At 42.3% G+C, this 61,739-nt stretch overlaps 1 protein-coding gene across 1 annotated transcript; it reads right to left on the bottom strand.

Moving 5' to 3' along the window:
- Positions 1 to 8,739: 8,739 nt before the first annotated feature.
- foxp3b (forkhead box P3b) lies at positions 8,740 to 37,626 on the bottom strand (the record flags this gene model as incomplete). The annotated part of the gene is made up of 12 exons (XM_080534338.1): positions 8,740 to 8,797; positions 28,902 to 29,023; positions 29,382 to 29,483; positions 30,071 to 30,147; positions 30,463 to 30,607; positions 30,759 to 30,833; positions 30,961 to 31,048; positions 31,596 to 31,700; positions 32,853 to 33,033; positions 33,316 to 33,430; positions 35,097 to 35,116; positions 37,551 to 37,626. The coding sequence occupies 12 exons, from the start codon at positions 37,624 to 37,626 to the stop codon at positions 8,740 to 8,742; spliced, it is 1,164 nt and encodes a 387-aa protein (XP_080390464.1).
- Positions 37,627 to 61,739: the final 24,113 nt, after the last annotated feature.

Raw genomic sequence — 61,739 nt, 5'->3', positions numbered from 1 at the left:
TGAAAGGGTATGCTTTCCCTAACTAAAATGGAGAGAAAGCAAACACATACTACCAACAGGAAATACCTTTAGATTTTTTCCCCCACTGTATTGGAAGTCTGTTTGTGTAATTGTAAATGCTGAAGAACATAAAACATCCAGGGGTTTGTGGTGGCAACTGCAAGTACCACCTGTTTTGATGGCTAGCGGCTAGCGTCTAGGGAGGAAGTAGAACGCTGCGCTGCAGGTAATAAGCACCTGTCTACGGGAAGCGTAGATTTCGAGATATGAGAGCGATGAACACTGTACAGTTTTCGCCTAACAAGAGGAAATGCTCTAGATGAAATGACAAGCCACTGTAATTGAACTGGTCCAGTCTAAGGGTGTGTGCCTCGAGCAAGGAGACTTATTGTATTAAATGACTTCTTTGACATTCCCTGTGTCGTCCTTAACCAGGCAGACATGATAAACAGCTTTTGTTCTTCAGAAGCAGTTGATATGGTTATCACTACAGGGAATGCAATGACCAGTTCATACAGTAGTTGCATCTGCAAGCCGAATTGTGTAAGTGAATTATGAAATATGATCCAGTTATCATTTAATGACTATACTGTATAATCTAGATAAAATTTTACCATGTCAGTGACTTGTGGTAACAATCAATTTGTTAACCCTAAAATGATAATTAGCCTGGAATTATTATGATTGCTTTGTAGCAAGTGTTATAATCAGGGGTGCACATAACTGGTGCGCCAGTGCGCATGCGTCGCCAAAATGCATGCTGCGCAGCAGATCAGCGGCATGAACGCGCTCTTGCGCACCAACAGCTGGAAGCGCTGGGAGAGGAATTTACTTCCTCAAAATCCAACTGCTGACTGCTGACTGCTGCATCACTGCAAGCCCCACTAAGTAACTATTTGCCGTCCCCTCAGCCGAAGGCCATCACAACAGTCGACCACGGCGACTCACTCCCCTCACGAAAACATTCGGAAAGTATCGTAACTCGTACTGTCATTCCGCGTATCGCGTATCGCGCGGTTATCACGCCGACACGTGAAAATTCAGTCCCGAACGACTCGTCGCTAAAAGGAAAAACAACACCAAGGGACACGTTTCTTTTCTCTGAAGCTTTCAAACGTTCAGACGTTTGTTTTACAGCTTCATTATCGCACCTCGACCCCTGACCCAGGGAATATGGTTGGGAATTCTATTAGAAGAAAAAAAAAAAGACTTTGTTGCACAATCAAAATAATGAGCTATTTAAAGTGATAGCCTACAACATCTTCTACCATGGTTGAAATTGAGGACAGTATTAACAGCAGTCAAGAGAGCAGTGATGATGATGATTAAGCTTGTAGCATAAATAAATGCTTAGGCTGTAACTTTTTGTTGAAAAGTTGATTTCAGTGTTTACAGAACAGAGCAGTGCTTAAAGAGATGTCAGTTGATTTCATTGTGTTTAAAGAACAGACATTCAGTTAGTGCTTAAAGAGATGTCAGTTGATTTCATTGTGTTTAAAGGAGTCTGACAGACTTTCATGCTTAAAGAGCAGTCATTTGATTTTGCATTTGTTTCTTTTGTTTTGCACACAATCATTTGTTCGTTCATCTTTATTTATGAATAAATGTCGTTTTGCTAATATAAGTTATCCATGTATCCCTTTTTTATCCATCCTGTGGGACGGGTCGTGACTCGCGAGCTCGGGGAGCACCAAGCAGCATCCCTAGGTGCTCCTCTGAGCACTGGCCCCAAAAAGTTATGTGCACCCCTGGTTATAATGTACAATACACAAGATACAATCATTACATAGGTGCTTCATACCATCAACATTGTAAGGCTTCAGGTTTGTACAACCTCCTGGTAGGACCTGTAGCATATCCTTATTGTATTGGGCTACCTTTAATAGACTGACAGATACTGTAGACTGAGACAGATGGACAGACAGATGGACGGACAAATAGAAGAATCGTTTGTTATAATATCTCTACAGCACAGTCCCCACTCTGTTGTCTGTTTGTAGGAAAAAGAGCACCTGAGGTTCAACAGCAATGAAAACATCACTAACATAACCAAAAGATGTCTTAAGGCTCAGATATATGTATATATTATATTCCTGCATTCCTGCATAATACGTTTTATATGAGGAATGCAGGAATATAATATTATAATATTAACATAATAATAATTATGCTGGAATGCAGGAATACAATATATTATTTATTATATATAACATATTATGTGGGATGTGTGCATTTTGTGTGCATTTTGCCTGCAGCATCAGACAAAACAAGGTAAATGCGAGAATGCGGTAAATGGGTTTTATTTATACTTCTTTATACTTTTTTATACTTCTTATTTATACACCGTCTGACTGACAGTCTCCAGGAGCTGAAGAGACTGCAGATTGCTTGTAGATGAAATGACAAGGCTACTATACACTATACATAAAAAATAAAAATAAATATGTTTTACATCACATTAGATATACTGTATTCTATATATCAAGTCACTCTCTGTTTTCTAATGTGAAATGCATTGTGTGGGTAGCTCGTATTTGAATCCTCACGGTTGAAATCAAGTTAGGATCTGATTTCCTTGGAGAGGTGTATTTTCTAAATGTTGTATGTCTATATAAGAAAGAAAAAGAAGAAAAAAACAATACTATGTAATCATGTAATTTGTTGTGAATCTTGTTCTAAATCATGTCTACACTGATACGTGCTCCAACACAACAGGTGGGGCTAATGATTGTCAATGTCACATTTGTCAAAAAAATACATTGTTTTCTGTTTCCTGCTATACTGAAGAAGACCTCACGGTCGAAACGTCTATTTTTACTTGCTGCTTGCTAAATAAAAATTGGAGCAACGAAAAGTGAGTGCGGGCTACCTTGTTTTGTACTAAATATTACTGCACTGTCAGTTATAGCTCAGCACCGAAGACAGGAGGATGTGCGTTATTTTTTCTCTAAATAACATTAGGTTTGGCATAATTGGATGGCTCTGCTCTGATATAAAAGGACTGCACTTACAGTATATAGCGCCTTATTACAAAGTGCTTTACAATGGCCTCTCATCCACACACATTCACTCACCAATGGCGGCAGGCTACCATGCAAGGCGTGGGCGCGCTCATTGGGAGCAATTTGAGATTCAGTGTCTTGCCCAAGGACACCTCGACATGTGGCCAACCAGGGATCAAACTGCTGACCTTGTGATCATTAGACGCCAGCTCTACCTCCTGAGCCACTGCCGCTACTGATATGTTTCTAGTCTGAAGTAAAACAACATTAAAAACAATATTATAAGGCAGGGAGCCTATAAATCTAGACAGAGATTTAGGCAATGAAATATGGATTGTTGATGTAAACAACTTGTATAATCAGATTTTCACACATTTATGAAACATGCAAGTATTCCAACAAAATTCACTTTTTGATAGCAAAAGGGGAAATCAATAGGCAAAGGGGAAATCTAATCACCGTGGTGCTGAAATAGACTACCCCTATTTGATGACCTGTGCAGCCACTATAATTGGTATAAAACAGGACAAAATGTGGCCTTTTAGAAATTAACTTCACGCTATTCATTTTACATTTTACATTTAGCCACCTGAAACCACAACTATGGTTGTCCTGACATGTTGTGGTTATTGGTTAATAGGGCAGAACCAAGAATGGCAAGAATTATAAAAGGAAGAGAATACTATTTCCTCCATGACATGACTGTCGGTCTGGTGATTAAACGTCACCCTAACTGTGTGAATTTGGGTGAGCACATCCCGGCAGCAAACATCAATTGGCCATTGAAATCATATCATTCTCTGAGGCTGTTGTTTCAATGGTCGTATTTCAAACCCATTTTGTTATATTGATTAAACTTCAATACAATTCTAACACCCCTCCCAGCCACCCTAACCTTTCTACTATCTTTATAATCGAATATACAACCACTACTCTTCTACCTGTGTACCCACCAAGAGTGAGACGATTTTTCATCACACTTCGTCTGGACATACATGGGAATGGACATGTCGGCAAGGCAAGGCAGGTTTATTTGTATAGCACATTTCATACAACAGGGGCAATTCAAAGTGCTTTACATACATTATTTAAAATTACAGCAAGAGGAGCATAAGAAAATAAAAATTACAATGAATAAAAGCAAATATAAGAAGTAAATAGATAAAACATTTAAAAAGACAATAGTTAATGGAAAAAATACATTGATAGAAGTGTTTGTGTTTAATCATAACTGGTGCAAAACATGAAGGTTTTTAGCTTAGATTTAAATATGTTAAGGGTTTGGGCCTGTTTGATTTCTTCAGGGAGTTTGTTCCAGGAGCATGCTGCACCGTGTTTTGTTTTTACTCTTGGAATTATTAGCTGATTAGTCTCAGCTGACCTTATGGACCTTGCGGGAATATAGGGTGGGAGGAGATCTGATATGTATTTTGGTCCAAGACCATTTTGTGATTTGTATGTAATTAGGAGGACTTTTAAATCAATTCTCTGAGAGACTGGTAGCCAGTGCAGGGATCTCAGGATTGGTGTAATGTGTTCAAATGTCTTTGTTTTTGTTAGGACCCTAGCAGCGGCGTTTTGAATGAGCTGCAATTTACGAACAGCTCCTTTAGATAGGCCTTTTAGTAGACCATTACAATAATCAAGTCTACTCGAAACAAATGCATGGATGAGTTTTTCAAGGTCTTGCTTGGACATGAAACCTCTCATTCTTGTTATGTTTTTCAGGTGATAGTAGGCTGATTTAGTTATCGAGTTTATGTGGCTGTTGAAGTTTAGATCGGAGTCTAGAATTACACCAAGATTTCTGACCTGTTTTTTAGTTTGAAGAGAGAGAGAATCAAGTTTTGCACTGACTTTCGATCTTTTGTCAGGTGCACCGAATACAATTATCTCGGTTTTGTCCTTGTTTAGTTGGAGGAAGTTTTGTGTCATCCAGGCATTTATTTGCTCAATGCAATTACAGAGATTGTCAATGGGACTATAGTCGTTCGGCACCGCTGGACTGGCCATACAATCTTTCTGCCCGCTGGCAGATGGGCCGCGCTAGTTTTGGGCCGGTCGGGCCGCCTTGCCCCCCCCCCCCCCCCACAAAAAAAAAAAAAAAAAAAAACTAGCGTGGCCCAAAATAGCGCGGCATCAACTAGCGCTGAATCAAGCGGCGGCCCCCGTTTATACTAACACATGGGCTGGCCCAATCACACACCTGCTGTCCATCGGCCCCCAGATAAGATAGTGAAAGGGGGTGCCCAGAAAATTAGGGAGAAAAAAAGTAAGAAGCTAGCAGAGGATGCCTCAAAATGTCAGAAACTGACAGATATGTTCTCTGCATCGACTGTGGGGGCTAGGCCTACTACAACTGCGGCTGCCACAGCAAAATCTTTACCGCTAACTAACGTTAGCACTGATGTGCCGTTAGCAATTGAGGAGGAGACAGAGGACACAGCTAGAGAGGTAAGCAATGTTGTTACTTGGTTTTACAAAAGCAAAGTTATGTTAGTCGCTTGCATTGGCCAGATTAAGGGAGCAGCAGCAGAGAATGTCTTATGACTTATGCTAACCCGTACAGGCAGCATGATTGCATTGCGCTTCACCAGGACTTGGCTGGAATTCATGCACACACAGTGATCTCTCTCGTGGTGTAACGTTAGTGCTGCTTGGCTGTGGACTCTATAGCTAACGTTAGATGGGGGTGTTCTGCATTTTGTGACTTTCTATTTTGTTGCTAGCTAGCAAATTGAGGTATCACTGTCACTGACATGAATGCAATACCAACAATGGGTGTTAATAATACTTTTTATTTGAAAATAAAAATATTTTTAAAAAAATCTACACTAGCCTAGTTCAGAACTAATGAATGCTTTTTATTGCATGGAGAAATAAAACTCATGCAGTCTGCAACCCAATAATGTTGTCTTGCAACCTTCCATTTGAAATGACTGGGCTTCTGGTGTAACATAATGCAATCATGCAGCCTGTGTGTACATGTAAATGAGAACTTTGCTGATTTTGACAACCAGTTAGTTTACTTCTCTGTCCATGTCTTGTTGAACCAGGTTGAGCTGCTGCTGCCCTCCCCAGAAAAGCAGAGTGTCAGGGAAAGAGAGGAAAAGGAGAGAGAAAAAGATGAAACAGAGGAAACAGAGTGCCACGTTCAGGACTTCAATTACTTTGCCTGTCCTGAGCCTTCCATGCTAGATCACTTTTTTAGATTACCACCCTCAGCAGAGAACCAAAAATACAGCGGCACAAAAGTATTTCACATGTGCAGATGGCACCAGTAGGAAGTGGCTCACATATTGCGAAGAACAGCATACATTGTTTTGTTTTGTCTGTATGGCATTTGGCAATAGCACTGACCCCAGAAAATGTATTACTGGAATGACAGGATGGAGACGTGCGCAACAGAATGTGGAGGAGCATGAAAAGAGCGCTACACACCGAAAGTGTGCTGAAGCCTATTTTCTAATAAGTAGAAAAGGAGATATCCAGAGCAAGTTTGCTGGCAGTCAGATGTCTGCTCATAGGCAGCAAGTTTTGGAGTGTGTTGTGGATGTGGTGAAGGTGATAGGCAAGAGGGGCTTGAGCTACATAGGGGGTTTTACAAATGGTATATTCAACAGACTGCCAGCATGTTGATCGGCGGTGTCGGACCGATTGTGTTGGGCCGGTCTGAGCCACATGGCAGGGCCTAATTTTTGTCCCAGTCCAGCCCTGTCGTTCGGTGAGAGGGCTATGTCGATTTGAGTGTCATCCGCATAGTTGTGGTAGGCAATTTTGTTCTTTTTTATGATGTGTCCCAATGGAAGCATGTAGAGATTGAATAGAAGGGGGCCAAGGATTGACCCTTGGGGAACCCCACATGTCATTTTAATTTGGTCAGATACAAAGTTGCCAATGGAGACATAGTAGCGTCTGTCCTGTAGGTAGGATCTAAACCAGTTTAGGGCAGTGCCCGAATGTCCTACCCAGGTTTTTAGTCTATCTATTAGAATGGCGTGGTCTACAGTGTCAAAGGCAGCACTAAGATCTAGTAGTACCAAAACTGACGTTTTTTCCAGAGTCTGTGTTTACGCGAATGTCATTAAGGACCTTAATAAGGATAGGTCAGTGCTATGTAGGGGGCGAAAGCCTGATTGAAAGTCATCAAAGAGATCATTTAGGGTCAAGTTGTTCGTGGGCAACCATTTCAATAATTTTTCCTGTACAGGGAAGGTTTGATATGGGTCTGTAGTTGTTTAGTACAAATGGGTTTAGGCCGTTCTTTTTTAGTAGAGGCTTAATAACTGCAGTTTTCAGGGCTTCAGGGAAGATTCCTGATGAAAGAGAGGTGTTAATTATTTGTGTTAGTTCGCCTGCCATGCAGCTAAATATGTTTTTTAAAAAGCTTGTTGGCAGGACATCAAGGGCACAGGTAGATGGTTTAAGACGTGACATGATTTTATCTAGGGTCTTGTAATCGATGGTGTTAAATTGTGACATGGTTGTTATGTCCGCCCTATTTGGGGTTGTTAATGGGTAAATGGACATGTAGGGTAAATGGACATGTAGGGTAAATAGACATGTAGGGTAAATAGACATGTAGGGTAAATAGACATGTAGGGTAAATAGACATGTAGGGTAAATGGACATGTAGGGTAAATAGACATGTAGGGTAAATGGACATGTAGGGTAAATAGACATGTAGGGTAAATAGACATGTAGGGTAAATGGACATGTAGGGTAAATAGACATGTAGGGTAAATAGACATGTAGGGTAAATAGACATGTAGGGTAAATGGACATGTAGGGTAAATGGACATGTAGGGTAAATAGACATGTAGGGTAAATAGACATGTAGGGTAAATAGACATGTAGGGTAAATAGACATGTAGGGTAAATAGACATGTAGGGTAAATGGACATGTAGGGTAAATTCCTATTTTGGGGAAATCGAGGACACTTCTGGTGCTGCTTATGCTGTCTAGTTGATTAATTGAGAATTATTTAATAGCAAACAGGAGAGACAGTTCAGTGATAGCCATTTTGTGACGTCACTTAATGCAAAGAGCCTACTCACCTGCATTTGGACCTGTGTCTATGTTGCGCCGGCTACAAAAAGAGCCCCAAGTTTAAAAAAATAAATAATTATGCTGCTTTGTCAAATGTGAGGGTGCATGCTACAATATACAGCCAGAACAAGAAAACTAAATGGTTGTGTATTTTATTTTCCTTTTATTCTTTCAAAAACTACAACATAGCCACAACCATTTCACCAATGCATAGTTATTTGTATCAGGTGAAATACAGTCTTGTGCTATGATACATCGCCCTCTGCTGGACATCATTTAAAATTGGACATAGTTTCAATCTTCAGCACACGCGCCAACCACAATGACCTCCACATTTCAAGCCACATTATGTTTTGGTGCATTCCTTTAAAGAATGTGTCATGCACCAAAACATAAACACATTTGAACAGCAGATGATTTCTGTGACACACAGTATTTGTAGTGCTCATGGAATGGCATTCCACAAGGCCAACATATTTCTTTAACATGATTTGAGGCTACACATTGTTTTTTTTACCACGTCTCCTATGACAATAAAACCATAAACAACAATAGTATAATAGATCCATGGCATTTCAGATAAACCAAACTATGGGGTACATTTCATTAGTTGAGATATCTGGGAATATTGCAAACACATATTGCACAAACAATTTTGTTTTTCCATCACCGAAGGGGTGAGTGTGTTCAAGGCTCCCCTGGACGAAAGAAGGAGTAGGGTGTCAGCCATCTCACAGGATGATCCCTGAAAAATACAAATATATTAGTTTCATCTCCCATGAGAGGTACATTTTTTACATGACCACCTTAAAAGTTCAATATTATGAAAAACTCACTTGTTCAGTGCTTGTGCATATACAATTGGGTCTCTGACGGGCCTACTAACACACAAGCTGCGAAATAAAACCCAGTCAGTTTTTTGTGGCCTGCCTATTTTAGAAAACATGTGATTCAACAAGTCATTCAGATTTGCCTCCCTTTCCTATGTAATAGAGTGGTTTTATTAGAGTTATTCCGCCCCCCCCCCCCCCATCTCCGCCCACCGCCATCGGTTATTTTGTTGGAGAGAGAAACAAGAACCGGGGCACTAGCTGAAAAATGGTTGTTTTGTTAATCAGTTTAGCTTCGTATTGCTACCATTTTGCACATCAGTTTGGTCATTTGTTTCCTTTGTTCTGCTCTTACAAATAGTACATACGAACAGTGGCGTAGCGGACGGGCCCGCAAGCGACGCACCGCGGGGGGGCCCCAGCCACTAGGGGGCCCCCTAACATTGGTTGCTAGCACCCCCTCTCATTGCTCTCACTTGTTTGTACCTTTTGCTAAGTCAAGCATTTAGAATGTAGAGTGCATATTGCGAAATTTCGCAACGTCAATAACGCATCGGACTCTAAAAAACGCCAGTGTTTCCTCTATATGCATTTATTCGTGGCGGGTCGCCACGAATGAATTTCCTCCGCCACTAATTGATTCAGACAGTCCACTTTGATTCAGGCTGCGCAGAAAGGCAGCGAGTTATTATGACCTGAGAACAGAAAAAAAGCAGATTGAAGCTAGATTTAGGCCGCTTCCAGACCTACATTTCGTTACGATTTAGGGTTAGTTAGTTACAATATGTTACAATGTTGCAATTAACCTCATCGTTTGTGTTCGCACTGCAATCGAGACTGAATCGCTCTCAACAGGCGCGCGGCGCGAGGCGACGCGCTTTCAAAACAGTTTTGTGATTGGTCCGAATTTAGCGGGACATTTGGATTTCTCTCTTCGCCCGTCGCCGGTGCCTTTAATCCCATAAACGTATCCTAATCGAAAATGCAACATCATCAGCGACGACTGTGGGTTATTGCATTTACTGCTGTTTTCTGGTTCATGTTCTTATACCAGTGCTCAGTATAGAGTATTTTAAATGAACATTCGTAATGTATGTCTCTGATGTTCATGGTCAATTAAATCAGCCTATTTTGTGAAACAAATAATGTTCCCGCTAATGGGTTAAACGAGCATTCTCGCACCTAACGTGCAAGCACCTAGCTTCGAACTATTCATAGCAATATGCGCGGGGCAAAAATTGTCGCTGTCTAGTTATTATTATTATTATTATTTATCTATTTAAACAGGTCAGCCCTGCAAGTTTGTTTCCTGAGGTTATCTGACAGATAGTGTACTGGGGGAGTGGTTGTCCTGGGGGAGTGGTTGTGGGTGGAGTTAACCAGCTATTGTTCCCACCCATTACCTGCCTGTGAAAAGTGTGAAACCATTGAAAGGCATTTTCTCTGTTAGTTGATTTGAGGTGTACCAACATGAGAATGAGGCTGGAAGGTCACTGCCAGAGACACCAGGAGCTGCCAGCCAGCAAACTGGTTCTGTGGGAGCCAACACACAGGCATCGACCACGAGGGCGTCCCACATTAACATATGTGGATTGTTACGTACCGTGTTGGTGTTCTGTGTTTGTGTTTGTGTTGTAGCAGGGGCCGATTCCACGAAGCTCGATTATCTTCTAATCCGCGATAAAGTTCTAATCTGCGATAATTTTATCTTGCGTTCGGGTCCATCAATGTGGCTCAAATAATTAGCTGTTTGGTTGCTATGCAACATAGCCTCCTTCCTCTATTCTGGTCGCGAGCAGGCTAAGAGGCTGGCTAAAGTAATGCGTGCGTCAAAATTGTCTCACAGGCGGAAACCATATCCCGAACGACAGTTCCATCAAGTGTCTTTTAGGAAATATTAGTTCCCACTTTTTACGAGATAGATAGATAGATAGTTTGACTGTGTGATAGATAGATAATTTGATAATTTGAAAGTGTGATCGATCGATAGATAGATAACCTGATATTTTGAAAGTGTGATAGATAGATAGTTCGATAGATAAATAAATAAAAAAGTGTAAAAAATAAAATAAAATAAAATAAATAGGTATGTCTATTAACTTGCATTGTTTTTGACACAGCGGTCTGGCTGGCGCAGTGGTTAAGGCAACCAGCTAGAGTTCCAAAGGTTGCGAGTTCGAGACTTGAATACGTATTATTTTTTATTTTTTTACATTTAACCGAAGATTTCATGCAAAGGCTTCAAACACCATTGTAATCGTGTCAGTTCTTGTAAATTAGCCTGCACCATAATTGTAATTATTATTGTATAGCCTACATACTTTTTTAGATGAGATTTTAGATTAGATTCAGACAACGAAATGCAGTAAAAAGTGTGTCTGAAGAAGGATTTGAACCACCGATTTAAAATGACGAATACATACTATAGCAGCGGTCGATACCACTAGGCCATTGTGACGATATGACGGCTTGTAGCCTGCTGCGGATATCACCACAGTAGTAAATATTCATTTATTAAAATATGAACATATAACAATAACTGGGGCTAGTATGACCTACGCATTTAATCGGTCAGCAATTTCTTGCCAAACCATTTCCCTCGCCTTGTTAATTGCGGCAGTATTGCACTATTTTACATCTTATTTTTCCGTCTTCATAAAGATAAATAATTCGGAATGCTGCGCAAATGTAGGACCCCTGCAGAGTGGAGTATCTTCATTTCGACAGATCGACTCTTCGGGGCTCTTTATGTCTGCGTGCACGCGCCCATATCGAGGATTTCTAAGCCGGTGTTCTGTGAACACTCATGACACAAGCCTGATCCTCGTTCGAGGAATCACCTGAGGCTTGAATTCCAATCCCGAGTTGCCTGATCGCCTGATTTATTTCAATCGCCGATATACTAATCCACTTTAGTGGAACGGCCCCCAGGCCTGCTGTTTGTATTGTGTTGTGTTTTGGGCTATGTCCACACCAATACGTTTTTTTGATAAACGTTTTTTGTATATAAAAATATGACCGTCCACACCAGCATGTTTATAAACAATGTCTGTGTCCACATGCATATGCATGAACGCAATATAAACGCTGTCATTGAGCATTCCACACCAGTAGTCGGCGATATAATATTATCCCCATAGCCCCGCTGGCCAATCAGACGCCTCTGTCTCTCAATGTTCTCGATCATTAACTGTGCATTTATCTGTAAACAGGTTAAAAGTCCAGTTAACAGTGAAAGAACTACAAGCACTTTGTTCACATCCATTTTCCTCGCTTGTGTAGCCTCGAACACCGTTGCCTGTTATAAACATAGTAGTTGGTGCCAGGATATGACGTTGGAGGGAACAGCAAACAGCTGCAGTGCGCATGATCATAGAAATCTACGCGCATGATGACATGACGAACACAAAAAGCTCCGTCTATCTCGTCCACACGTCAAAAATATACGGCGAATATACAGCGTTTTTAAACATCTTCACTCTGGCAGCCGTTTTTAAACATCTTCGTTTTCAGGGGGCAAAACCCCCCCCAAAACGAATATAAAAATCCACGTTTATCAAAAAAACGTATAGGTGTGGACAGGGCCTTGGTCTCCCCCTGCTGTTCATTTTTCCTAGGTTCACAGATAATTGCTTGGTTCTGTCATGCCAAAACCTGCCGCTGCCAAAAGCTGCCGGCCTAACGCGTCACGACGCGTCACGACCAGCTGGCGACTGTGACTCGTCAGTCTAGTGTTTTTGAAACCTCCGTTTTGACAGCCATTAGCGAAAAGCTCTACAAGTGTTAATATGTCGCTCTAAAAGTGTTAATATGTCATTTTATGAAGTTTTAATATGTTTTCAGGCGAGAAAGTAACCATATATATTCACAAAATGTATCCGGTTTATCAAAATAACCCGTTTATATAAAGAAAGAAACGGAGGTCTGATCAGCAGATCATTTCTCATAAAGTTGCAAAAGCAACTTGAGCCCTGGACTAAGCATCCTAAAACAATGCACAGCAATTCAACTTAATTTAAAAAAATTCGCGTTTCGTTCAAGATCCATTAGAGTAGGACATGTACAGTTATGATAAGTACAGTCATATGTAACTTAGTAGTTGATATTGTAATAAAACGTGCCAATGTCAGACGATGAACAAACACACCACGAGTCCACACTGATTCAGAAAACTGAATAAACTTTATATACACAACACTTTGAAAATTCATAGGGGGGAATTCATCAGGGGGATAACGTTTGCAAAAGAACTGTACAGGTTACAATCAGGTATATAATAATAGTTAGGGAGTAACATATCATTCACAAATTCAACAATAATAGAACCAGTATACGTATGTTACACAGTCAACTGTTAAGTGGGACAATGACAAGCTGGTCTGTGTCCAGAGGGGAGAGAAGAAGAACAAAGGATGGAAGCATTGGATTGAAGGAGGAGAATTATACTTGGTGAGCTAAACAGCTAAACAACTAGACAACTAGACAACTAGACAACTAGACAGCTAGACAACTAGACAACTAGACAACTAGACAGCTAGACAACTAGACAACTAGACAGCTAGACAACTAGACAGCTAGACACCAAGACACCAAGACAGCTAGACAGCTAGACAGCTAGACAACTAGACAGCTAGACAGCTAGACAGCTAGACAACTAGACAACTAGACAGCTAGACAACTAGACAACTAGACAACTAGACAACTAGACAACTAGACAGCTAGACAACTAGACAGCTAGACACCAAGACACCAAGACAGCTAGACAACTAGACAGCTAGACAACTAGACAGCTAGACAGCTAGACAACTAGACAACTAGACAGCTAGACACCAAGACACAAAGACAGCTAGACAGCTAGACAACTAGACAACTAGACAGCTAGACAGCTAGACAGCTAGACAGCTAAACAGCTAGACAACTAGACAGCTAGACAGCTAGACACCAAGACAGCTAGACAGCTAGACAGCTAGACAACTAGACAACTAGACAGCTAGACACCAAGACACAAAGACAGCTAGACAGCTAGACAGCTAGACAACTAGACAACTAGACAGCTAGACAGCTAGACAGCTAAACAGCTAGACAACTAGACAGCTAAACACCAAGACAGCTAGACAGCTAGACAGCTAAACAACTAGACAGCTAGACAGCTAGACAACTAGACAGCTAGACAGCTAGACACCAAGACAGCTAGACAGCTAGACAGCTAGACAACTAGACAGCTAGACAGCTAGACACCAAGACAGCTAGACAGCTAGACAGCTAAACAGCTAGACAGCTAAACACCAAGACAGCTAGACAGCTAAACAGCTAGACAGATAGACAGCTAGACAGCTAGACAGCTAGACAGATAGACAGCTAGACAGCTAGACAGCTAAACAGCTAAACACCAAGACAGCTAGACAGCTAAACAGCTAGACAGCTAAACAACTAGACAACTAGACAACTAGACAGCTAGACAACTAAACACCAAGACAGCTAAACAACTAGACTCAACCTAGAGACTCAACCTAGAGACTAGTGTTGTGTGTTTGGGTCCAGTGTGTTGTGTTGTGTGTTTGGGTCCAGTGTGTTGTGCTGTGTGTTTGGGTCCAGTGTGTTGTGTTGTGTTGTGTGTAACTATGTATAGTAGATATGTATAGTAGCTGTCTAGTTGTCTAGCTGTCTAGCTGTCTAGTTGTCTAGTTGTCTAGTTGTCTAGTTGTCTAGTTGTCTAGTTGTTTAGCTGTTTAGCTGTTTAGCTGTTTAGCTGTCTAGCTGTTTAGCTGTCTAGCTGTCTTGGTGTTTAGCTGTTTAGCTGTCTAGTTGTCTAGTTGTCTAGTTGTTTAGCTGTTTAGCTGTTTAGCTGTTTAGCTGTCTAGCTGTTTAGCTGTCTAGCTGTCTAGCTGTCTTGGTGTTTAGCTGTTTAGCTGTCTAGCTGTCTAGCTGTCTAGCTGTTTAGCTGTCTAGCTGTTTAGCTGTCTAGCTGTTTAGCTGTCTAGCTGTCTAGCTGTCTTGGTGTTTAGCTGTTTAGCTGTCTAGCTGTCTAGCTGTTTAGCTGTCTAGCTGTTTAGCTGTTTAGCTGTCTAGCTGTCTAGCTGTCTAGCTGTCTTGGTGTCTAGCTGTTTAGCTGTCTAGCTGTTTAGCTGTCTAGCTGTCTAGCTGTCTAGCTGTCTTGGTGTCTAGCTGTCTAGCTGTCTAGCTGTCTAGCTGTCTAGCTGTCTTGGTGTCTAGCTGTCTTGGTGTTTAGCTGTCTAGTTGTCTAGCTGTCTAGCTGTCTAGCTGTCTAGCTGTCTAGCTGTCAGGGTGTTTAGCTGTCTAGTTGTCTAGCTGTTTAGCTGTCTAGCTGTCTAGCTGTCTAGCTGTCTAGCTGTCTAGCTGTCTAGCTGTCTTGGTGTCTAGCTGTCTTGGTGTCTTGGTGTCTAGCTGTCTAGCTGTCTTGGTGTCTAGCTGTCTAGCTGTCTAGTTGTCTAGCTGTCTAGCTGTCTAGTTGTCTAGTTGTCTAGCTGTCTAGCTATCTAGCTGTCTTGGTGTCTTGGTGTCTAGCTGTCTTGGTGTCTTGGTGTCTAGCTGTCTAGCTGTCTAGCTGTCTTGGTGTCTAGTTGTCTAGCTGTCTAGCTGTCTAGCTGTCTAGTTGTCTAGTTGTCTAGCTGTCTAGCTGTCTAGCTGTCTAGCTGTCTTGGTGTCTTGGTGTCTAGCTGTCTAGCTGTCTAGTTGTCTAGTTGTCTAGCTGTCTAGCTGTCTAGTTGTCTAGTTGTCTAGTTGTTTAGTTGTTTAGCTGTTTAGCTCACCAAGTATAATTCTCCTCCTTCAATCCAATGCTTCCATCCTTTGTTCTTCTTCTCTCCCCTCTGGACACAGACCAGCTTGTCATTGTCCCATTTAACAGTTGACTGTGTAACATACGTATGTACTGGTTCTATTATTGTTGAATTTGTGAATGATATGTTACTCCCTAACTATTATTATATACCTGATTGTAACCTGTACAGTTCTTTTGCAAACGTTATTCCCCTGATGAATTCCCCCCTATGAATTTTCAAAGTGTTGTGTATATATATATATAAAGTTTATTCCGTTTTCTGAATCAGTGTGGACTCGTGGTGTGTTTGTTCATCGTCTGACATTGGCACGTTTTATTACAATATCAACTACTAAGTTACATATGACTGTACTTATCATAACTGTACATGTCCTACTCTAATGGATCTTGAACGAAACGCGCATTTTTAAAAATTAAGTTGAATTGCTGTGCATTGTTTTAGGATGCTTAGTCCAGGGCTCAAGTTGCGTTTGCAACTTTATGAGAAATGATCTGCTGATCAGACCTCCGTTTCTTTCTTTATATAAACGGGTTATTTTGATAAACCGGATACATTTTGTGAATATATATGGTTACTTTCTCGCCTGAAAACATATTAAAACTTCATAAAATGACATATTAGGATGCTTAGTCCAGGGCTCAAGTTGCGTTTGCAACTTTATGAGAAATGATCTGCTGATCAGACCTCCGTTTCTTTCTTTATATAAACGGGTTATTTTGATAAACCGGATACATTTTGTGAATATATATTAAAACTTCATAAAATGACATATTAACACTTGTAGAGGCAAATTACAGCTTTTCGCTAATCGCTGTCAAAACGGAGGTTTCAAAAACACTAGACTGATGTGTCACAGTCGCCAGCTGGTCGTGACGCGTGCGCGTGCCAGCTGGTCGTGACGCGATAGGCCGGCAGCTTTTGGCAGCGGCAGCTTTTGGCATGACAGTTCCAGTCCCATCATTCCACACACCTGTTTCTGATCAACAATCAACCTGGTCTTTGCCTATAAATGTTCAGTGTCCTCAGTGTTCTCTTGCTCTCCTGTTTTGAGCTGTGGCAGGGCTCTGGTGGGTTGAGCCTTGTTTGGTTTTGTTTGTGTTATTTGTTTTGTTCATTTAGATGATTTAGATGATTTATGTAAGTTTCCATTTATTATATTACCTTGTTTATGTATTTTGTTTGTTAATCATTTATGTTTATTTGTGCACACAGGGACAGATGACTAGTTGAGATACCCTGGGTTTACATCTGCACATACGTAGGACATACCTGCTGTCTAGCACCCCAGTTTAGAGTGAGCACCACCCACTGTACTTTTGAGGTGCCTAGCACCTGTAAAGGGGGGGGGGTGGGGGTTATTATTTTGATTACTTTTATTTGGTGCCACTGTTAGTCCTCTCTGTTCCCTGTGTTGCTGTATCAATAAATATCAAGTTAATTGCAACCCTTAGTTTCCTGTTTTTTGTGTGACTGCACCCTCACTTGTCCTTCTTGTTGCTCTATGTTGCGCCCTTCTACCCCGAGTCACCAGGGGGCGTAACATGGATGTACTCAAGAAAGATGCAGGACCAGAAAGTACCGAGCTAGTCAGATGTATGGTAGATCGGGATGACTGGAAGCGCCGATGGAGCGCTCGTCCGAGGACGTACCAACATTCAAATACGCATATCTTCAACTTTTTCAACAGATTTCAATGTATGACACATCATTTGAAGGCTTACAATCTGCCATTTCATGCACCAGCTGTATATTCGTTTTGATCTGGATACTTCAGGTATCTCGAAAAAATCCAGGAATTTAAATTAAAATTGGGGAAAAGTCTTAGTGTTTAAAAAAGTGACCAGAGTGTTAGGGTAAGTTTGTTTACAAGCCATGTATCACTTACCCAGTAACCTATGGCAGACGAGACAGTGAATCCAATTCACAAATTATAAGTATTTAGTGATCTTTAAAAAATAAGCTTTTTGCTCATTTGCGCGCCTTGAGAATTGCCGACATGCTGCCCTTTTCACCAGACCGTGTCACAAATGGGAAAGAGAGAAGTCTGTGTCCTGGGCCTTCACTCATATACCTGTTAGATGTGCTGTATGCAGCTAATTGCTAGATCTATGGAGCTGAACACGTGTACGTGCGGAGACTCGGGGGAAATCGGCTTTAAGGGAAATCTTTTTTATTGTACATTTATATATGTATATACATATTTATATGTATACACACATAGCATTATTGTCAGGCTTGACTGACACTGGTTAAGGTCACACCATGTTATAGGCCTGGGAGTGTGTTTTGATCTCACTGCCAGGTCGAAGTGACACAATAAAAATTAAAATAAATCTCACGTGACAGATCGGATATGTAACATGTACGTGTAAGCAGTAAAAAAGCACATTGAATCTGATATTCTCAGATCCGATTCAGGCCTCAATCATATGTGGAAATAAATCTGATACGAATCGGATATGTCATTTTGACTGTGATCTAACCGGACGCGTCCTAACGATTCCCACCCGAGTTGGGGTAGACCACGCCCCGAGTTGGGGTAGACCACGCCAACTTCTGGAATATGTAGGGGTGTTCTCTGTATCTTGTTCTTCCGCCCCGCAGGTCGTTCCGCAACCCCATTGGATTTTAGCTTGTGACGTAACACGGGGTGCACGATTAGATATAGGTTACCCATCTCTGTATGCAACTCGGCCGCGGGCCAACGGTCAATGTTCGCCGCGGGCACGGCCGCAAGCGGCCGGGCGCGGCTCTCATTGCCCTGTGGGCCCTGGAACGCGCGCCTATTCTTGTGTGTCAGTGATTGTGTTTGTGTTTGAGAAAAACACCCCTACATATTCCAGAAGTTGGCGTGGTCTACCCCAACTCGGGTGGGAATCGCTAGGACGCGTCCGGCAACGAAACCCTCATGTATGCATGCAGGTTCTTTCAAGTGTTACGCAAGTATAAGCACAGGTATCAGATATGGGTCTTTTTTTTTTTTTTAAGTAGATGTAAGCAGGCGTTAGCAGGCGGAACTAGGCATTACGACCTGCAGTGTAAATGCAGCCTTATAATAGCCTACACTACAGGTTGAAAATCCAGCTAATACAGAGAGGACATGTAACGGAGTAGAAAGTTCAAGTTCAATTATAGCTAAAATAGAGCTAAACTGCGCCCTCTAGGGGTTTAATGACGTGGTATATCCGGGGTATATCCGTGACCCGGATGCTGTGTAAATACAGCTGTACAGTGCATAGCGTGGGACGCAACGTGATCCTGCTCAGTTCATCTGAAAACACTGACTGGGTAGGTCACGTTTTCTACAGGGTCTGAGATCGAATATCGTTTGAGAGATTATCAATGTACCTATGTTTTATTTGAATGTTTGATAAGTAAGATAGCTGTTTTGAGTTTCCCATTCATAGTATTTTAGTTTGGAACATATCACAAGTTTGTTAATGTGAGTTTTCTGTTGTTAACAATGATGGCGCTAACGTGAATGTCTGTGTGTAACATCATTTTAGAATCTAGCCTGATGACCCTGCAACCGTGTCCATAAATTGATGCACTGTATGTTTTCTACAGGTAATATTATTATTGTTGTACTATTGTATGTCTGTTGTTCTGCCAAAGTTAGTAGACCGTATTGTATGAGGTTGGGTTTTCCACCTCGCTAGTTTGCACCAGCTAACCTAGCAGTCAGGTTGCAGCCATGTGTTGCACGTGGTGTGCATGCGTGTATTCCAGTTGCGCTGTTTTTCTATGCATTGTATTGTTATTGTTAATATATATAATTGATTGTTTGACTTGACTGTTCAAATACCACTATACGATCACACAAGTGAGGATTTATGTAGTCTACACATTTTGTATTTTTGTTTCATATTATTGTTATAATTTGTGTAGTATGAGTGACTACTGTATGGTCAGTTCATCTGAAAACACTGACTGGAATCTAGCCTGATGACCCTGCAACCGTGTCCACAAATTGATGCACTGTATGTTTTCTACAGAATAAATGAACGTGAGCCATCCAGCTGAGAGTGATTCATGAAAAGATACACCCCGTCACATTGGTGCCGTGACCTATGGACCTGAAGTCAACTCTTCACCTTGACCCGGGACCACTCTGCTGGACCACTCTGCTGGACCGCTCCTGCGTGCTGTCTGGTGGGCGGCGTATGGTTTCACTCAGTTCATTCGGTGATGTTATGCACAAGTGATTTGTTGAATTAATGAATGTGATCACACATGTGATCTGTGATTTATTTTAGTTTTATTGCTGTTTTGGTGACATTTTTCTTTACTGGTCTTTTATCTGATTAGTCTGTATAATACTGTTTTATTGAATTGTAATTCAACATGAGCTACAGACCAGGATGTTTCAGTACGCCACTAAGCAGTAGCATTGGGAGGGGTAGAGCGATGCTCCTCAGTGGAGGTAGGGGGATTCCAGTGTTGAGTTATAATAGTCCTGTTCAGGGGGGTGATGTTCATGTTGTGGGTAGTCAGGATGCTGCTGGGGCCCTTTCAGTTAGTGGGGACACAGTTCCTTCTCAGAGCCACGACATTGATCATGCACCGAGCACACAGGTCAGTGATACCCCATCCCCAATCTCTGCTTTCCAGTTACCTGATGTAGTGAGCCAGATGAGTGACATAATTAGAGATGTTGGTCTACAGCTGGCAGATAGCATACTTGCACGCCTTGACTCAACGCTACCCCCTCTTAGCACTGCACATGCACAGACCGAGCCCACTGATACATCCACCCAGAGTCTAGACCTGTCCCAAGCCCAGTTGGTACCTCACAGGAGGGTGAAGGAGCCTCCAACGTTCAGAGGGGATGATAAGGACGCAGTGAATGTGCGTGAGTGGGAAGACATAATGAGGAGTTATGTGAAGAAGGCGAACATCAGAGCAGATCAGCAGGCGGAAGGAATATTCACCCATCTCAGGGGCAGGGCTAAGGATGTAGTGAAGTATGGGACGAGGAGCAGTGGCATTAATGTCGCTGAAAACCCAGAGGCCATCTATGGTCTTCTACGTAAGCATTTTGCTGCTGTTCCCTGTTCACCTATCTCCCTAGCCGACTTCTACACCACGCTGCCGAAGAGTGGTGAGGATGCGTATGACTACTGGCTACGCCTCAATCAAGCTGCAGATGTTGCCACTGATCGCCTCAAAGAACAAGGTAAAACACTTGAGTGCCCTCTCCTGGAGGTGACACGTATGTTCATCAGGAACTGTCCATCCAAAGAGCTTGCCATGACTTTCAGATCAAAGACGATCGATAAGTGGACTGCTGTAGAGGTCCAAGATGTACTTGACGAGTTCCAGCGATGATAGACAGTGGTTCTATGGCATGCACGCTTAGCGAGGCTGCGGAGGCGCGTCTCTTGCAGCGTAACCCTGATCTGAGAGGATGTGGTGGTCACCGAGTTGTACCTAAGGCAATATACAATGTCTATGTGGTGGTGTATGACTGCAAGATGGTCATCCCAATGCTTGTGGTGCCTGGACAGACCGATGACATGATACTAGGCAGTAATGCCATCAAGAAAATCCTAGAGTTGATGAGGAAGACTGACAGCTATTGGCGGCTGATATCTGAACATGGTGGTGGCAGTGATGGGGACTGTCATCACTTCTTCTCTCTCCTTTCCAATACAGAGAGATGGAGGGGTGAGACAGTGCCTGAGAAGGTTGGCACACTGAAGCTACAACAGTGTGTGATGCTACAGCCAAATAGTGAGCATCTTGTATGGGGCAGACTCCCTGTGTCGGCACCTATATCAGAGGGCAGTACGGTGGTAGTGGAACCAACTCAGTCCAGATGCAGACCGAATAAAGTTCTGGTTGGCAGAGTTGTTACGCCGATGTGGGGCGACCGATGGCTGCCTATGAAGGTTGTGAATCCCACCGGTGAGCCGGTAGTGCTGAAGCGAAACACCAAATTGGCGGACGTGTTTCCCTGCATTGCCGCTGAAGATCTGTCCCCGCCCGACCACATTCAGTCTTCCCCACAATCCGTGACTGGTGAGTCTGTAGCAAGGCCCAAAGAAGACATCAGAAAGGCACTGGAGGAACTTGGTCTACGCGACCTAGACTTGGACGCGTGTGAAGTCTCTGACCTGTGGAGAGAGAAGCTTTGTCAGCTTGTTGTGAAATACGAGTCAATCTTTTCACGCCACAAGTTGGACTGTGGTGAGGCGTCTGACTTCGTGCACAAGATACATCTGGTGGACGAGAGGCCATTTCGCCTGCCCTACCGCAGAGTGCCACCGAACCACTACGAGAAGCTGAGGTCTGCCATCAACGACATGGAGGAGAAGGGCATAATTCGTAAGTCCAACAGCGAATATGCCTCGCCCTTGGTTCTTGTGTGGAAGAAGGATGGAGGGTTGCGCATCTGTACGGACTTCAGATGGCTTAATGCGAGGACAACGAAAGACGCACATCCGCTGCCTCATCAGGCTGACGCGCTGGCTGCACTAGGTAGTAATGCCTACTTCTCCACAATGGACCTTACCTCTGGTTTCTACAACGTGCCTTTACATGAGGACCACAAGAAATACACTGCGTTCTCCTCTCCCTTTGGCCTGCATGAATATAACCGGATGCCTCAAGGGTTGTCCAACAGCCCGGCTACATTCATGCGGATGATGCTCTCGATCTTTGGGGATCAGAATTTCACCAGTCTATTGTGCTACCTAGACGATGTTATGGTCTTCGCTCCTACAGAACAGCTGGCACTCGAGCGTCTAGAGATGGTTTTCTCTCGTTTCAAGTACAACAATCTCAAATTGGCTCCAAAGAAGTGCTATCTTCTGCGGAAATCAGTACGGTTTCTCGGCCATATCATCAATGAGTCAGGAGTGCAGACGGACCCTGGAAAGGTTGAAGCCATTAGCCAAGTACAGGTATCCGATCTAGGCACGTAGAGGGAGAAAACCAGTGAAGAAATGTCACAATCTTGTAAAGCTCAAACCAGCTAACTGGACGCCCGAGTGTAGGGATGCTTTCGAGACATTGAAGCGCGATCTCCTGCATTCTGTAACCCTGGCCCATCCTGATTTCCCAAAGCCATTTATCCTAGCAGTGGATGCTTCATTCGATGGGATTGGCGCCGTCATCTCTCAGCTCCAGCCTGGTGATAAAGTTGCAAGACCAGTTGCCTTCGCTAGTAGGACGCTGTCACATGCTCAGTTGAACTATCCAGCTCACCGACTTGAGTTCCTGGCATTGAAGTGGGCTGTATGCGAGAAGTTTTCCCACTGGCTGAAGGGAGTGCATTTCACAGCGTGGTCGGATAACAACCCCTTGACCTACATCCTAACGAAGCCCAAGTTAGATGCATGCGAACAGAGGTGGGTGGCCAAACTTGCTGCATATGATTTCGATCTGAATTATATCCCAGGGCCTAAGAACATAGTCGCTGATGCGCTGAGCCGTGAGCCATTTGTTAAGTCCTGTGTGAGCCATCGCCTGGTGAGGGAGCCTTACCTGTCCTTGCTGGATCAGGTGAATGGAGTAGTGGCTGGTACGGTGCAGGACGCTTTCCGGCTGACTACCAACTGTCAAGGTGTTCAGCACACTAATGTCGACACAGATGAGGTCCTGAGTCCTGAGTCTTCTGGAGGTGCCATTAGTGCTGAGGAGGTGTCTGCTGTCATGGACGTCCATCGCACTGGGGGTGTTTCTCAGCTGCCCTACATTAATCCGGAGTATTTGCAATTGCCCGAGGAAGACCCTTCCATCGCCATCCCACAGAGTCAATTACACAATCTCCAGCAACAAGATGCTGTAGTGAGCAGGGTTCTCTTTTATATGCAGCGACATAGGAAACCAAATGCACACGAGAGAGCAGCTGAGTCTAGCTGTGTGCTCAGGCTGTTGAAACACTGGAAGAAGCTGAGAGTGCGTAGTGGACTCCTCTACCGTGTGAAGAGAGACCGCATCAGGGACAAGAGGATCTTTCAGTTCGTCACTCCAGAAGCTCTGAAGCGACAAGTCCTGCATGGAGTCCACGATGCTGCTGGCCACCAGGGTCGCTCAAGATCATCCTCTCTGGCCAGTGAACGATTCTTCTGGACAGGCATGCAGAGGGATGTTGAGAATCACGTGAAGCACTGTCAGAGATGTATTTTGGGGAAGACTCCTGAACCACACGCCCGAGCACCCCTTGAGAGCATCCGCACTTCAGCTCCTATGGACTTAGTGTGCATCGATTTTTGGACCGCAGAGCAGAGCGACAAGAAGACCATTGATGTTCTTGTTGTTACGGACCATTTTTCTAAAGTAGCTCTTGCCTTCCCCTGTCGGAACCAGACTGCGAAACAAGTTGCCCGCTGTCTATGGGACAAGTTTTTTTGCATATATGGGTTCCCCAAAAGAATCCATTCGGATCAGGGAGCTAACTTTGAGAGTCGGCTTCTAAAAGATCTACTAGAGATGGCAGGTGTGCATAAGTCCCATACGACTCCATACCACCCCATGGGCAACGGCGTCACAGAGAGGTTCAACAGGACCCTCGGGGGCATGATAAGGGCTCTCCCTCCACTGAGCAAGTCCAGGTGGCCACAGATGCTCCAGACACTGACCTTCTGCTACAACTCCACTGTGCATGAGACCACGGGCTTCGCGCCATTCTACCTGATGTTCGGACGGGTCCCACGGCTGCCCGTGGATGTCATGTTTCATCATGTGCTGGAGGATGATGCCGTTGTCAGTCGTCATGAGTTTGTGCAACATCTGAGGAGAGATCTTTCTGAAGCAGCACAGATCGCTCAAAGGAATGCCATCAGGGAACAAGATCGCCACGCCAAACTGTACAACCGGAAGGTCAGAGGACTGCCGTTGGGTGTTGGTGACAAAGTGCTGCTTGCCAATCGAGGTGAGAGAGGGAAGAGGAAGATCGCAGACCGGTGGGAATCAACTCCTTTCGATGTGGTGTCTGTGAGATCGGACATCAACGTGTACAGGATCAGAGATGTTGTCACGAATAGAGAGAAGGTTGTACACAGGAACATGCTGCTTCCGGTTGACTTCTTGACAGTTCCGGAACAAGATGGGAACCCGGCATCCCTAGAGGAGTCGCAGTCTATAGCTTCCTGTGCCAGTGTTCAGGGCTCTGTCACCTCTGATGTTGAAGAGGCCTCTCGGTTGCGCACCAGGGACTGGGTATTGGAGTCACCTGAGCATGCGGGGGCAGAGAGCATCCATGAGGAAGAAGTCAACGGAGGGACTATGCCCGTGCCGAATGCCTCGAAGGAAGACCGACCAGATGAGTTGCTGGATAGTGTTCCTGATGACTCTGTACCTGACTGCCACACTGATTATCCCCCTGACACAGTATGTGACACAGTACACTCACCTGAAGCTAGATGTGATGCCCATGGTGACCTCCCAATTCTAGTTGAGGTTGAGCCGGAGTTGGTAGTTTGCACACGTTCACAGAGTGCTCAAGTTCCATCAGTTGTCACGAGATGTGGGAGGAGTGTTAGGAACCCAAATAGGCTTATTTGTGAGATGTCAGGGCAGATGCTTAAAGGGAGTACTGAGCCTTTCATAGGTTCTGCATTTAGTTTCATTGCGGCGTCTATGTAGGGGCGTAGTGCATCCAGTTTTTTTTCTTTATTTATTTTGCTTCCGGTCTGAGTCGTGACCTAGAGTCATGAGATCCTCTTGTAAGGGCAAAGTTATGTACAACTGTGGGATGTAGATGGCATCTCTTTCTCCTCTGTGATAAGTAGGGCTGTCCCAAACGACTATTTTTCTAACGATTAATCTATCGATTATTTGTTCGATTAGTCGGTTATTCTAACGACTAATTTAACGATTAGTCTAACGATTATTTTTTTGCTGTTCGGTTAATGTATCACTTAATTTCCCCCAAATAAATGTCAAAAACTTCTCTTATCAACATTTCAGTCTTTTATTCAATATTCTTGCACTGCAGGGCAATATTCCACACAACAAAAAAGATCCTCTCTTTCTTGCAGTCCAACATAAAATATAATATTATAAAAGTTAACTTCAAGTAAAAGGAAAAGTGCAAGTAATGCAGTAAATTCTGTAAAAAAGTGAAATTCTAACCGGAATACCGTATACCTCTCAGTAACAATCTTTAACAATAACAATCTCAATAACAAACATAACATTCTCCCCCTCCCCCCTTAGCTCTCTCCCCCCCTCTCTCCCTTCTCCCCCCTCCACCTTAGGCATTACTGTGGAGGAATGTGAGCATGTCACACTCACACACAGAGACAAAGATACACAAACATGCGTGACACATGCGTGACACAGACACACAGACACACAGACACACACACACACACACACACACACACACACACACACTGACAAACTGTTCCGTTGTGAGACAAGCATCACTTACGGCCCGCGACCAGTCAGAACAGGACTGTGGTAAACACAACAGCTTAGCTAGTACTGTTTTAGGAGATAAATATGGAGATAATAGGGCTATGCCCCGGGGTAGAAACACAAGACTATAGCTGGATAAGGTCTACAGGTCATCACGGTCATTTTAAGCCGTCAGCCAGCCCGCTACGACCACGGGAAGTAATGTTAAAAGTGAAGTTACTTCTGTTAAACTGGCTATAAGCTAACATCGCTAATCGCTAACTCTCTCCGTGTTTGCACTGGTCGCAGCCATTTTGTTTATTTACGACTAACCGACGCATATTACGCAAACCGACGTATTGACGTAGTCGATGACGTCGATGACGTCGAATAATCGTAACAGTCCTAGTGATAAGTACGGGCTTTGGTACCAATCTGTCCTTACACACTTCTTATGGAAGAATTTATAATGTTGAGTTTTGGTACATCAGTGCTCGAGATCCACGTTGTTTTTTTTTGTTTTGTCAATTGTTTGTTTTTTCGCTCCTGTTTTTTTTACTGTCCTCCGGTTTTCATGCTGTTGCCCCATTTTAGTATAATTTAAGGGGGGTGTATGTAACGGAGTAGAAAGTTCAAGTTCAATTATAGCTAAAATAGAGCTAAACTGCGCCCTCTAGGGGTTTAATGACGTGGTATATCCGGGGTATATCCGTGACCCGGATGCTGTGTAAATAAAGCTGTACAGTGCATAGCGTGGGACGCAACGTGATCCTGCTCAGTTAATCTGAAAACACTGACTGGGTAGGTCACGTTTTCTACAGGGTCTGAGATCGAATATCGTTTGAGAGATTATCAATGTACCTATGTTTTATTTGAATGTTTGATAAGTAAGATAGCTGTTTTGAGTTTCCCATTCATAGTATTTTAGTTTGGAACATATCACAAGTTTGTTAATGTGAGTTTTCTGTTGTTAACAATGATGGCGCTAACGTGAATGTCCGTGTGTAACATCATTTTAGAATCTAGCCTGATGACCCTGCAACCGTGTCCACAAATTGATGCACTGTATGTTTTCTACAGGTAATATTATTATTGTTGTGCTATTGTATGTCTGTTTTTCTGCCAAAGTTAGTAGACCGTATTGTATGAGGTTGGGTTTTCCACCTCGCTAGTTTGCACCAGCTAACCTAGCAGTCAGGTTGCAGCCATGTGTTGCACGTGGTGTGCATGCGTGTATTCCAGTTGCGCTGTTTTTCTATTGTATTGTTATTGTTAATATATATAATTGATTGTTTGACTTGACTGTTCAAATACCACTATACGATCACACAAGTGAGGATTTATGTAGTCTACACATTTTGTATTTTTGTTTCATATTATTGTTATAATTTGTGTAGTATGAGTGACTACTGTATGGTCAGTTCATCTGAAAACACTGACTGGAATCTAGCCTGATGACCCTGCAACCGTGTCCACAAATTGATGCACTGTATGTTTTCTACAGAATAAATGAACGTGAGCCATCCAGCTGAGAGTGATTCATGAAAAGATACACCCCGTCACAGACAGACATGCACTTCTGATCATACCTGTCAACCCTCCCGTTTTTCCCGGGATTCTCCCGTATTTTACATTTCTTTCCCGCTGTGCTCCCGTTTAAATATTTTCCCGTAAATCTCCTGTATTTTTAACCTATAATAAAATATAATTTAACACTTAATTGTTAGACGTTAGACGCATGCCACAATCGCTATATCCATGTCAGAGTTGACTTGTCTCCTCTCGTTTCTTGGGCTGCGTTCGTATTTTTGCTCTGAGAGTGCCGGAACGCACACTAGGTGCAACGGCATAAAGGGACCAAGTAATTTGATTGGATAAGAGGCATTCCATGAGTGGTGATCAGATTTCCAGAGCGTTTTTTACGAACACAGCCTCGATTATCGCTGTTTTGAAATGATCGCTGGTAGCTTTGCGCCGCTCTTTTCCCATTGACATCATGGTGTCAAGTAATGTATAAATAAATGTGCTGAATTTAGATGCCCTTTTGTGTTTTCATGCAGGGATGTTCAAAGTATTTTACTTTCAACCAGGTATCTTATTCTGACCACATGTAGTCACTTACTTAATGTAGGAACTACTTAATTCTTGTTGCACTGAAGCAGGTGGTTGATTGACAGTGTATAACTTTGTCTAAATGTAAGGGGTATCCTATGGTTGTCTAGTGGTGATGTTAGGATTGACTGTGTGTACAGTCTAAATGTAAGGGGTCTCCTATGATTGTCTAGTGGTGATATTAGGATTGACTGTGTGTACAGTCTAAATGTAAGGGGTATGGTTTGTGGATGGTGGGGGGGGGAGAGGATGACCCGGGGATGCGCAGGGGGGATATCCCTTATTTTTTGGAAAATATCCCTTATTTTCAAATCCCAATGTTGACAGGTATGCTTCTGATACCAAAAATAAAAGGAGTGGCTCTTTTCCCCCTCTATCCCCTCCTATACAGGCAGAAAAACATCTCAACAATGGAAGTTCTTTTTTCCTACTAGCATTCCCATAGGCATCAGCCTATGTTATTGCCGGTAGCAGTGTAGGCAACAGAAACTAACTGACAAGTATGGTGAGTAAACATAACATCTAGGTCTAAAAAGGCAAAATCTTTTAGTTTTTCCTCATCAGCGTAAGGAATGCTAGTGTTGATAATAATTTCCCATTGATTGTAAAGCTTGGGATTTTTCCCAAGAATTGACAACAACCCAAAAAGGCTTGGTGAATCCATTCACAGTGTACTTCCCACCAGATGAAGATGTAACACGGTACACAGGTGGTTTATAAGGAGTTAATGCCTAGATTTAAAGAGAATGTACTGTACCTATGGTACTTTTGTCCCTTTCTCCTTTGATATTCTGTTTCATCCACGGTCCAGACTGCCCCCTTGCCTCCCTCCACTCTCACAAAACACTTGTGGAGGCTGAGGTTATGGCGGACAGCATTCTGTGGGCAATTGGAATAAAACATGCATTAGGATTCTAGAAGTCATTTGTGACTAGACTCAGTTGTAACATGGGCTGCGTTCGTAAATTTGCTCTGTAAATCTGATCAGTACTCATGGAATGCCTCTTGTCCAATCAAATGACTTGGTGTTGAACCCAGTGTGCACTCCGGGTGCTCTCAGAGCTCATTTACGAACACAGCCATGGGCAGGGCTAGGAGTTTTTCCTAACCATGTATACTAACCAGGTTAAACTCTAAGCTCATAGGCTATAACTGGGGCCTGTAGTTTTTACTGGTTAACTTATGTGGTCCGAAAAAAATCTCTTGGTTCCTAACATGATCCACAGAGAAGCCAAACCTTCCACGTTGCCGTGTTGTGCCGGAAGTAGAAGAACATAGTGGTGAACCAGTTATAAATCTCATTCAGAGTACGCTGCTTGTCAGGAGCCTCCAGTATAGCCTGTAGACACAATGGAAATATGGCAATGGGCCATTAGCACATTAGCATGACTCCAATATTGTATGTAGTATGTTATCACAAGCAATATTTTATCATTAGGCTTTTTCACACTGCATTCAGGCTAACACCTTAGGCCTGGGGCAAAGCAACTGTTCACAGGTGCACTTTCTCAAGTGGGCGAACACCAACTTTAGCCCAGGGCCAGCTGATCCTGCTCTGGAGCAGGGTTAGCACTGACTTTTTCAGGGTTAACCCCAGTTTGGAAATCTCCCAAATACTGCATGTGTGAATCAATGGTAAGCTAGCCTTGGGCCAGTCTTAAACCTGGGATAAGGATAGCCCTATGCTAAGAAACTGCAGTGTGAAAAGCCCTATTGTCTCTATGAGTTATTCTTATCAATCTGTGACAATGTTCAATGTCGTTAAGACAGGAAATTAAACAGAACTTTCTACACATACAACCTCACATACACTAGTATCATGTCAGAGATTATCCAGCATGCTACCTATTTGTAACCCGGTATAAGTGGATCACATCGCACATGCGTTCTTGCACTGTGACTCTTCTCTGAAATCCAAAAGCTCACCCATCTGATCAGGCAGGCGTAGGTGTAGGGAGGCCTGATGTTGTTGACTCTGTAACACTCCATACTCGGCACCAGATCTGCGGGCCAGTCAAAGCAAAACAAGCCTGTTCTTGAGTTGAGGATCAGATTTGAAAGATATGAAACCAACATCACCAGACGTAAACAAGCAAACCCTTTAAGGAATGCAGAGCAGTGTTTTGTTCAAGTGTTTTAATGGAGAAACATGTCACAGGCTACTAAGCGAAATCAATGGGAACCAATGGGAATTAGCCTTCATGGCTGGCCGGTGTTGTGCTATGTTGAATGTTCTCCTGTGTTGTAGAGGAGTGCGGCGGTGGAGGAAAGAGCAGCATGGAGGAGGAAGGGGGGGGGCAGGTGGGCGAAGGTGTTACCTGGCAGGTGGGCGGGGCCAGTGGGCCAGTACTCGTGCTGCGCCATCTCCTCTGACTCTTTAGTGACAGCGCACGATGCACCATCTGCTGCTAGGGCTTGGGGCATGAGGAGTGCCAGGCTGTGGGGCCAGTCTGAACCTGCTCTCTGAGACGGAGATGACGGCCTTGTTGTGGCCACATTAACACTGTCGCGTCATTTGGAGGGCATTACTCGACAAAGGAACTCGATTCAAATGAAACATTTCGTCGCAAAGTGCATAGCAGTTAAAGGGTAGAGGAGGTTGGACAGAACCTACCAAGTCGGGAGATTTGAGTTCAGACAGGTGCAGATGGAGCTGCATCGCGAAGAGCTTCTGTTTTTCCAGAGTCAGCTAAAAGAGGATTCATTCAAGTTCATTGGTTCATCATTAAGTGGCCAACTTGTCAGTAATATGTCGGTTGGAGCTATAGAACCTCCCTGTTTGTTTTGTTTTTTAATACTACAGTACATGGACTGACCTGGTTCTCTATATACTGCACCATATCCTGTTGTACCCTCCACTGTGCTGTGCTTTTGTCTCCATGACCATGGTCAGCATGGAGGTGCCTGGAGATATGAGACAGGATATCAACGGTATTTACTCTGTGATGCATTACATTTGTCCAATGACCAATTAGATGACTTTCAATTCACCGGGGACTACAGCTGGGAATTAGCCATGTAGGCTAAAGCTGTTCCATTTACTGCTTTACTGCTGTTAATTAATGGGGACTGTCCCCGAAACTAAACAAATATTCACATGTGTATTTAACCTTAAGTGAATACACTGATTGTATCATAATCAAAGAATACCATGATGCTGTTTGGAGACAAGCAGGTTTGTATGCTCCATATGAGACTAGTAAATAATGCTTTCAATTTTTTTACTGTGACATTTTTATTTGACATTCAAAACATGTGTACTGGTACAGACAATGTGGCTAATGTGATGAGTCTCTAATGGGTAGCTGAAAATAGATGTTTTTAAATAACCTGTGCAGTTTCTCACACTGTCTCCATTTCTGGGATTATGGGGAAAGTGAAATAATGAAAACTAGTTAATTGTATTACGGTACGATCAACTTGGACGGATAACTTGGAAATTGTCACTTACTTCAAAAAATTGGGAAATTCCTCAAATACTGAGTCACAGCCTGGCCAACGGCAATGTCCGTTCAGAAATAGAGCACTGGAGCCACCAGGGGTGGGAAGAGCTAGGCTGCAGAGGGAGGGCAGGAGGTCAACCTCAGAGGGAGAATCAGTGACAATCAATACCTAGGCTTTTAGCTCAGTTTGTTAGAGACTGAAGAGAACTGATGTCAGTTTCCTGAAAGCTTAGTGGCTTTAGTAGTATTTAATGTATCCCCACAATCTTACCGCCACAGCCACAAGAGTAAAATTGTCAAATCAATGTTTGCAGGTCAATCTCCTGTTTGTGAAGGAACAAAATGTGACATGGTCTTTTTTTTTTTTTTACAGATTATGAAAGTGCAGAATGTAAGTTTTCAAATGATGTGTCATTGAAAAGAGTTGCTGCTTTTTTGAATGATAGAACTCGCTCTAAATCAAAATACACGTAAAACAGCTGTTAGTATCTAGCAAGCTAGCAAGGAACATCGTTAAGAACATCTAACTGCATGTTTAGCACATCACAACTGATAGAACATCAACACACTAAAAACACATAACTACACATAATTAGATGATCACACAGTTCTTGCTTTTGCAAACGTACGTTTGTTTACAAGCCATGTATCACTTACCCAGTAGCCTACGGCAGACGAGACAAAAAAAATAAAAATGTGATCCTAAAACTGTAGTTTATTATCGAGTGTGCTCTTCAACACTTGTTGTTCGTAATATGTTCGTAATATGCAAAAAAACGGACAACACATAATAAAAATTTAAAAGTGTTTTGCTCATTTGCGCGACTTGAGGATTGCAGACATGTGGACCTTTTCACCAGACTGTGCCACACATGTGTTAAATGAAGAACTTCAGCTATGAGAGGAGTGGGTAAAGTGATTAGTAGTGAGACAGCAGCAAGGGACTTCTGCTGTTGTCCGTATGTGTGTTTCATGTCTATTTCCATGCAGGGAATAATCAAGTAATATCTCCTTTAAATTGACGTGAGATCTGAGAACTCCGTCAGTCAGTCAGTCAGTCATACATATGCGTACATAAACAAAAACTAATTCTGGAACCTACTGTCATCTGGCAATGAGAGGAGATGGAACAACATTACCCCAAAACATTGGATCATTTGATTTCATCATGGATAAAAAAAAAGGGTATGTTACAGTGTAAAATACACCATCATGCAGGCAGCCCTCACCCTCGTTTTTATTTTTTATGTAATGGACTCACTCACCCATCATGATGCCTGGCAGTGATGTTGTTGCTGTGTGTGGGACTGCTCCTCCTAGAGGGAGAGGAGTGGTGAGAGTGTCTGGGAGAAGGGCCAGAGTGCGGGGGAGAGGAGGAGTGCCGATGACTCCCCGGGTCCACCTCCACCTTGCACAGATGGACGGGCTGAGCCGACGCTGCCTCCGCTAGAGTGGATGATGACGACATGAAGAAATATATGGGATATGGGACTCACTATATGGGAGCACATTAACCAGCCACTTATGTATTGAATTTATTGATAGATGGTGAAGTGTTTTAGTTTCTTTCTTTTTTCAGAGAGATGTGTACAACATGGCTACTCGAATTATGATTTGTATTATAAACAGAATACATCTACAGTATATATATCCCAGTCAATTCGGCATGCTTTACTAATACTTAAACATACTAATTGAAGTATGTTTAAAGTCATTGAGGAGGCATACCCTGGGGTGGTGGCTGTAGGGGGGCAGGGTGGGCGCGGGCCCCCTGGCGTAGGACAGAGGGTCGATGCTGTCTCAGCTGCAGGAGCTGCCTCACCTCCTCCTCACTCCCATGACACTGAGGGGCAAGGTTCACAACACAACACTGGCTCACACACTCAAACTCTGCATACACCACTACATTAAAGGGTATTCTAGATGAATCTCATTGTGGTTTTTTTATTATTTTATTTGACCACATTTCATATCAGGAAATCTTATATTTAATATATATATATATATATATATGGTATTTAAGGTGTATATATATACGTATATATGTTACGGTACATGTGGGAAAACTAGGGTTAGGGTTAGGTGCTAGGGTTACTTGGTACATGCTGGCATGTCTAACCCTAACCCTAACCTTAACCCTAACCCTACCCCTAACCTTAACCCTAGCACCTAACCCTAACCCTAGTTTTCCCACATGTACCGTAACATATATATATATATACCAGTGGGTTCGGAAAGTATTCAGACCCCCTTACATTTTCCCCTCTTTGTCATATTGCAGCCATTTGCTAAAATCAATTAATTTCATTTTTTTTCCTCGTTCATGCACACACAGCACCCAATATTGTCAGAAAAACTCAGACTTGTAGAAATGTTTGCAGATTTATTACAAAATAAACACTGAAATATCACATGGCCATAAGTATTCAGACCCTTTGCTGTGACACTTGTATATTTAACTCAGGTGCTGTCCAATTCTTCTGACCATCCTTGAGATGGGCCTACACCTTCATTGGAGTCCAGCTGTGCTTAATTATATTGATTGGACTTGATTAGGAAAAGCACACACCTGTGTGTATAAGACCTTACAGCTCACAGTGTAAAGTCAGAGCAAATGAGAATCATGATGTCGAAGGAACTGACTGAAGAGCTGAGAGACAGAATTGTGGCAAGGCACAGATCTGGCCAAGGCTACAACAAAAAATTATGTTACACTTAAGGTTCCTAAGAGCACAGTGGCCTCCATAATCCTTAAATGGAAGAAGTTTGGGACGACCAGGACTCTTCCTCGAACTGTCCGTCCGGCCAAACTGAGCATCCGGGGGAGAAGAGCCATGGTGAGAGAAGTAAAGAAGAACCCAAAGATCACTCTGGCTGAGCTCCAGAGATGCAGCGGGGAGATGGGACAAAGTTCTGGAAAGACAACCATCACTGCAGCCCTCCACCAGTCGGGGCTTTATGGCAGAGTGGCCCGACGGAAGCCTCTCCTCAGTGCAAAACACATGAAAGCCCGCATCGAGTTTGCCAAAAAACACCTGAAGGACTCCCAGACTTTGAGAAATAAAATGCTCTGGTCTGATGAGACCAAAATCGAACTTTTTGGTCTTAATTCTAAGCGGTATGTGTGGCGAACACCTGGCACTGCTCATCACCTGCCTAATACCATCCCTACAGTGAAGCATGGTGGTGGCAGCATCAGGCTGTGGGGGTGTTTTTCAGCTGCAGGGACAGGACGACTGGTTGCAATTGAAGGAAAGATGAATGCAGCCAAGTACATTGATATCCTGGACAAAAAACATTTCCAGAGTGTTCACGACCTCAGAATGGGCCGAAGGTTCACCTTCCAACAAGACAATGATCCCAAGCACACAGCTAAAATAACGAAGGAGTGGTTTCAGAACAACTCTGTGAATGTTCTTGAATGGCCGAGCCAGAGTCCTGACTTAAATCCAATTGAGCATCTCTGGAGAGACCTGAAGATGGCTGTCCACCAACGTTCACCATCCAACCTGACAGAACTGGAGAGGATCTGCAAGGAGGAATGGCAAAAGATCCCCAAATCCAGGTGTGAAAAACTTGTTGGATCATTCCCAAGAAGACTCATGGCTGTATTGGCTCAAAAAGGTGCTTCTACTAAATACTGAGCAAAGGGTCTGAATACTTATGGCCATGTGATATTTCAGTGTTTATTTTGTAATAAATCTGCAAAAATGTCTACAAGTCTGTGTTTTTCTGACAATATTGGGTGCTGTGTGTGTATGAACGAGGAAATACATTAAATTAATTGATTTTAGAAAATGGCTGCAATATGTCAAAGTGTGAAAAACGTAAGGGGGTCTGAATACTTTCCGAACCCACTGTATATGATTATTATACTGGATTATACATGCCTTCATGTCCAGATTCAATGTGCCAATGGGAACTTCTTGGTTTGAGTAAGGATAGATTTTTTATTTTTATTTTTAAAGGAAACCAAGTTGAATAAAGTAATAAAGTGGTTTACAGAAGGATGCACCACCCCCTGTTCAGCATTTAATCCTCAGATGACTCCTGCATATTCTGCTGTGTCCACTGTACTTGGGTTGGCCTAATAGTTGTCATCGTCAATGAAACACCACTGCGCTCAAACACTGGCTGGGGCTCTCATTTTTTATTTTGATGACTGATTCACTTCCTATTGCCAACGGTAAGTCCACATTATTCCTATTTCACCAGCAGAGGGTGCTCAGAGCAATGCTTTGGACTGTATTCTTGTCAGAAAGAAGTTGACTGGGGAGAAGGTATAACACGTCCATCTCAGAAGAGGAGCCTGCTGGTAATACCATATCTCATTAGATTCCATGCATTACAATGAGCCTGTCCTCCGATTTCTACCTCCCCCAGCCTCCCCTGCATGACTGGTCAGGATAGACCTCTGAAAGATGGTATATGACATGCATTATCATACCTGCTGTAGAAGTATGCTTTGGAGATGAGATGAGGTCATTCGTGGTCCAGAGACAATTGTTAGTGGAAAGGTCATCTGTGAATTATGAAATATTATTTATCTCCTTATTGGATTTTTTTTAAATTCTTTTTTTTAAATAAAGAATGAAAATAAAGAGATTAAGAAGTGTTTGCATTGCACCAGTGCAAAATGTAAACTAAAAGAAAACTATAGCTGTAAGCATGAAAATATATGTATTATCTATACATTGTTTTGTTTTGTTTTACAAACAACCATATATTTGGGGTTATGATAAGTTAAAACAGTTGTATTGAGCTCATTAGGGATATGTGGACTGGGTCTGGTGAAAAAGTCCTCAAGTAGGGCACGGTTAAAAAATCATAATAATATGAAACCAATGAAAGTGCATATTGTAAGCTTTCAAATGATGTGTCTTACATTGAAATTTGAAAATAGTTGAAGAAGATATGCTTATTTTAATAAATATCAGTGGTATCACTCAAACCAAATACCGGAGAAACCTGCTTTGAATCAAAACACACGCAAAACAGCTTCCAGTAGCTAGCAAGGAACATCGCTTTGAACATTTAACTGCATGTTTAGCACATCATAACATGCCGATAGAACATCAACATGCTAAAAACACATAACTACAAATAATTAGATGATCACATAGTCCTTGCTTTTGCATAAGTCCTGAAACGTAAGTTTGTTTACAAGCCATTTATCACTTTCCCAATATCCTACGGCAGACGAGACAGTGAATCCAATTTACAAATGATAAGTATTTAGTGATCCTAAAACTGTTGTTTGTTAGTGGATTCTTCAACACTTAAACTTTTGTAATATGTGATAGTAGAGGTGAAAGCGGGAAGAAGTCGGCAATCAATCAAAATGTTCAGACTTTTATTCTGAAAAATGTAAATAAATCTCATTGTTGAAAATCAATGACACACTCGCTAGTCAAGCCAAATTATTGCAATATATAGATACTAGGTCGTAGTGGGAATTACTCACCGACTCCATTGCATTGCGATATTATTTCTTGGCTAGCGAGTGTGTCATGGAGTTTTGTTGAAATGTATGTACATTTGATTCTCAAACAATTTTATTCAGAAAAATGTACATACATTTCAACAAAACTCCATGACACACTCGCTAGCCAAGAAAAAATATCGGAATGCAATGGAGTCGGTGAGTAATTCCCACTACGACCTAGTATCTATATATTGCAATAATTTGGCTTGACTAGCGAGTGTGTCATTGATTGAGCCTACTTTCTCTTCACATTATAGATCTCTTCAAAATCATCGTCACAAATTATGTTCCGTTTACTTTTAGAAAGCCAATGTGCCAAGGAAAATATCCGAGCCAGCACAGTACGATTCAGGCCAGCACACAAGTGTGAAAATAATGTATAGATGCATGTGCACCTGAGTTCCAGAGGCCCAGGGGGAGGGCTGAAGTGAGACTGGATCAGTAGGATGAGGTTGGTCGGGCCCCGCTCGACGTTCACCTGGCCCTGGCACGCTCTGCTGGCGCCCACTACCTGGCCGCCCACTCTTCAATTTCTCACTCTCGGTCTGTAGCATCTCTACAGAGGGGGGTGTACAGCGCTCTGATGTACACAACATAAACAATTGCAAATCCCAGCTCTATGAAACAATGTTCCACTCTGACAGGCTTCAAATCAAAACTGAAATCATGGCTGATAGATAACCAATCATGTGACCACTGACCACATAGACCCAAAACCTTTTTCTTTCTTTTATTTTTTTATGATGTAATGTTTTCTTGAGTGTTAAGTGTGATGTTTTTGTTGTGTGTATGTCCTGTAATTCTGTTTTAAATTGTGTATAACATCTGAGGCCGTATTTCCCATGTGGATTTACCTGCCCAGGGACTGCTGATGTAATTTAGCTACCCAGCTAATTCAGGGAGAGTCAATGACTGTCCATTGTCCCTTTTAAATAAACAAATAAATACAAATCTGCAGGATTCATTTGTTATGGAATAGAATCAAATACAATAGAATAGCACTTTATTGTATCCCAAAGATGGAATTGATTTCAGGTTTGACTTTCCAGAATTAGACTGAAAAGGTCAGATTTTGATATAATGTCCAATTAGCTCCTTTGTTAGTATAATCAGCCAAATCAACTGTCATAGATTCATGACAACACATATTGTTGGTCATTCATGCATCATGATGAACATATTACATAGAGCATCACTCATTCTGATACCAAGGCTCAGATCTACGAAAGCGTCAGAGCAAAGTTTGCACCTGTTATTCTCACAAGGGCATTCAACATAAAAGGGCATACAAAAGGTTCAACAGGTTCAAAGCCAAAGATTCAGAGAAGGATAAGAACGTAAAGCTAAATCTGAAATCTGCCACCTCTGGCCACCGAGGAGAAATTCAGTTACTTTTCGAAACATTTCCATGATCCCTAACTCCGCTCCTTGCCCCCCACACGCACATCGACTTAAAAATATGCTCTGATTGTCACAATCAGTAGCCTATAACAGTGATTCTGTGTACAAACAAACAAGCAACTTTGTAATGTAAAGACAACTAATAGACAACAGACTAGGCTAACCATCAAATAGAGAAAACGTGACAGGGTCTGGTGAAAAAGTCTTCATGTAGGGCAAGGTTTTTGTAAAAGGACAGATTGTAAGCTTTCAAATGATGTGTCATACATTGAAATAGGAATAATGTTGAAGAGGATATGCGTAATTGAATGTTGGTACCCCTCAAATCAACTAACAGAGAACATCCCCTTCAAAGTTTTCACACTTTTCACAGGCAGGGTGGGAACAATAGCTGGTTAATATGATTGATTCTCAGTTCTCCCCCCCCTCAGCTCTGCATTGCGACTCTGCCTTGTGCCCTCGTCAGCTGAGGCTGAAGTATAATGTAAAGCGGTTGTCAACTTGTCAGATATCAGATTGAATCAACAAAATTGACAGCTACATGATATATAACGTAGGCTATTGCTCCTCAACGCCATACATGAGGACAATTCACTGCAATGAAGTAGCCTAGGCCAACGTTATAGCCAACGGAGAACGGTGGGTTCATTTTCAATGTTGTTGATAGAACTGAACTGAAATATTGCTGTTATTAACTTTTATTAACTATTAACTACTAAGAAAATAAAGATTGAAAATGGACAAAGGGTTTTCTCCAATTATGATAAAAAGTCGAAAAGCAGGTTTAACGTTACGCCTGTGGGAGCCCCCGCTGGAGGCATGTCGGCTGCGAATGTTTGGTAGCAGCTGGATTACCTAATAAGGAGATGAGTCCCAGAGGTAATTGATACTCTTGTCACAGGAGGAATCTTGGTTGCAATTAGTATCATCTCTTTCACACCTGTATCTGATTTAACAAGAGCTTATGGTCATCACGTTTTTTTTCTTATGGTCATCCTGATTGTTGCTTGCAATTTGACCCGGGGGTCATTCCACTAAAGGTGGATCAGTTTAGCTGCGCTATAAATAAATGCGGCGCTCAGGCAACTCGAGATTGGAATTCAAGCCTCAGGTGATTCCTCGAAAGAGGATCAGCCTTGTGTCATGAGTGTTCACAGAAGACAGGCTTACAAATCTTCGATATGGGCGCGTGCACGCAGACATAAAAAGCCCTGAAGTGTCGATCTGTCGAAATGAAGATACTCCACTCTGCAGGGGTACTACATTTGCGCAGCATTCCGAATTATTGATTTTTATGAAGACGGAAAAATAAGATGTAAAATAGTGCAATACTGCCGCAATTAACAAGGCGAGGGAAATGGTTTGGCAAGAAATTGCTGACCGATTAAATGCGTAGGTCATACTAGCCCCAGTTATTGTTATATGTTCATATTTTAATAAATGAATATTACTACTGTGGTGATATCCGCAGCAGGCTACAAACCGTCATATCGCCACAATGGCCTAGTGGTATCGACCGCTGCCATAGGATTTATTCGTCATTTTATATCGGTGGTTCGAATCCCTCTTCAGACGTACTTTTTACTGCATTTCGTTGTCTGAATCTAATCTAAAATCTCATCTAAAAAAGTATTGTAGGCTATAAAATTATGGTGCAGGCTAATTTACAAGAACTGACACGATTACAATGGTGTTTGAAACCTTTGCATGAAATCTTCGGTTAAATGTAAAAAATAAATAAAAGAATGACTTAGTCAAGTCTCGAACTCGCAACCTTTGGAACTCGAGTCCGCAGCCTTAACCACTACGCCAGCCAGACCGCTGTGACAACAGTAATGCAAGTTGAGACAATTACTTCTTCTTTTTTTTACACTCTTTTCTTTATTGATCTATCGATTTATCTATCACACTTTCAAAATATCAAGTTATCTATCACACAATCAAACTATCTATCGATCATCACACTTTCAAAATATCAAATTATCTATCTATCACACAGTCAAACTATCTAATCTATCTATCTCATGTGAAGTGGGAACTAATATTTCCTAAAAGACACATGAGGAACTTTCGTTCAGGGTTTAGTTTCCGCCTGTGAGCCTTTTTTGACGCACGGATGACTATAGCCTGTGTTTTAGCCTGGTCGGGACCAGGCTAATTATATCTGACTCAGAAGGAGCTCAACCAAGCAGCGAATTATTTGAGCCACATTGATGGCACCGAACGCAAGGTAACATTTTCGAGGCTTAGAACTTTATCGAGGCTTAGAACTTTATCGAGCTTTGTGGAATAGGGCCCTGGACGGATTGGAGCCACAGAAGGACCCGACAACCCACACGCGGACGCGGAGTGGATTATTGAATTATTGAATGATTGATCCCACACCCACACACGGGACCCAGAGCTCACCGCTTGAGAGCGCATCAGCCGGACAACATTGCATTGTGACCAGCGGTATGTAACCTGTTTCGTTCTGCTGTTAAATTTATTTGTTTTGAACGGGTTACTGCTGAGTGGAAACTAGCGTTGTCGTGTCGGTGTGTTGATTGTGGCTGCGTGGGTTTGTGCGGTGTCTGGACCGCCGTTTGATGCCCTTTTGGCCCGGTTTGCGTGTGGATTTGACTCTGCGCTGAATATGCGCTGCCTTTTTATATGATTGCTGTGGCTGTTGATGTGGCTGGCTTTGCATTGGATTCTCATTGCGATCATTTTTTTGCGCATTCAAAATGAGTGAAATAAAGGCTGGTTCAACTGTTGGCAAACTTGAAAAGGAGAAAAGAAAAATAATTATCACTGAGAAGGCCCTGGCAAATAAAATCGAGTCAATCCAGAAGAAGCGTAAAAGGAAAGTGTACCAAATACAAGCTCTGATATTGTCTCTCAAAGAGCTTATGAAAGATGATGAAAATGTTTCAGGGGTTAAAGCACAATTTGATGATTTGATGCAATTATCTGAAAATACCATTGCATTGCATGACTCTCTGATGCCCTTAATCCCAACTGATGAACAAAACCCCCAAAATGACTGGTTCTCCAAAATCAATGAACACAATGAAGGATTTATTGAGGATGTTAGAGCCTGGTTCTCAGTAACCAGAAGACCTCCAAGCAAACCTCCGTCAGAGACTAATACGGAAAGGCCCCAGCAGGAGAAGGCTTCAGATGAGAAAAATGGAGCACAGGAGGATGTTGAAAATGGAGAAAAGCCTCAGTTTCATAAAATTCTTCAACATGACACCCAGGATGAAATTGCACCATGGGACAGCGTATCAAATCAAAGCAGCAGGAACCACCGTTCAAGATCTAATGTTTCCTCAACTGCATCTGCATGTCTCAGAGCCGAGGCTGAAGTAGCTGCTTTACTTGCTAGGCAAAAGTTGCTCAAGGAAAAGCACGTCCTTGAAGAACAGGAGGAGCAAATAAGAAAACGAAGGCACGTCCTTGAAGAACAGGAGGAGCAAATAAGAAAACGAAAGGAACAACTTCAGCTTGAAGCAGACATAGCCGCATCCGTGGCAAAGGTGAATGTTTTAAGAGCCTCTAAATCAGGCGTGCGGAGTGCTGTTTCTCAGAAATTGGATGGCATGGAATCTTACTTTGAAAAGGGCCTCAACATTAATGCAGATACTTTTACGGCACATAAAGATGGAAAGGATGGAAGAGGACAACCTGGAGATATAAATCAACACCGTGGAGGCTCAAGCCCAAAGCAAAGGCAATCTGATGGAGCCAAATATCTCCACCAGGGGCCTTCAGCGCTCACAAAGACACAGAGCACGGTCTCAAAGGCTGCAGCGCCTCCATTGTCTCCTCACAGAGATGTACAACCTTTTTCCAGGAACAGCAGCAGTGAACAGAACAACATTATGTCTATAATGGAAAAACAAAACGAAATAACTTCAATGTTGGTGCATCAACAATGTCTTGCTTCACTGCCTAAAAGAGACATCCAAATATTCGATGGCGACCCTCTGCAATACCATGTTTTTATGCAGTCATTTGAACAGACCATAGAGGGGAGGACCGACAATGCTGTTGATTGTCTGTATTACCTGGAGCAATACACCAGGGGGCAGCCAAAGCAGCTAGTCAGAAGCTGCCAACACATGACTGATGGCACTGGATACACTATAGCAAAGGCTTTACTCCATGAACACTTTGGAAATAATCATGTTATAGCATCCGCCTACATGGACAAAATATTTTCATGGCCATCAATTAAGTCGGAGGATGGGAAGGCTTTACAATCATACGGCCTGTTCTTGCGTGGATGTTGCAATGCCATGAAGGATGTGTATAATCTATGTGACTTGAACACACCTGCGAATATGCTCACTGTGATCAAGAAGTTGCCCTACAAATTGAGGGACAAGTGGCGAACAGTGGCATGTGACATCCAGGAAAAGCATCGCCGAAGAGCTATGTTCACTGATATTGTGACTTTTATCGACCGTCAAGCGAAGATTGCTACAGACCCTGTATTCGGAGACATACAAGATGCTCCAACCATGGTAGCAATCAAAGAAAGTGGCAGAACAAAACCTAGGCCTCGTTCAAAGGATAGAGGAAGTAGTTTTGCTACGACTGTTACGACAGTTGAAAGAGAGCCTCAACCAGAAAACCAGGTTAAGGATGGTCCTGACAAGGCTTGCCTTTACTGCAACAAGGGCAGACACACGCTGGAGTCGTGCACTCTATTGGAGAGTAAAGTTCACAGTGAGAAGATGGATTTCCTGAAAAGGAATGGAGTTTGCTTTGGCTGCTTGTGCACTGGGCACATCAGTAAAGAGTGCAGGAATCGTCTCTCTTGCAAAACATGTGGTTCAAGACACCCTAGCATACTTCACATCCACTATACGGAGAATGGAGCAGAGGCAGAGAAAAGCAGGAGCAACTCGGACAGAGCAGTGGACAGTGCTCTAGTTGAAGTCCAAACCAGTGGTCTCACTGGGGCCGGTGACCAAAACTGTAAGCTTGCCATCGTACCAGTGAAAGTCAAATCAAGTAAAGGTCAAAGGGCAGTGGAAACCTACGCCTTTCTAGACCCAGGGAGTTAGGCGTCCTTCTGCACAATGGGTCTGATGGATAAACTGGATCTCTCTGGGAGAAAAACAAGGATCCGTTTGCGCACCATGGGCCAAGAGAAGGTGGTTGACAGTTGCATTGTATCTGACTTGGAAGTCGCTGGATTGGACAGTGACTGGTACTGTGAAATGCCAAAAATCTTTGCACAACATAAGATGCCGGTTAATAGAAGCAACATCCCACGGCAGCAAGACCTAGAAAAATGGCCTCATCTGAAACATGTCTACCTGCCACAGATAGACGCAGACGTGGAGATTCTGATAGGCATGAATGTTCCTAGAGCCTTGGAACCCCTGGAAGTCATCCGGAGTGTGGATGGAGGGCCTTATGCAGTCAAGACGATGCTTGGGTGGACTGTAAACGGACCACTTGGGGGAGATGGCAGTGATGGTCCCGTGACGCAGTCTGTAGTTACCATCAATACAGAGAAGAATGAGGTCCTCCCGAAGTACCAGCAAGAGATTCAGCAGCAGGAGACTAAGAGGGAGGAGCTATCAAGGGAGTATGAGAAGACCTGCAAAGAGAGGAATTTTGAACGGGTTACTGCTGAGTGGAAACTGGCGTTGTCGTGTTGGTGTGTTGATTGTGGCTGCGTGGATTTATGCGGTGTCTGGACCGCCGTTTTGATGCCCTTTGGGCCCGGTTTGCGTGTGGATTTGAAGACAGAGCTTAGAGTGAAGATAGTAGGGGTAAAAATAAATAAATAAAAAAAAACTCCCGGGCATACGCAGGTATATGTGCCTCCAAAGTGGGCGGAGCTTGTGTCAAAGTGGGCGGAGCTTGTGTCTAAGTGGGCGGAGCTTGTGTCTAAGTGGGCGGAGCTTGTGTCAAAGTGGGAGTGGCTTAGACAGTTAGTGGACGGAGCTTTAGCATCCAGGAGGAGCTCAAGCAAAGCACAGAGAGGCTAACATCTGAGAAGGAAAACCTTGTGTTGGAGAGGGATTCAGCCAGAAAGGCAAAGAAATCCCTTGATGCAAAGAATGCTGAGTTACATGCTAGGTTTCAGTCTTTGAGCTTGGAAAAAGAAGACCTCTGTGTGAACATCACTCAGCTGCGGGCCCAATCAGAGATGGTAACCAAAGAAAAGGTTGAGATGTCTGCTTAAATCAGTGCTTTTATTTCTGAGAAGGAGTCCATTGAGGCAACTAATGCAGAGCTCCAAAATCAGCTGAATATGGTTAAGAAGGATCTTGAGAAGTCTATCCGTGACAATGACGAGCTTCAGGTTTCCAAAACGAGTCTGGCCAAGATACTTGAGGAGTTCAGGACCAGCTGAACAGTTCCAGAAGCATTGCTTTATGATTAAGACCTGGACCAGCTGTCTCTGCAGGCCTGTGACCAAGATTTGCCTTCTTCAGGAGTCGGCAGAGCTGTGAAGGCTGCACTTTTGTCGTAACTTCGGATTAATTTTATTTATTTGACTTGACTTGGTTCACTCTGAAAGGATAAGTGCTAGTAACCTCTGTCTTAGACTTGACTTGACTCGACTCAAGAAGATTGGATCAAGATCTATAATGGATTAACGGACTATGAACTCCTTGCGCAAAGAAAATTGTAATGTATTGTTAATTATGAATGTGTAATAACTGTAATAATTAGGGGCCGGAATGTAGGTGCCAGGTATGGGTTGTACTGTTGTCTGTTGTTGTTTGTTGTTCGCTGTTGGATTGTGGGTCACATGCAGGGATTCGAATCACGTGGTGTTGGTGGTACGTCATTAGTAGTAGTGAAATCAGCTGTTTACCTGTCGGAATTGTGTGAATGGAAGGAGAGTGGGTGAGTGGGGAAGTCCTACTTTTGCTGACCGCTTTAACAACGCTTTAACAAGTCACTGTTCGATAATCTTGAGACGCTGTTTTTAATGTTTTTGTGATACCGTTTCACCCTTTGTTTTTATCTACAATAAATATACCAAACGTACTTCGGAACAGTGATTCATTGACAGCCAGCGCGTCGGGCAGGTATTTTTCCCCTACTTAGCCTCTCGGCGACAAAGTTTGTTTTTTGATAGTCGCCCAACACTCTTTATAAAACAAAATAACAGTGTCAGTTTCATGCTTAACCTTTTGACCACCTGACCAGCCAGAAGTCTGAGCCTGCTCCCTCTTAAGGTTTCTTTCCCACCGGGAAAAAAACCCTGGCCTGCTTTTCGGGTTTCTACGGTCAGTTTCTTTTTCTACAACAGCATGTTTGGATACTGGATTCTGATTGGCTAGCAACTGTGGTAAATACCCCAACAACCTTCAGTTCAACCGCATTTCATTTTCATTGTGTGAAGCGCATTGAGATAGATAGATAGATAGACTTTATTTGTCATTGTTACAGCCCAGTGAGCAATTTTACGTTGATTAGACGTCTAAACAACGTCTAAATGGCCCGTAGACGTCTAGGCGAAATCGAGGCTAAATATCCGCCAAATTGGAAATTTAAAAAACGTCTATGTTTAGACGTTGAAATGTCGTTGAAACATAGACGTTGTTTCCCTGTCTATGTTTCAACAACATTTCAACGTCTAAACATAGACGTTGTTTCAATTTCCAATTTGGCCTATATTTAGACCTTGAAATGCCGTTGAAATATTATGTTCCTGGAGGTACTGCAATACCAGGTCGATGCGTGGTGTGGACGGAGCAAGCCCCTATTCCATCTCCCTGCTCCAAAAAACAATTTAATATAACGTCCCCGGGTAGGGGACGTATCAGATATTAAACTGATAAGAACAGATACACTTGATCTTAGCCAAAAGGCCGAGAAGCGATACCCGCGATGGTTTCGAGGGAGGGTAGTCATTCTCTGGCACGTCAATGTAGGTCACGGTTTAACCACAACAATAGTTTCTATAGGCATTCCACTATATAATAATAATGGTATTAGCGGAATAGTGTTTTAACAATAATAATGTAGTGCCAATGTACAAAACATCCCAAAAATACTACTTTTCACTGTTCCAACCGGGAAATTCAATACGTCCCATGGTCACGTGGTAACCCGTCTCCAATCGTAGCGAAAGAAAGCATTTGTTAACCAAAATTACATTAACCGCAAACTGGAAATAATAACCAACCGGTTACATGTAGCAAAACGTAATGCGATTATTATGTGACGTTTTTTTGTATTTAAGAAAGCACATTTTAACGATATTTCCTTTTAACGATCAGTTTCTATGGACCTCTTTGAATTAAAAGAAAAGGACAAAGAAGAATATGCCTGTAAGCAATGCGTTTGTATTTTTAAAATATAACTGGTCTTTCCTCTCATTCTGTGCTACTTGTTCCTGTTTAAAGTTGTTCATGTGCTTTGATCTTTGTTTGAAAATCCACTGAGGACTCTACAATGATAGACTCTCCTCTGCAGTCATCAACACCAGGTACTATGACTATTTTTCTATATAATCTCAATTCAGTTCATGTAGTGTGTTGCCGATTTGTCTTCCCAGCCTCATAGTCATAGAGTAGAGCGTAAGGACAATAGAATGGGTTTAATAACGGTTTTAATGCATTTGAGATAAGTAGAAAATATGTTTAGACACAGACCGCATTTATCTCCGGACAGCGACGTATAGACGCAATTTAAACCACCACTTCCGCATGAATAACTATGCTAGACTACATGGAATCTCAGACTAAATGACGGTCTGGTACATATTTTGACAATCTACAGGCGTTTAGGGTATTAATTTAAACTCAACGTGCTGCTAGACTAAAACAGGTTTAGACACAGACAGCATTTATCTGGGTTAAAGGACAGCGACGTATAGACGCAATTTAAACCACCACTTCCGCATGAATAACTATGCTAGACTACATGGAATCTCAGACTAAATGACGGTCTGGTACATATTTTGACAGTCTACAGGCGTTTAGGGTATTAATTTAAACTCAACGTGCTGCTAGACTAAAACAGGTTTAGACACAGACAGCATTTATCTGGGTTAAAGGACAGCGACGTATAGACGCAATTTAAACCACCACTTCCGCATGAATAACTATGCTAGACTACATGGAATCTCAGACTAAATGACGGTCTGGTACATATTTTGACAATCTACAGGCGTTTAGGGTATTAATTTAAACTCAACGTGCTGCTAGACTAAAACAGGTTTAGACACAGACCGCATTTATCTGGGTTAAAGGACAGCGACGTATAGACGCAATTTAAACCACCACTTCCGCATGAATAACTATGCTAGACTACATGGAATCTCATACTACATGACGTCTGGGACGTATTCTGACAGTTTAGAGGGGTTTAATAACGGTTTTCATGCATTTAAGATAAGTAGAAAATATAGCCGTAATATAGCTGGTCCATATTGGTTTATATTCTAGACGCGAGGTTGAAAAGACGTCTATTGCTCACTGGGAGTACAGGTACCAAACAACGAAATTTAGGAGGGGAGGCTCCCCTGGTGTTTAAGAAAGGAAAAAGAAACACATTGAGTTGCATCTTGTAAGAAATGCGCTACACAAATAAAATTTGATTTGATTTGATTTGATTCCAGTATCAATGAGCCTCCCAATCAATCTGATTAAGAACACCTGTGCTGACTCGGCTCAAAGGCAAGTGAATGTGGCCTAGCCTAGCCTGCAATGCAATCGTTGATCTTGTTTATGGGACTATATTCTGTGGCGGAAGAATGTATTCTGAAACGATTAATGATTGTAAGTAAATGAATTTAATGTTACAACTGTGTATTTTTTATATTATGTGGTAGTTGTTGTAGAAAAGCAATTTACCATTCGAGGGCGGGGGTTGTGGAGACATTTACCACTGGTACAGGTTTTTCCAGCACAAGGCGAACCAGTGGTAAATGTCTCCACAACCCCCTTCCTCTAATGGTAAATTGCTTACATATTGTACCTTGTGCTAGATTCTGAAAGTAGTAGTACGTCAATTTAGCACCCGCCCAAAGTCTAAATCTTGGATCTTCCCCGTAGTCCCAAAATCATAGAGATGTTAAATCAAAGAGGCAAAATAGAACATGAAGCTAATGAAGGTTGAAAGAACCCCCTGACAGATAAAACACACAAAGTACGATAAGGATTAAGCACTGTAAATACCAAATAACAACAACACCAACAACAATGACAACAACACATAGGCTTTTTGGTCAGTTTTAGACCCCAACCAGTCCAGAGTCACTACTGTACATTATGTCTGTCGCTACCTGCACAGACAACAGGGTTAGTAGAGTAGAGAGGAGTAGTCTGGCATTGAGATGTTGTGGTTGTGCACACCTGCAACCTTTGACAGCAAATGGCCCAGACTGTGCTGATAGTATCTGATAGTATCTGATAGTATCACAGGGATCTCAGAAACCTCAAACATGGAAGGGAACGGGGAATGGGTGCTCAAATTCTTACCACTTTGACACGACAACGTTTTGTGCGAACCCCATGCCATTGGGATACCGAAAGCTAGATGTTTCAGTCCAAAACATTTAAAGTAACTAGGTTAGGGATGGGGTTAGGGTTAGACAGGGTTAGGGTTAGTCAGGGTTAGACAGGGTTAGGGTTAGACAGGGTTAAGGTTAGACAGGGTTAGGGTTAGACAGGGTTAGGGTCAGACAGGGTTAGGGTTAGACAGGGTTAGGGTTAGACAGGGTTAGACAGGGTTAGACAGGCTTAGGGTCAGACAGGATTAGACAGGGTTAGGGTTAGACAGGGTTAGGGTTAGACAGGGTAAGGGTTAGACAGGGTTAGGGTTAGACAGGGTTAGGGTTAGACAGGGTTAAGGCTAGACAGGGTAAGGGTTAGACAGGGTTAGGGTTAGACAGGGTTAGGGTTAGACAGGGTTAAGGCTAGACAGGGTTAAGGCTAGACAGGGTAAGGGTTAGACAGGGTTAGGGTTAGACAGGGTTAGGGTTAGACAGGGTTAGGGTTAGACAGGGTTAGGGTTAGACAGGGTTAGACAGGGTTAGGGTTAGACAGGGTTAGGGTTAGACAGGGTTAGACAGGGTTAGACAGGCTTAGGGTCAGACAGGATTAGACAGGATTAGACAGGTTTAGGGTCAGACAGGATTAGACAGGGTTAGGGTTAGACAGGGTTAGGGTTAGACAGGGTTAGGGTTAGACAGGGTAAGGGTTAGACAGGGTTAGGGTCAGACAGGATTAGGGTCAGACAGGGTTAGGGTTAGACAGGGTTAGACAGGGTTAGACAGGGTTAGGGTTAGACAGGGTTAGGGTCAGACAGGGTAAGGGTTAGACAGGGTTAGGTTGACAGATATACCACCATCATGTTTTGTTTGTTGTTTTTTCTTTTCATGGTCTAGCCTCTGTTGCATTCATGATTCATTCATGACTTTTCATAGTCATCATGGCAGTATCGGAATGGATTCAGAAATATCCTCTCTGCTCACTTTGTTGACTGACAAAAATAAGTGTTCATTTGTACATCTATGGTCATTATTAGCCATGTTACTTTTTATTTTATTAACGACTACATGTTGTGTATTGCATAATAAAATATGCCAGAAATAAATGCCTCCAGATTCATTCAATCCATTCAATCACCATTGAACAAGACATGACTCAAGACACAAATGTCAAATGCATTCACCAGGTTCATATAGTCACATGCAAAGACTACTTTAATTTATCGTTATTTTGTCCAAATCCTTATAACTGCATTAAATGTGGGAAGTACTTAAATACATAAAATGCCTCTATTTCGAAATTGTGAATTATTATGTGTTTATATATATATATTTATATATGAGTTATATATAATATATAACCATATATTTATGGTTATAAAAAAATGACCCTCAAATGAAAGACGCTGCGTCTGGAAATCACTGATGACTTCCAGGAAGGGAGGAAAGGGAGATGCATTTTACTAACAAGTACGTATACAAACGTGTGTGTGTGTGTGTGTGTGCGCGCACGCGCGTGTGTGCGTGCGCGTGTGCGTGTGTGTAAACAGGGCCATGGCGACCACTGTGTGCATGTGTGCAAAATGCACGCCTTCACCTAGCCACCCAGGAACAGGAAACAGGAATTCAGTAGAAAGAGAAAGTACCGAGCCTCTCTGTGGTTCTCACTTCATCTCTATTTCATGAGCAAAAACCAAACCCCCGCTGTCTGTGTCTCTACAGAGATACCATCAAAACTAACATTTGTTGTAATGCAAAAAATAGGTTTCAGTCAAATAAGACAGGCCTAAGAAGAGATGTAGATGGTTGGGGGGCTGCTTTCATGCATAGCACACCACACATTATCATGATTAGATGATTAACACACCACAGTGAGATTACAGATCAAAACACTGTGAAGTTGTAACACCTCTCACAACAGAGGACAATTATTATTATTTAGCTTGTCCTCAAGTTTGATTATTAAATTATCAAAATGTTATGAACAGTTTTACACCATTACATAGTGTTCTTCATGCTCAAATTCTTAATTAACTACAGTATGGAAAGTTTAGGGCCTCCTACTGATATTTTCTCTCGTTGTGGGTTTGTATTACTCACAATCCTCCCATATCATAATATCTATGTCTGTGGGTGACATTCACTGCTGAGTTGAACTCATCGACCTATTACAGTACTGTAGTGGGTAGGAATACTCCACATTCACCTTTCATCTACAAATATTTAACATAAAAATGTAACATACAAAAAATGTTATATTCCATCATATCCACCAATTTCAATTATTGCTCTCATAAATTAAAAGGGTGTTTGTGGTACATTAGAAAGGACATTAGCAGTGTTATGTGATACAATAATCCTAATGTCATTCATCTTGATTATTAATTTCAGGTTGATTACAATGTATATATTGGGTTTTGGAATTACGGTCTTCAATTATAGTTTCACTGTTTTCTTCTTGTTCAATGATTTAATATAATCATCAACATGTTGAAATGAATTCATTTTTAGAGGGATAATTTGTGCTCAGACTAACAGCAACATATACTGTGTGTTTGGTAAAAGTTATTGCATTTGAAAATCAACATTCAGAAAAAACATTTTGGTTAACATATTAACTGTAATATCATAGTATGTATAGGCCCGTAGCTTACAGCAATAGACATTATTCCAACAGGACTAATAAACTAATCATGAAACCATTTTCATGACAAATGAAACCAATGACAAATGCCTGTCATCATAGAATCTAGAATCATATCACATTGACACATAATTTAGAGCTATGATTAATACCTCCCTATTTGCTTTCAATAGAATTTAACCTACATATATTATTCTATACCATGGAATTGTGTCATTTGACTTCTGTATTCTATTATGCAGTTTCAATAAGCTTTAAAGTTGTCCCTCTGGTTTAAGTAAAAACCATGTAACTTGAAGCCGTCTGTTTGTAATGTTTTGTCAGTTTGAAAATAGTGTGTTGTGTGGTATACACTGGTGTACAGTACACCTCACTCTTCTATTCATCTTGATTGCAAAAGAGTCATATAAAGATTCAGACACCCTTATCCCGAGCGATATCCAATAATTTTGAAGAAAGTGGGTTGTGAGACAATTATAAAAAGCTTTCTTTATTTCCACCCTGAAAGTCTGTATGTTAGAGATCAAAAGTTCAGTCATTGAAAGACCAAAGTAACAACACTATTTCCATGAGGTGATTCATAGTTGTTGACATTGTATCGAAAAGCACTACTTCCATAATGGGCTTTTATGTGGTAAAGTGCACTGGTAGTCATAGAACCAACAAACAGTATCAACATCTTGTGATACCAGTGCGTACCAGGCAAAAGACAAATTGATTTTTTTTTGGTACATTTTTTGCATGATAGACTATTTTACACACACACAAACACACACTCACACACACATACACACACACACACACAAGCCTAATGGCCTAACCTGTCTACTAATCTAGCTCCTGTTTTAGAGGACAGCTGTGTGACCTCCGTGGTCCTGACATGTGAGGTACCCTGCACCCCTTATCCCCGCCCTGATTGCTCATGCAGGGATACAGTAGTAAGCACCACATTCATACGTTGAGATCTAACTATGATGAACACAATGCCCACATCTGCTTTTAATGGCATGTACACCTGCCTGATCCGGATGCATATGATCTCCTCATTAGAGCCTGACCCTGATCCGGATGCATATGATCTCCTCATTAGTGCCTGACCCTGATCCGGATGCATATGATCTCCTCATTAGTGCCTGACCCTGATCCGGATGCATATGATCTCCTCATTAGAGCCTGACTCTGATCCGGATGCATATGATCTCCTCATTAAAGCCTGACTCTGATCCGGATGCATATGATCTCCTCATTAGAGCCTGACCCTGATCCGGATGCATATGATCTCCTCATTAGAGCCTGGCCTCCGCTTGCTCTTGCAGGGTTTGGGCTTAGGCCACTGTTAAGCACTTCATAGGAAACATTTGAGTAAAGAGCGCTATATACACATACACTCTGCTTGATTGGTTGAACGATTGATGGTTGGTTGGTTGGTTGGTTGGTTGGTTGGTTTATTGATTGAGTGAGTGAGTGAGCGAGTGAGTGATTGACTACTTAATAATATCATCAATTAACAGTGTATTGTGAACATCAGGGCATCTGAGATCTGGGGACAACTGACTTTCAACTCAAATCATTTTGGGAATTGCATGGAAACCATTTACACAATGGATAACTGCCACTTACATCTAATTATATACACATCCTTTCCATGTGTGAATGGAGTTTCAATTCATTTAATGTTTTCAAATGAACCGACCCCAAACATAATGAATATCATCTCAAGAATGATTTCAATTTGTGCCAGTGCTAGATTAGTGTCTCTGTGATTTAGTTCATTTACCACTCACTTCAAATCCTACAAATAAAGTGTGTATTGTATATAGGAGTTTTCAATATATTTTCCGTATTACAGGTTTTTATTCTTCTTTGTACAATTCGGTCAAGGATGGGATTTTTTCATGCCTATTGAAACTACACACCTATAGGTGTCAACATCTCTCATCGTAGTCCCTCAAGTGAAAGTAGAGAAAAGTGGGCTTTTTAATATTGTCATATATTACGTCGGCCATTACAGTTGTCTCTCAAACTACACCCCCACAGTCTCTCAAACTACGCCTGGCTGGAGCTGTCTTGTGTCCCCCTTGAGGTACCTGTACTATAGTTTGGGAAACACCATTTTACTCAAATTGTCTCTCTTATATTGCACAGTGTGCTTGCAAATTAATCTAGTTTCTGTAAGTCAAATATTACATGACTAAAGATGAAAAGGCATGTACTAAAGGGAAATATTTTTCTTACCTTGCACAGAGAGTGTCTCCGGCTCGTGCCCTATCTTCCTGTTGTTAGCAGGATGAGACGCTGAAAAAAAAGCTGTTTTTTTTTTGTTGTTTTTTTACAAGTGGGAGTTACAATCCAAAACTAATTTTAAAAGTATATTTTGTGCTCAGACTAAGACCAACATATACAGTACTGTATACTATCTTACTATAATGTAAGATACAAGTTCATGTCTAACCATCAGAAAAAATATCAGATGAAAAAGTATGTTTCTGCTGTGATATTACTGATAGATGGATTACTATTATTTCTAAACAGTACATAATAATTAAATAACTATCCCTAAACCTAACCCTAATAATTTACAAGCAGGTGTTGATTGAAAAACATTTTAGCATTGTTGCTAATGTCCACCAATAGTATAGTATAGTATAGTATAATATAATATAGCATAGTATAATAGCATTTCCAACATATCATGTGCACTCTGAATTTGAGGTCACCGTTGCTAGATTATAAAGTTATTGCTGCAATACTAAACTTGCCGAAGTGCCTTGTGTGTTAATCACGACAAGGAACACAGGTCAGACGTGTGTAGTAAATGCATGTGGTCCTTCCAGCCGGGTCTATCATCTTGGATGTTGCTAAATAGATCTAAATTGATCTAACTGAAAGATTAAATCAAAATCAATATATATTATATCATATTCTATTACAGGAGGGCATAGATAATACAGAATCCTAACCCTCTTGTCTTGTTCAACACTCACCTAAAGATGCACCAAGCTGTGTTGGAGGAAATGGGTGTGTGGAAGGTGTATTGACAGAACCTACTCTGTATTTATACCTGAATGTTTCCCGCTTTCATTACTTTGTCATGTTTGATACTTTGAATCCTGAATCGTACACGTAACTTTGATATTCACAAACGTCACACATTGAGGTCTGTGAGAGATTTGGTTCTCGAGTTGGGATTCGCCTAATATTGCTGTTATTTTCTATTGTATATCACAGTGACTTGCCTGACCGTCTGAGATGAAAAATTGGACCAGAAGTTTTAGACACGCCGGCACAAATGAATAGATAAATACACCCCTATTACTCTCTCTGCTTTAGCATACTAGGATTAAGACTTTCACAACAACAGAAATTCATTGTACAGTATTATCGCTGTCATTATATTGTAGCCTGTTAGTCACTGTAAAGATACATTATTACAAAAGTATGAGAAAATGCAAACACCCCTCAAGCTTACACAAACTAGACTATGAAGTATTTCTTAGGCCTATAACATACAGTGTAATTGCTTCCAAGAATTTCAAACACTTCAGAATGTCAAGTGAATAATTCATTAGGCTATATTCATGAGAGGTAGGCTAATCATGAACATAGATTTAGGCTATTTAGTTCTCTGAGCACCACCAAGCTCAAGGTATACAATCGAATGTAATGACAAATATTTTTGGTAATTGCTAGGATTAAAACATCGTCCTCATATTTTCATCAACAAAAGTAAAGAAAATGCAAACTAACAAAGCATGCGTACTGTATACGTTGTCGTTGATCATCCCTTTTTTTCTTCTTTGTTTATGTTGGACTGAGACAGGGACAGAAAAGGTAAGAGGAGAGAGATTGCATCAGAAGGGCATTAGGCTGGACCCTAACCCATGTCTTCCCAAGTACACATACACTCCAAGGCCATTTGCACCACACCACTGGACTACCACTAGCTACAGAACATCAGTTTATAATCTACCAGACCACTGGACTACCAGGACATCAGTTTGTAATCTACCAGACCACTGGACTACCAGTACATCAGTTTATAATCGATTTTTTTTTACAGATTGATATCTTCCTAAACACACATACACTCTGAAGGTAATTTGACAGGAAATCATTCCATTTACTGAATGTAAACTGAGACTAGTAATGATGCTAAAATACAGTTTGTTTCTTACCAGTTCAAACCACCACTTGTGGAGCCCAGGCAGAATGGGGATCCCACAGTGCTGGATGTTGAATGCTCTCAACAATTTAGCTTCCGAGCCGGTTGATCCAATTTGCAGTAATAAAACAATAGCATCTAAACAAACCCTTTTCAATAATAATAATATAATCGGTCAAACTTTTTGTGAGGCACACACATGATGTCTAACACATTATGACTCATTATATACATGTACATCTGTCTAGAAGAAAACATTTTCAGATAGAAAATGGCTTGGAATAGCTCAGGATCATTATAAGATGATATATTATACATTATAATGTAGTCATACATGCTCATAACCAGTCTTGAACATGTGATACACTATGGACACATTCTTAATTGTATGCTTTAAGTATGTTACCTGATCACATTGTGAGTGTGAGCATTAGCTTGTGAACAAAGACACTGCAGCACTAACATTGTTCCAGTTGATTTGATTGAATCTGGCCTCATGTCTAATCACAAGCACAACAGTTTCATCAGTGTCACAACAAGACCTTCTATTATCATAATTCATAATCTACATACTCTGTATACTCTTTGTAAATGTTGACATCGGTATATACTAAAATACTACTTGCGTGCTAACTGGTGATGCCTAATCTGTCGTTTCAGAAACTAACATCTCAATCATAGAATACATCCTAGAATATATTAATTGAAAATTAAAAATAGATTTTCATATTTCTGAAAAATGTGGGAGATTGAGTTGTGATACTGATGAGTGGCTAATGCATAATACTGGATGTTCTACATACTGAATGATGCGTAGTGAAGTGTGGTGAAGTGGAAGTTCGATGGCAATGCAAAGGTTTTCTGTGTGCTGCCTACAATTACCTCCCACTAGTCTCATAACCACATACTAAACAACTTTCCAATGAACTCTCCACACTGTTTTTTACCACAGTTTAACCCTTGGAATGCCATGTTTTTGTAGTAGGATCCCTCATGAATGAATGAATGAATGGTCTTTATTTGTCATTGATATAGTACAGGTACCATACAATGAAATTTGGGAGTGTGTGTACTAGGGAAAGTGTACCAGCATCGTAACAAATTAGAATTCTGTTTGAATGTACAAATCTGTCAGGTGAGAGAAAAACAAAAACCCCATGCCGTTTGTCATGAAACCCTGTGGTTCGTGACAAAAAAATTGGTGCCCTCTGCAGTTTTTTTTTTTTTTTTTTTTGACCACACGTTCTGTATTGTCACGACACATCCTTGGAAGTTTTGTATATGTTGTCAGATTAACAGCCCTTTCGTGAATTGTGATTCATATCGAAATTCATATTGCGTCTCTGATTCAACTTTTCCCCGGCCTTTTGACGAAGCTGAATTGGGTGGGTGAATGGGTCAGGTGCGGCGTGGTGACTATAGCTTTGAGTTTAAGTCTCATCCGGAAACGTGTGTTCCAAATAGTTGATGACATGAACAATTGTATTTTACAACATGTGCAGAAATATCTAACGGTTATGAAAAGAACATTTGGAACATCCTAATCACACCAAAGGTGCATTGGCAGTCAAATGTTCTCATATCAACTGCTGATTCATTATTTGATGGTTTGATCGTTGGTGATCAGCAGTACTAGTGTCACTAGATAGGCTATAGCATATTGGATGGCTGATAGTGAAGTGTTGCATAAGTATTTGACAGAGGAAACATTAACATAACCAATGAAACATGATCCATTACGCAATGGGGAAGCCCGCAGGAGGTAAGGTGACATTCGTACCAGGTGTAAACAGTTTGTTCAGAAGACGTTATTTTTCACATTGTGAAAGGTCAACTATCTAAAATAAACCACAAAACCTTGAACGGAAGCGTGGTCCTTAAGCATCTCAATTCCCTTTAAAAGAACCTTTGAGAAACATTGCCCTTGTTAGGCAAGGCAAGGCAAGGCAAGTTCATTTGTATAGCACATTTCATATGACAGGGGCAATTCAAAGTGCTTTACATACATTATTTAAAAATACAGCAAGAGGAGCACAGTAAGAAAATAACAATTACAATGAATAAAAGCAAATATAAGAAGTAAATAGATGAAACATTTAATAAGACAATAGTTAATGGAAAAAATACATTGATAGAAGTGTTTAATCATAACTGCTGCAAAACATGAAGGTTTTTAGCTTAAATTTAAACATTTAAGGGTTTGGGCCTGTTTGATTTCTTCAGGGAGTTTGTTCCAGGAGCATGCAGCAGCGTGACTGAAAGCTGCTGCACCGTGTTTTGTTTTTACTCTGGGAATGATTAGCTGATTAGTCTCAGCTGACCTTAGGGACCTTGCGGGAATATAGGGTGGGAGGAGATCTGATATGTATTTTGGTCCAAGACCATTTTGTGATTTGTATGTAATTAGGAGGATTTTGAATTCAATGTTGTTAGTGAACAGTAGCATGCAGGGCTTCACCGTGCTCTCTCTGCTTCTGTTGAAAATACAGTCACATTCAAACCATGGGTTTGTTTCCCATTTTATACACAGTAACATGTGTACATTTTATACACAGTAACATGTGTACATTTTGTTTAGTTCATGCCAGTAAGTCCAGTCAGGTAGTTAACACGTTTTTAAATTAATTTGTGAGGACCTATGTGAATTGTCTTCACAGAGATGCAGACATTGTGCATTGCATCTACAGGTCCTGGGTAGCAATTCCAAAATTACAAAGAATTACAATAATTGTACATTGCGATCTAAAGCAATGTATGAAACATGCTAAAATGACCAAAAGGATCACACTTTACATGAAGTTGCTCTTACGCCTGTGCAGTAGCTCTGTAGTAACGGTAGTTGTGGGGAAATTATTTATCAACATTACATATTCATTAAGCAATTCCTTTGCAATTATTTTGTAATGAATTGTCATTGAAGTGGTATTGTTATATAAATATGTGTTTCCTATTTTCACTTACACAATTTATACTACCCTACTACAATGCACACTATGACTCAAGAATCATAGCGCAAGTCTCTAGAGCAATTATCAAGTATTGAGTAAAGTATAGTAAGTAAAGTATAGAAAGTTATATTCATAAATTAGGGATATAGTAACCGAATGTAACATGTTAACAGAAGAATATCCACTGACACAAAACTAAAGACGAAAAAACTTCTGTGTAATTATCAAGTGCTCAAACATTCTATTACCTTTATGCCATGATTTTCCTTGACAGGAGAATCTAATGTATTTCATCTCTTACTAAATAGCTTGAACGAGCATTCAGATTGTTATTTTGTTGTTTCAAAGGTTGTTTTGTGAAGGCTTTGCAAAGTATAGTTAAAAAGGAACTTTGGTGGCCTGGGTCACCAGTGTACTAGCACCACGGCCTACATATGGCACACGGCCTACATATGGCAGGGGTTCGAATCCGGCCCATGCCCTGCTGACATGCCCTCTCCTCCTTACTTTCCTGTCTCTCTCAACTGTATCTATCCAATATATAAATAGAGTGTGACTGCTTCACTCAAAAATGTTGCGTCCTGTTGCGTCTGCCGTAGCTGCTTTTCCGGGTTCAGAGCACCACTGGCGTCCGCGTTGCGACTGCCGCTTCTGTTTCTCTGTCCTGTCTTTTTGCATCCTGTCTTAAAGTGTCTATAGTTTCTTGTTTTCAACGTCTACCTTGTTTTGTGTGCCCGCCTTCCCCCAAAAGTCTCCGCTTTTTATTTTCTTTATTTTCTTTTCCAAGTATTTTCATTTAAAAAAAAAAATATATATATGTAACTTTTTCACCGACCTCCGCTGCTTTCCCCCCCGCCATCTCCCGCCTCTCACTGCCTCCACTACCGGACTACAGTATTCACCGCCACCACTAACCCCATCACTGGACCACTAACTCCCACTGGATTCACACTTCTTTACACCATCGTTCCTGTCCCCCGGCTCTGTGTTGCTGACCGACCCGCTGCGCGCCGCTCTCAGACAACGCTAGCCTGGCTGTGCTGTGCTACTACCCTCGTCCTCGGAGGTAGCCACCACTCCCTCCCCAGTTTGGGGGCTGCCATCTCCGCAGGTGAGTGTCAGTCCTTCCCAACCTTCACTCACTACTGCGGGATTTGGTCGCTGGCATGGCACGGCTAGGCTGGCCGGCCGCGCGGGTTCAGTCCCAAGCTAGCAATAAAAATGACAACAACAACAACAACACCACGCTGTCACTCTGGTTCACTGCCATGTTTACACAACTCACTGCCCACCAACTACTAGTCACTCCCAACCTATCCACTGAACTACTCCCACCTGTACTCTGGTTTCATCTCCAACTTGGTTTCACCCTCCTGCTGCTCCTATCGTTTTGCCCTAGACTCCCGCCCATCTCACCTACCCCCCACCTCCCTCTGCCCTTTTCTCGTCTCACCTATACTGCCACTGACCTTCACTCACTGAACCATAACCATCGCCTCACTGCTGCTGCTGCCACCGCCGCCACCAAGGCAGGCATTCTCCGCCGCCGCCGCTACATCCACCGAGGCTCCCAGCAACATCGACTCCGGACTCTACACCATCCTGAAGGCACAAACATCCCCTCATTCTGGACTAACTCTCGCTCACCTGTCATCACCACACACCGCACCGCTGACCCCTCAAACCTCCGCTCTCTCCCCCCTGCTCCCCCATCCATCTCCCTTGCACTGTTGAACACTCGCTCTCTCTCCAACAAATCCCCTGTCATATCTGAACTGATACTGGACAACAACATGGACATACTTCTCCTCACTGAAACCTGGCAACAACCCTCGGACTACTACTCACTCAACCAGGCCACCCCCCCTAATTACACCTACATCGCTAAACCCCGCCTCTCTAAGCGAGGGGGTGGTCTCGCTGCTCTCCACAAACACACCCTAACTGTCACTGTACTGGACCTCAACCTCCCACCCATGTCATCCTTCGAATACCTCGCCTTTTCACTCCCCAACTCCATAACTGCACTCCTACTCTACCGCCCACCGAAGCCACACCCCTCCTTTCTTTCTGATCTCTCTGAACTCCTCACCATTGCCTCTTCCCTTTCTACCCGTCTCTTACTCACCGGTGACTTTAATATCCATGTCGACCAACCCAACTCCAACCTCACCACTGACTTCCTCTCTCTCCTTGATTGTTTCCACCTCACCCAGCACATCAACTTCCCCACCCATGTAAAAGGCCACACACTCGACCTTGTCTGCTCTGCCTCCCTACCCATATCCAACCCCCACCCTCTTCCATTCCCACTCTCTGACCACCACTGCATCCTCTTCTCTGCCCCCCTGCCCCTACCGCGCCACCCCATCAAACCCATCTCTTTCCGTAACATAAAATATGTCAACCCACTCACTCTATCTCAGTCCATATCCTCTGCCCTCCCCACTGACTCCACTCCCACCAACCCGGAAGACTATGCCACCATGCTCAACTCTCTCTGACTCCCTTGACTCACTGGCCCCCTTGAAAACCATCACTGTCTCCTTCACCACCTCCTCCCCCTGGTACACCCCTGAACTACGCACCATGAAACAGACCGGCCGCCAACTAGAACGACTCCACAATAAAACCCACCTCACTGTCCATGCCGAAGCCTACAAGCAACATATCTCCTCCTACCGTGACGCACTCCAAGCTGCCAAATCTGCCTACTACTCCACCCTCATCAACACCACCAATCGAAACCCCCGCACCCTCTTCGCCACTGTCAAGACACTACTCTAACCCCCGGACAACAACACAACTTCCTCCCCTGATCTCTGCAACTCCTTTCTCCATGCCTTCAACAGCAAGATCGCCCACATCAACAGCTCACTGACTGCCTCCATCTCCAACTCCTCCACCCCCGCCCCCCCTGTTGTCATCTTCCCCCCTCCTGATTACCCTCCCCCTACTCCTCTCACTACTTTCTCCCCTGTTGACTCCTCCCTCATCACTACTATCATCACCGCCTTCAAAACAACCACCTGCTCCCTCGACCCCCTCCCTAA

Source organism: Nansenia antarctica (assembly GCF_963989245.1).
Source record: "Nansenia antarctica genome assembly, chromosome: 6".
Classification (NCBI taxonomy): Eukaryota; Metazoa; Chordata; class Actinopteri; order Argentiniformes; family Microstomatidae; genus Nansenia; species Nansenia antarctica.
The sequence above is the reverse complement of the archived record's forward strand: the minus strand, read 5'-3'. Positions and strand labels throughout refer to the sequence as shown.